The sequence below is a fragment of the Tenrec ecaudatus genome, chromosome 4 (assembly GCF_050624435.1).
Source record: "Tenrec ecaudatus isolate mTenEca1 chromosome 4, mTenEca1.hap1, whole genome shotgun sequence".
NCBI classification, from domain to species: Eukaryota; Metazoa; Chordata; class Mammalia; order Afrosoricida; family Tenrecidae; genus Tenrec; species Tenrec ecaudatus.
The window spans coordinates 5662771-5733478 of record NC_134533.1 but is presented as its reverse complement, the minus strand read 5'-3'; the positions used below and the strand labels follow the sequence as shown (position 1 = coordinate 5733478).

At 53.3% G+C, this 70708-nt stretch overlaps 1 protein-coding gene across 6 annotated transcripts; it reads right to left on the bottom strand.

The window, feature by feature from the left end:
- Window positions 1-18927: 18927 nt before the first annotated feature.
- On the bottom strand, window positions 18928-59385 carry KMT5B (lysine methyltransferase 5B). Of its 6 annotated transcripts, XM_075545260.1 has the most exons (13): window positions 58677-58837; window positions 50734-50902; window positions 49720-49951; window positions 45258-45493; window positions 38515-38662; window positions 36635-36703; window positions 32702-32876; window positions 32249-32358; window positions 31021-31187; window positions 30699-30718; window positions 30476-30612; window positions 25655-25851; window positions 18928-21080 (listed from the first exon to the last, which is right to left on the bottom strand). In XM_075545260.1, exons 4-13 carry the CDS (start codon window positions 45415-45417, stop codon window positions 19612-19614), a joined length of 2652 nt encoding a protein of 883 aa, XP_075401375.1. In that variant the 5' UTR covers window positions 45418-45493; window positions 49720-49951; window positions 50734-50902; window positions 58677-58837; the 3' UTR covers window positions 18928-19611. The 6 variants fall into 6 exon arrangements, with proteins under 6 accessions (XP_075401375.1, XP_075401374.1, XP_075401373.1 ...); XM_075545259.1 differs by lacking the exons at window positions 49720-49951; window positions 58677-58837 and adding an exon at window positions 58988-59385; XM_075545258.1 differs by lacking the exon at window positions 49720-49951.
- Between the last annotated feature and the right edge of the window lie 11323 nt (window positions 59386-70708).

Here is a 70708-nt window from a genome sequence, read left to right as displayed (position 1 = left end):
GCACGGCCACTTGTTGATGGGCCAGTGTGTAAGGGGCCGAAGCACCACCCAGCCCCGTGCCCCCTCACCACCACGGCTCTGCCTGCGAACCTCTGTTGCAGCCACTCTGTCCCTTGATTGCATTGTGGGTCTTCCTCCTTGTCACTGACCTGCTACTTCAGGGCTGGCCCTTCCCCAAGTGCGGGACCCTCCTCGTGTCCTCAGCGACTGGTCTCCTGTCCAGAGCGCAGGAGACAGAGGCTCCGCGTCCTCCTTTGAAGGAGGGGCATGTGTTAGTTCCTCTGGAGTACGTGGTATCGGCAAGGTGTTCACCAATGCCGTAATTCGAGGGCATCAATTCTTCCATAGTTAGTGTGAGAGTCCGGGTGGACTAGAGAAACAAATCCAGAGACACTCATATGTGTGTGAGAAAGAGTTTCATATCAAAGAGCAATTGTACATTAAGAAAACATCCCAGCCCTGTCCAGATCAAGTCCCTAAGTCCGATATTAGCCCATAGGTCTGATACCAGTCTATAAATTCCTCTTCAGACTCAGGCAATACATGCAATGACACCAGAGGCAGGAAGATCACAGGCCAGTGGGTGGATCCAGTGGTGGCAGTGAAGCCATCTCAGCGCTGGCGTGGTCTCCACGTGGCTCCTCCAGCTCCAGGGCTCTGGCTCCATCAACGTAGCTCTGTGTGTCTTGTCAGGAGGAAGACAGAGCAGATTGTGTGTGTGTGTCTGGCTCCAGGGAACTGTTAATCTCCGTCGTGCCTCCAAAGGACGCCATCAAGCTGGGACCCACTTGACAGGCTAGGCTCCACCCCTTCGCAAGTTGACAAGAAGATGTCTCTGCCACACAGAGTTTTGTTTGTCCAGCTTTCTCATACCTGTGAGGCTCCTGAAAGTATCATGCCGTGGGCCAAGCACACCTCAGTTCTTCAGGTGACATGGTTCTCGAACACTTTACAGGGGTCTTTTGCAGTAGACTCAAGCAGCACCACACGGCACTGTATTTCCTGGCTGGTGACTCTATGGGGATGGGTCTCCATGACGATGTCAACCGTTTCTCTGTTTAGCGTGATGCTGCTCCCTGGTCCCGCTGTGCGCATTTTTGTTTATGTTGCCCTGCAATCACCCTGAATGCCTGCAGTCTTTGCTCTCCTTCAGCGGTGCTTCAAGTCCTTCTCGCTGTCAGCGAGCCAGGTCGTGGCAACCCGCGTATCTCAGGCCGCTCATCAGCCTCCCTCCATCCTATCGCGCGTTCTTCTTCATCTAGCCCAGTTTCTGGAGCTGTTGGTCCAGGCTACGGATGGAGGAGGGACGGTGACAGGGTACAGCTCTGAAGCACGCTCTTCCTGATCTGTTGCTATTAGAATCACCCCCAATTAGCAGATTAAAAAACAAACTCCCTGCCATAGACTGGCTTCCCACTGGCAAGTGCAGCGCTGCACACGTGGGTTTCCAAGGCTTTAACTCTTTAGGGGAGTCCAAAGCGTCATCTTCCTCCCTCAGCGTGGCTGGTGGTTTCAAACTGCTGACCTTGCAGCCCAATAAGTAACAGAAAAGTGAGCCTCAAATTGCATGAATTCAAGCCCAGGGTGGGGTGTGTGCAGCTGGCTTCTCCTGGCTGTGCCTCAGGGTTACACCACCAGCTGTGGTCTGGAAGGCCAGGAAGCAGGTCAGTCCAAGTGGGTGACGTGGCAGGAGGGGGAGTCTAGAGGGGCTGGCCAGCCTGACTCCGCACCTCCCTTCTTTGGGGCTGCCAAGTGGAGCAGCTGACCGGCCATCTCAGCGCTGCCCAGGCCTTGTCAGTCCTGTCTCCCCTGCAGGGCAAGGGTCACACTGCCTATCTGTCAGTGACTGACTGGGAAAGACTGTGGCTGGAACGTCGGCTCTAAATCCAAGGCCAGCACAGTGGCGGGGTGTCGCAGGCCAAAGGGTTCATCTGAGGTTCTCTCTCCAAAGCCCACCTCGCCCAACTCCCCCCTCCTCGGAGGAGGACTCTAGCCTCAGGTGGCAAGATGGCTGTTCTCAGCTTCTGGTTCCCTTTCTACCAACAGGTAACATCCTGGAGGTGAGTCTGAGAGTACCAGCCAAAATCCCAAGGTTGCCTCTCATTGGCCTAGCTTGGTCATGTGCACACACCTGGCCCAATCACGGTGTCCCCTTGCCCTGGACCCGTGCTTTCTGACTGGCCAGCCCTGGAGTGGGGTGGGTGGAGGCTGAGGAGGCTCATCTTTCCAGAGCTGTGTGCACTGAGAAAAGGGAGGTGACCCGCGAGGGAACCAAATGATTTAACAACTGGTTCACTTTAGGTATTTTAAAAAAATGTGATATACTGAAAGATAGCAGAGTTTTAAAATACTGATGAAAAACTATACAGATCATGCCTGACCCAACACCCAGTAAACTGTTATTCAAGATATTTCCTTCTTGCTTCTTGATGGGTGTCCTCACTCACAACACTCTTCGCTCGTAGCTGAGCTTTGCTAGTTGTGTGATTGATCCATCACCACCTTTTCCCTGTGGGATTGGGACCCCGCTCCTTTGGAGGGCTACCGATTGGACACAGGTGGCTTTTCTTCTCTGGATATGTGAAGTTCGCTTTGGAAAAACCGTTTCCGCCCCTGCTGCTAAGCTTACAGCAGTTGCTCTGACAAGGTTATTAGCTCTTTGAACTTTCGGGGAAGGACATCATCCACCCATCCTATCTTGTGGGAATGTGGGGCGTGGCCCAGAGCTGGCACGAAGGGCAGCGTGAGCCCCTCTCGTCGTTTGGCACGTCTCATGACGTCACTGGTTTGCCACCGCAGTCACAGACGCAAGGGGATTAACACGTAGCGTTTCATCAAAAGTATGAGTTTAGCGAAATGAATAAACAAACATGACAAGCACAGGTCTTCTTTTTAAACCCAAGGACGCAATGCCCGTTCACCGTGGACGCTTGGAGTACACTGTTGCACAGAGTTTAAAAAATAGAGTACGGAGTGTACGTGTGTGATTTCCCCCTTGGGGGGCTGCCCAGCGCCCACCTTAGGGAGAGAGAACCCTGACTACAAGGGCCATTTTAACAACCGGTTTGCCAAACTCACAGAATGTTAAGTGTCGGTTCTGCGGGACCCGTGGGAGCTGGCTGAATCCTCCCACTGCACGTGATTACTGCCAGAGAAGGGGAATGGATCCAGGCGGGTGGAAGCAGCCAGGATGAGGGGACCAAGGCCCTGAGCCCGTCAGGTGACCAGCCCTTTGGACTGTGGCCACTGCTCCTTTACGTGTTTGGCATCTGGTTGGACTTTGGGGCGGTATGAGGCTGGGTGGCCCTCAGTGAGGGGCCCAGGAAATGAGGTTGTCTTAGAGAAGGGTGCTCATAACCGGGACAGCCCCTCCCCCATGTAAACCCTGAGTGTCCCACTGACTTTCTGGAGCATGGTGGTGGTGCCGGGCTACTCACAGAGAGGTTGGGGTTCACATGGACCCGCAGCACCACAGGAGAAAGGCCTGGCAGTGTGTTTCTGACGTGTACAAGCAGGGGAACTGCAGAGCAGGCCGGGGATTCACGGCTGGAACCTGGGGAGGGGTGGGGCAGCTCTGCAGACCCCAGGACACCTGAACCATGTGGAAGCCAGCCACAGCTACCGATGGTCTTAGGGACAGTCCAGGCCTCAAACAGCCGAGACCTGGCACCGACTGAGCACGCATCAGATACGCCCCACTGTGCTGCTGTCATGGACCCCTCACCCACCTAACAGAGGAGGAAACTGAGGCTCAGAAAGGCAAAGGGGACAGCCAGAAGGCAACTGAGTCCAGGCACAACCCCCCTCTGTCTGACCCCATGAGTGAGTGTGTGAGTGAGAGAGTGAATGAATGAATGAGTGAGTGTGAATGAGTGAGTGAGCAAGTGGATGAGAGTGGGTGAGTAAGTGTGGGTGATGAGAGAGTAAATGAATGAGTGAGTGAGTAGATGAGAGAGTGGGTGAGTGAAAAAGAATGAATAAGTGAGTGAGAGTGAATGAGTGAGTGGATGAGTGAATGAATGAATGAGAATGAATGAGAGTGAATGAATGAGTGAGAGAGTGAATGAGTGAGTGAGTGGATAAGAGAGAGAGAAGTGGATGGCATGAGGATGAGTGACCTGTGGATGTTCCGGAAGCCCTTGGGCTCTCTGTTCTGTAGGTGGCCTGCAGGGGGAGAGATGGCCAGAGTCCAAGGTCAGGTGGGTCAGCTTACACAGGCCTTTGGAAGCCACGTGGCTGTCTATTTACAGTGGCTGCTGGCAGCCTGCTCTTCACAGGGCACCAGACTTGGCTCCCGAGGGTCCATCCCTCGCAGGGTGCTGGAACAGGTCTGGCTCAAAGAGAACCGGCTGGGCCGAGCCCTGCCACCCACCCTCCACCGGCTGCCAGAGCCCATTTGCTCTGAGACCTTCTCTCCCCGTGGCATGCCGGGCCCTTTGGGTACTCACCCTGTCCAGTCAGTCCTTTGCCTCTGGGTCTCTGCTCACTGGGCAGCCACACTGCCCCCCCCACCAGTTGGCTGCAGGGAAGAGTCAGCCCAGGAAGACCCCCCGCATGGAGCACCCCCTGGACCACATTCCCTCTGTACTTTCTGGCTGAACAGAAGCAAGTCTGCAAGGTCCCCATGTCCTGGGTGTGGGAGCGGGGTGGGCTTGCGTGGGCACCCTGATCAGGACAGTCTCTGCCAGGTTGGGGGCCAGGGGAGGACACGGAGTCCTGTCCTCAGGCCACGCTCCTTGGGCAGCCACAGCCTGCTGCCCCTACACAGACCTCAGGTCACAGCCCTGCAGTGATTCACCGATGGGAGGCATATCAGAAGCAAGAGGTCTGGGGCTGGGAGGGCAGAGCCAGGTATAGTTTTTTGTTTTATTTTTCTGTCCAGCATGGTCTCCAGCACCCCCATCCCTAGACAAGAGGGAGCAGCTAACCTGGGTTCCAGCAGCCTGTGGCCCATCCACCTCAGGGGATCTGGGGTCTGAGAGGCAGAACGAGCTTCAATCCTGGGGAGAAGACCCAGGGCCGGATCAGCTGGGTAGAGGAGGAAGTGGGGTTGGGGGCCTGGGGGGCTTGGGAGAAGATGGCTAGGCCAGGAAGGACAAGAAGGCACTGCTGGGCTGGGGGACAGAGATGGGGTCTGGGCAGCAGACAGCAAGTGTGAGACCCTCACAACTTGGGGGAGCCCGGGCCCCTGATTGGCATCCACACCACCCATCTGTGGACCACCTCACGGCCCTCCTCCCCCGACGCCCACCAGGGGTCCCAAACCTCCCTTCCCGCCAGGTGCCCTCAAAGGCCAGCCTGGGTTCTGGAAGCAGAGGACAAGCAGGCTGGCATTGGACACGAAGTCCTTTGAAGATTGACTCCAGTCAAGCAAACACACCTTATCAAATGTCAACAGGAGCTGCTGGACCAGATGGCCAGGCTGTTGGGCTGACTCAGGGGCCTGCCTGGCCCAGCCAGCGTGGGGGCCACCATGGGCAGGCAGGCAGGCAGTGTCCTGGGTTCGAGTCCTGCCCACCTTGGCCTCGGCTCCATGGGGACTCAGCTGAGGCCCTGGCCCTGACCTCACTGGCTGCATTGGATGAAGGGTGCGTTGGCCTAAGTTGAGGCTGGGTCCCCCTGGGAGAAACCCAAGGAAAACCAGGCTTTGGAGTTCAACGCCAGTTAATGAGTGCAGTGGACATTACTGGACACTGCCCAGGTGCTGCCGATCTTGCTGCTCTGTTTTTTAATCCACAATGAGGTGGGAGCACCATCACCTCAGAGGCAACCTGCCGCTGGGGCAATTGGACCTGCCCGAGGACTTCCCACCAGAGCCCTCTTCCCGCCCCTGCAATCTGTTCTCTCAGCGCACAGGCTGGGCCTCACCCGGCCCCCTTAAAAACCTCAGACCAATCCACCCTTCCTCTCAGGGGACACCCTCCCTGTCCTCAAAACTCCAAACCCTGCCATCGAGTTGGTGCCGACTCCCAGCGACCCTAGGGGACAGGTTAGAACTGCATCTTGTGAGTGTCCAAGACGTTCTCCCTTGAAGCAGGAGGGGTTTAGAACTGCGGACCTTGTGGATGGCTGCCTGGACTTCTCAGAAGCCATGGAGTAATAAGAGCACCTCCCTGCCATGCCCTCAGCAGGCCCCACACAGGTATACACAGCAGCCCCTCCTGTCCTTTAAGGATCTGCCCTGTTCACAGGCCCCTGTGCCCGCCAAGGGCCGGGCACGTGAGACACTCAGGTAAGGGAGGTATTTCGACAGACCTCGGTGGCAGTCAGAGATGACTGGCATGAGGCTCCACTTTGGGACGATGATTTTGTCCTGGGCTGACTTGAAGCAGCTCTGGCAGCCAGGGGCCTGACATCGGGGTGGGGAGGGGGAGGCTGTGAGAGGCAGGCGGGACAAGTGCCGGTGGGAGAGGCAAGATCAGAGGCAGGTTGCTGAAGGTACATCCTGACCCTTGCCCGCTCACTCACCCACTGCTGAGACCCTGGAGGACATAGTGGACCTGCCCCTGGGGGGGTTCCCAAGGCTGTGATTCTTGCACAATGCACTCTGGTGGCATAGTGGCTAAAGTGCTTGTCTGTTAACCGAAAGGGTGATGGTTCGAAACCACCCCAAGCAGCTCCCTGAGAAGAGGATGTGCTGGTTGCTTCTGCAGAGATCACAGCCCGGAAACCCAACAGAGGGGAGGGGGCTGTTCTCTGTCCTCCAGGGCTGCTGGCCCTTGGAGTGGACTGGACGGGAACTCCTAATCACGACTCATGCTGACTGTCACCAGCTGTGGGGAGCCGATGACCTGGCCCCCAGGCAGTGTGCGAAGGTTGTTTATTAGCCCTCATACCCAAACGCCAACTCAGAGTGACCCCACAGGACAGAGGGGAACTGTCCCCTCGGGGTGTCCAAGGGTGGGGATCTTTCCGGAAGCAGGTTAACACTTCACACTCCCTCCGGGGAGTGCTGGACGAATTTACCCGATCACCTTTAGGATAGCAGTCTACCTCTGCAGGGCCCCAGCAGCTCTTAAGGTGAGCAGTGCTATGCTCCCCACTTCAGCGAGACGCACCCTCCCACGGCAGGTAGCTGAGGTTCCCCGCAACCCCTCTGTGGGCACGACGATCCCAGGCCTTCGGGTGTGGGGGGAGGGGGCATCAGGTGAGCTGCTGTTGCACTCCTGCTCTCCTCCGCTTGGCTTTGACCTCAAGAGCAGGAGGACTCAGCCCTCCAGCTCACCCTCTTGTGCCCACAAGAAAAATGTGGCATGACTGGCTGGAGGAGGAAATGAATGTGGCCCTGTTCCCTTCAAGTTGGGCCGCCTTGGAGAAGGGCTACAGGGCCCAAGACCACCTCCCCACCCTCCAGTCCAGCCTGCCGGGGTGGGACCATCAGAGGCAATCCCACCTTTGAGTGGGGAGGCCCGATTTGACCAACAGATGGGCTTCCCTGAGGCCAGCTCCCTCCTGAACACACTCAGCACATCCCAACGAGCTGGACGCTCACTCATGCAGAGATCCACAGTCTGCCCCAGGGCTCCACCCCTGTGACATTGAGGGGTGACACAATCTGAGATCTGCGTAAACAAAACACAAAAGGGGTAGAGCTGCCCCCTCAAAGCGGGGGGAGGGGGGGGCGGGCGGCCTTAGTGGTGTGGATAGGGCAGAGCTTCTGGGACCATTGTTGGCTAGGGTGGCACTTCTCGCCTGAGAAGGTACAGTCGCAAGCCTCCATTCTCCACCGGGACGTGGGCGCATGGAGCCCACGTGGAGCTAGGGAAACTGGAAGATGTGGACAAGTGCGTGCCATGGGGCGGGGATCACACGCTCGACACGTAACCACACATACACACCCTCCAGGGGCCAAACAGAAACCGTGGGGGAAGGAAGGCAGCAGCCGGTGTGAGATATGAAAATAACAATAATTTAGAGTTTATCGAGGGGTCATGGGGGGGACGGGAAAAAAGAGGAGCTGATACCAAGGGCTCAGTAGAAAGGAAATGTCTAGAAAAGAATGAGGGCAACATCTGTGCAGTCCAAATATGGTTGATGCAACTGATGTGTGGATTGTTATCAGAGTTGTAAGAGCCTCCAATAAAATATTTTAATTTTTAAAAAGTACATGCAAGCATAGGGATTGGTATGGTGAGCATCACTGGGATGCCGTGGACTGTATTAGCCGTTTGGGAAGGAGTCCAGGTGACTCCTTCGGGTCCACCCTGGGCTGCTAACCACAGGCCATAGGAGAAAGCGGAGGCCATCTGCTCCCATAAACATTCACAGCTCGGAAACCAGAGAGGCAGCCCGCTCTGTCTGATGGGGTCACTGAAACCGAACGGGCTAGAGGGCAGTGGGCTTGGGGCCTCTTTGAATCCGATGTGGCTTCCTCCGCCAGGAATGGCCATTGAAGAGGAACGTCGCCGTGTCCACTGTCAAAAGGAACCTTTCAAGACCTGTCTTGAAGTTCAACACTGGCAGCAATAGAATAATATCCACGTGCCCACAAGGAGACCAGCCCCGAGGCCTCCCTGTCCACCCACGCCCCCACCCCCACACAGCCAACCATGAAGACACTGAAGATTTTCACCAATTTCTGCAGCCTGGAGTGGATCAAACAGGCAAGCGAGATGCATTCATTGCTGGTGGTTAAAGTATGGAACTTGGAAATGAAGGATTGGTAGTTGGAAAAACCGGTCGTGGTGACAGAAACTATTAGAGGAGAGCATTTTGACACACCAATACATTCTTCACAGTAAATACCTTTTCCAACCACACATGGATCTCAGTGGACAGACCACAGACATCAAATCAACCACATCTGGGGAAAGAATCATTTCATCAGTCAGAACAAGGTTAGGGTCTGACTGTGGACTAGACCATGCTAGTAACTCACCAGAATTACCTCAATGTAACCGTGATGTAGCTAGTAGTCAATGTACATGGGGCCGGGATAACAATGTAACCATACTGTGTGTTAATCAGCCTGAGTACTGTAGCCATTTGTGACCACATTGCAACTAGTGTAATTCTTCTCGAAAGCCTGTTTTCTGTAACTGCCCAGCCATTGCCATTTCTTCTTGAAATTGCTGATGTGTCTAGACCCCCTCCTCTCTTTCAGTAAGGTCCCATATTTCCTAATACCACAGCACCACCTGCCTTTGTATCCAAGTTCCCCTTTCCCTACAGTGCTGGCGATGCCTCCTGCCCCCTGGGTCTTATTTCTTTGCCATTGTATAAAACCCTCCCACTTTAAGCATTAACGGTCTTGAGAAAATTAGGCTCTAGCCGTCCCATGACCGCTGGCTAATCAAGGCTCACTAACTTTAATTAAAGTTACATGTAGATAAACTGCTCGTGTCCTGGAACAACAATATGCAAGTTCAAGTTGAATTGGAAAAAAAATCAAATCAAGTTTGTGAGAATCCAAGGACGATGTAGACTACACCTGACCCAAATTTAGAGGTGATTCAAGAACAGACGTAACACATTCAACACAAATGACCACAGAGCTGACGAGTTGCAGGATGACATCATAGTCGTCAGTTATTGGGCCAGCCCCACTATGAGACATGACGCCCCTCACTGACCCATGGCCTTGCGGAGACATAGTGTGGGAATTGTGCCCGACCTGATCCCGCCACACCGAGGCAAAGCACTGGGGGAGTGCAGCAGAACAGCAAGGGAATGGAGCGGCAAGGTCCCCAGGGAATGCTGAAGGTTGGGTGGACTCTGGGGCTAGAGCGTGGTGTCCCAACAGACTGAAATGGAAAACACTCCTAAAGGCCAACAAATGATCCTTGAACTGACTACAAGCTTTTCTTTCTTGTTGTTTTGTTCTTTGTCAGTGGTTTGTTGTTGTTGTTGTTTTGCTGTATATTGTTGCTTGGTTTTGCTGTCTTGTTTTTGTGCATGTTATTATCTCTGCAAGTCTGTCTAAATAAGATAGGCTGGATGAACAATCTGGAGGAGAAAACAATGGGACCGACAGTTCCAGGGGCCATGGGATAGGAGGAGGTGGGGGGAAAGGAAGTGGTGTTGACAAACCAAGGACAAGGGAACAACAAGTGATCCAAATTGGTGATGAGGTGAGTGTGGGAGGCCTGGAAGGGCATGACCAAGGATAATGTAACAAAGAGGTATTGCTGAAACCCAGGTGGGGACGGAGCATGAGAGTGGGATAGGGGGAAAATCAAGCGAAATAGAGGAAAGAGCTGGGAGGCAAAGGGCATTTATAGAGGTCTAGATAAAGACATGTACATATGCAAATATATTTATATATGAGGGTGGGGAAATAGATCTATGTGCCTATATTTATAGCTTTAGTATTAAGGTGGTGGAAGGACATTGGACCTCCACTCAAGCACTCCCTCAATGCAAGAATACTTTGTTCTATTAAATTGCCATTCTATGATGCTCACCTTCCCTACACAACCGCCGAAGACAAAGCGAGTGAATAAACAAATGTGGTGAAGAAAGCTGATGGTGCCCGGCTATCAAAAGATATAGCATCTGGGGTCTTAAAGGCTTGAGGGTAAGCAATCAGCCATCTAGCTCAGAAGCAACAAAGTCCACATGGAAGAACACACCAGCCTGTGTGATCACGAGGTGCCAAAGGGGTCAGTTATGAGGCATCAAAGAACAAAAAATCATATCATTGGGTGCACACCTCCATGATACGATCACTGAGGACAAATGGGTGCGTAAGCAAATGTGGCGAAGAAAGCTGATGGTGCCTGGCTATCAAAAGGTATAGCGTCTGGGGTCTTAAAGGCTTGAAGGTAAACAAGCGGCCAACTAGCTCGGAAGCAGCAAAGTCCACATGGAAGAAGATCACTGGCCTGTGCGATCATGAGATGTCGAAGGGATCAGGTAAAAGTTTTCATCAGAACAAAAAAATCTTACCATAGTGAATGAGGGGAGGAGTGCAGAGTGGAGACCCAAAGCCCATTTGCCGGCTACTGGAGATCCCCTTTCAGAGGGGATCTAGGAAAGGAGACGAGCCAGTCAAGGTGCGATGTAGCACCGATGAAAATTACAACTTTCCTCTAGTTCCTAAATGCTTCCCCACCCCACACACATTACCATTATACGAATTCTACCTTGCAAGACTGGCTAGACCAGAGGATGTACACTGGTACAGATAGGAACTGGAAACAGGGAATCCAGGGCGGATGATACCTTCAGGACCAGCAGTGTGAGTGTGGCGATACTGGGAGGGTACAGGGAGAGTGGGTTGAAAAGAGGGAACTGATTACAAGGATCTACATGTGACCACCTCCCTGGGGGGTGGACCACAGAAAAGTGGGTGAAGGGAGATGTTGGACAGGGCAGGATATGACAAAATAATAATTTATAAATGATCAAGGGCTCATGAGGGCGGGGTGGGAGCGGGGAGGGAAGGGGAAAATGAGGACCTGATGCCAAGGGCTTAAGTGGAGAGCAAATATTTTGAGAATGATGAGGGCAATGAAGGTACAGATGTGCTTTACACAACTGATGTATGTATGGATTGTGATAAGAGTTGTATGAGCCCCTAATAAAATGATTAAAAATATAATAATAATATATAATTTATCAAGGGGCCATGAGGGTGGGGGTGGGAAGGAGGGGGTGGAAAACAGAGGCGCTGAGGCCAAGGGCTCAACAGAAAATAAATGTCTAGAAAACAATGATGGCAACATATGTACAAATGTGATTGATACAATTGATATATGGATTGTTAAAAGACCTGTAAGAGCCCTCAATAAAATGTTATAAATAAATGAATAAAATGCCAGTTACCAAAAAAAAGAAGAAGGAGAAGGAGAGGCTGGAGAAAACAACTGACCCATGATTCCGGGGCCGGGTATGGGAGAGGGAGAAGTAGCGGGGAAAGTGGTGTTAACGAACCCAGGGACAAGGGAACAAGTGATCCAAATCAGTGGTGAGGAGGGTGGAGGAAACCTGGTAGGGCTTGATCAAGGGTAATGTAACCGAGAGGAATTACTGAAACCCAAATGAAGGCTGAGCATGATAGTGGGACAAGAGGAAAGTAAAAGTAAATAGAGGAAAAACTAAGAGGCAAAAAGGTGACCAGATGTCCCACTTTTGGCGGGACAGTCCCGATTTTCAAAAATTTTTCCTGAATCCTGCGGCGTTTTTAAAAAGTCCCGATTTTTTGAAAGAATGCACAAGCTAGGGTATATGGTTTTCAGCTGCCACGTGGCTATTTTGCCAGGATATGAGTTTTATCAATGGTGTCCCACTGGTGTCCCGCTTTACCAATGTTAAAATCTGGTCGGTCACCTTAATATTAGGGCATTTATAGAGGTCTAAATATAGGCATGTTACATATTTAAATATATTTATACCTGATGATGGGGAAGTAGATCTATGTGTATATATATATATATATATATATATATATATATATATATATATATATATATATATATGTTTAGTATTCAGGTAGCAGATGGACATTGGGCCTCCACTCAAGTACTCCCTCAATGCAAGAACACTTTGTTCTATTAAACTGGCATTCCATGAGGCTCACCTTCTTGACACAACCGCTGAAGACAAAACTGGTGCATAATCAAATATGGTGAAGAAAGCTAATGGTGCCTGGCTATCAAGAGATACAGCGTCTAGGTTAAGGTGACCAGATTTTAAAGGCTTGATGGTAAACAAACTGCCATCTAGCTCAGAAGCAACAAAGCCCACATGGAAGAGGTATACCAGCCTGTGCGATCACAAGGTGTCGAAGGGATGAGGTATCAGGAGTCAAAGAACAAAAAAATCAAATCATTGTGAATGAGGGGGGGGAGTATGGAGTGTGGACCGAAAGTCCATCTGTAGGCAACTGGACATCCCCCTACAGAAGGGTCACGGGGAGGAGATGAGCCAGTCAGAGTGCAGTGTAGCAACCATGAAACACACAACTTTCCTCTAATTCTTTAATGCTTCCTCCCCTCCACCCTGACCCCCGCTATCATGATCCCAATTCTACCTTACAAGTCTGGCTAGACCAGAGGATGTACACTGGTACAGATAGGAACTGGAAACACAGGGAATCCAGGATGGATAATCCCTTCAGGACCAGTGCTGAGAGTGGCGATACCGGGTGGGTGGAGGGAAGGTGGGGTGCAAAGGGGGAACCGATTACAAGGATCTACATACAACCTACTCCCTCGGGGATAGAAAACAGAAAAGTAGGTGAAAGGAGATGTCGGACAGTTTAAGATATGACAAAATAATAATTTATAAATTACCAAAGGTTCATGAGGGAGAGGGGAGCGGGGAGGGAGGGGGAAAATGAGGATCTGATACTAAGGGCTGAAGTAGAAAGGAAATGTTTTGAGAATGATGATGGCAACAAATGTACACATGTGCTTCACACAATGGATGGATGTATGGATTGTGATAAGAATTGTATGAGCCCCCAATAAAATTATTTTAAAAAAATAAAGAACAGAGACTCTAACTTTCAAAAAAAAACAAACCCACAAAATGGAATGTCAGAAGAGACTCTGGAACTTGCTCATGACTGTAAAGTGAATAAAGCATATGACAGAAACAATGAAGTAGAAGAGTTGAACAGAAAATTCCAGAGTGGCTCCAGAAGACAGAGCATGGTCATTACATGTGCAAAGACACAGAGTTATTAAACCGAAAGTGCAGGACACACTCAGCAGATCCCAAGTTGAAAGAACAGAAGAACAACTCAAGCCCTGAGTTGCAATATTGAAGGATTCTATGGGGAAGATAGCGACTAACACAGGGAGGAGTAACGCAATCACACCGAACCAAAATAATGCGTGGGCATTCAACCATTTCAAGAGGCAGCAAGACCCAATGATACTAAAGGAAGAAGTCTGAACTGCACTGAAGGCATTGATGGGGTGGGGGTGCCGTGAGGGGTGGGGTGGGGGAAGGCTCCAGCAATGGATGGAATTCCCACAGAAATGTTTCCACAAATGTCTGCAACAAGGGAAGTGCTCGCTCATCTACACCAAGAAATCCGTTAGATGGCTACCTGGCGAAACCACCTGAGCGCTGACTGAATAAGTATGGTGCAAGGAGACCTTTCCTGAGTTCCGACCACGAGGCATTGCCTCAGTCTGCTGTAACCACCGCCTCTTGGTTTAAGAACAGGTTCGGCATAACCGCAATGAGGTGTTCTGGGCTTTACATAGCCATGATATAGGACTGCCCCCAAGGAACCCTGGTGCTGTAGAGGTTACGCATTGGGCTGTGATCCGCACGGTCGGCAGTTCGAAACCACCACCACCACCACCAGCAGCAGCTCTGTGGGAGACAGACTGGGCAGTCTCGGAAATCCAGAGGGGCTTGCTATGAGTCAACATTGACTCCATGCCAGTGGGGTTGGCTTGGTTTGGAGGACTGCCCACCATGGAACCCAACCAAGGCTTTATGGGAGAAGATCCCCGGGACCTTCGAGGTAGCGGCGAAGTGCTTAACTAAAACCGAGCTCACTGCCATCTGGTGGAAGTGACCCTTAGGCAGGTGGGACTGCCCCTGGAGTTTCAGACTCACTCGGCAGGAACAGCAAGCGCTCTTTCTCCCGGGAGCAGCTGTCATGGACTGCTGCATAAGGGCCCTAGCAAAGGGGCAGAGCTGGAGAAACCTTGGACCATCTTTCTCCCTGCACCTCAGCAACCTTGAATTTGAGGCACGTCTTCAGCTAAAGAGAATCTCGCACCCGTGGGGATCCTGGGGGCGGGTACACGCACCACCTGCTCCGCTCGGTCAGTCTGGGCGCTGGGGTGGATGACCTGGTTTATCTGCACAATAACCCGTGGACACCAGGACACGGGGCAAAGGCAGGGATTCTTCTCCCAGAAGTCCCCAGGTCAAGGTGCAGCCACGTGATGGGGGCGGGGTCAGTAGATCACGGGCAGGGGCCCGAAGGGCTCTGGGGCTCGGCGCCAAGCCAAACTGCACTCTGTGCACTGACTCCTTCATCCATCCAGAAAACAGTTGCCAACCGTAACCACAAACCGGCTGTGGGACTCCCAGGCTCCAGCGTCGTCTGTCTCAAAACTTGAGGTTCTCCACCTTCCTCATGCCGTGGCCCTTTCGTACAGTTCCTCATGTGGTGGTGACCCCCAACCATAAAATGATTTTTGTTGCTACTTCATCCTGTCATCTTGCTACTGCTATGAATGGTAATATGCATGTCTGATAGGCAGGATGCATTTTCATTTTAACAAATGGAACATCATTAAAGCACAGCAATTCATCGCCAAAACAATGTCATTCTAGATTGTGAACTGTTTATTTCTAATGACAAATAAATGAAATTTTGTCTTGAACGTGGCGTGGCATGGGTCAGTCTCCATGCTGGGTACTCGTAAGTGGGAGTATCTGCATGTGCGCGGACCCGCCTGGAGCCGGACAGAAGAGTAGTCCCCAAGACCCTGGGAAATACAGGTTTCCCGAAGGTCTTAGGCGACCCCTGTGGAAGGGTCACTGGGCCCCCAAAGGGGTTGTGACCCACAGGCTGAGAACTGCTGCCTTTAAACTTAGGGAAAGACGTTCTCCTGTGTTACATTTGAGATTGGGTCCCTCCATCTCCGTGTTCACCACCAGACTCCCATTTCTCTGTGCAGCTTGGCTGGGATTTGTCCTTCAGTTAAAACCAAACAGCAGCAGCCACATGAACCAGCTGTTAGCGCCCCCACCCCCACCCCCCACCTACCACCCATTTCTCCCTTCAGGGCCCCACTGCTGTCCGCTACTTTGACCCAAGCTCTCCACGGTCCCCTCTGCCCCACCCACTACAAGTGGTGCTGCCCAAACACGCCCTAGAGAAATGAACTTGTTTCATGGGGCCTCCTGGCCCCTATGTTCCAGACTGGGGCCCTGGGTTTCTGATGCTCTGGCCTGAGCAGAACCGACTTCTTGGGGGACGTTTCCCAAGCCGGCACTCGCTGTGCATATATCTGATTAGAAACCCGCCTGTCAGACCCAGAGGCAGCAAGCCCCCAACCGGGCTAACTGCAGCAGGTCCTGCCCTCCAGACAAGCCTTCCTGGGGCGTTGTGGTAGAGGCTCAAGTGAAGGAGAGTCCCTGGCACGCACGTCCTGCCACATCACACACGGCTTTCCGTCCAGGTGCCTCCTCCCGTCCAGGTCTGATGGGTATGGCCTTGGTAATAGCGGACACGGCATGTCCTGGGCTCATCGTACATGCCTGCTCTGGGCTACAGAAGGTCCCTGCAGTTGGAAGCCTGTGGTTGTCCTGCTGAGGACAGGCATCAGAGGGCAAGGGTAGGGTGTGTTGGACAGAATGTTGGTCTGGGGAGGCAGAAATCCCAGAGGGCTCTGGGAACAAGCTCCCCTCCCTTGAGCTGCCTGTGGCTACTGGGGGCAGGAGTGACTCATCAAAGAGAAAAATGGAGACTCTGGCAGGAGGCTGGGGACTCAGCCGCCACCTCACCCTCTGTTGGGGACCTGAGTGGGCAGGTCCTTTATGTCGAGAGAACCGCCTGTGCTCGCCTCTTCAGGCCCCAGCACATCCTGCAGCGCACCTGGACACAGGGCCAGGTGTCGCTAACTGGCCACAGCCATTCTGACCAGGGCCTGTGCTCCGTGCCAGCCATGAGGTTGGGAGACAGCCCAGCTGGCTCAGGGTCAAACCAACCTCACTGTCGCTGACTCCCACTCAGAGCGAGGGTTTCTGTGACGAGCAGCGACCTCTCCGAGCCCAATCTGCCAGTTTTCCGATGGTGCCAAGCTGGACACAGACACGGACAAGGACACACACCGACTGCCCACCCCTCCACCCCAAGCTGGTTCCCGATCCTAGTCGATTATGCAGCTGTGAAAACCCCCATGCAACCGAAAACCAAGTCACTGGGTGTCCAGACCCCTGCAAAGGCTACCCTGCTCCATTTCCTGGGCAAACGGGCTCTGGCATTCTAAGGGCAGGGCAGGGCAGACCAGGGCCCAGGAAACAACAGGGACGGCTCTCGCCCAGGCATGTTCCCATCTTCCTTCCTTCCCTCCCTCAGACACAGTGGACACTGGCCAGGTGATTTTAATTTCCGAATTTATTAAAATGATTAACCTCAATACTGCAAGTGCATGTACAAAATATTTGTAAAAAATGTTTGTCTTTTTAATGAAACATTAAAGAACTTACCTCAAATGCTGAAAAAGTCCTTTTTCATTCTTTCAGTACAAGGAATACACTGTATCTCAAAAAGTATTACAACTCAGCCAAACAGTTTAAAACAGTCATTGGGAAAATGATTTAAGAGTTGAATGCTTCACATATATTTCTAGGAGCAGTTCCTAATTCTTACAATGTCAACATCTGTAACTGATCATTGCATAAACTCAAGCTAGACGGGTCTTTTTTTTAAATCTAATTGCAACCTCCCCACACTGGTCGCCAGTGTGGGGCCAAGGCTGACGGCAGCGAGGCCCCTGGAAGCATTACCAGGGTTCCCGCACTCTGACTCCTGAGGGGCGGTGACTTGTCACCAACGTCACTGCTCTGAGACCCATGGGAAGGGCGGCCTCCCGGGAGGAGGCCACAACAGTTACCAACACACACCATAAATAAATTACTAAAATTATGCTGGAGCGTGGAGGGGGAAAGCAAAGGGAGGGGTGGTGATGGGATGTTCTGTTCCTGAGGATGGAATCTCCTGAAATGGCTATTGTTGACACACCGAGTCCCCCGAAAGCTCTGGTCCCTGGTGGGAATGAGGGGCACATGGCAGCCCTCAGCCTGAGGGTCTCATCTTCACCCCTCCTCGGTGGCCAGGTGACGGCTGCGGTGAGGACTGGGGCAGCAGGCTGTCCTGCTGTGTGCAGGGAACAGTTCTACCTGCAGTAAAGGGTGGGGTGGGTATGGGGAACCAATGAATTCTACCACCTGCTTCCAACTCAATACCTGAGGGGTTCAACTGCACCGACACACACAGGGGTACGTGTGTGTGGGGGGGATGTGCAGGCCGAGGGGACGCCTCGAGGAGACAGAGATGTGAACCGCTTTGGGGGACGGCAGGGACTTCAATTTGTAACTGCCTGGCAGTCAAGCTATGGGGGAGGTCAATGGGCACGCTGCCCCAGAACCTGGGAACGCAGGGGAGGTGCCTGCAGTGACAGTGTTCCTCCAGCCTCCCAGGCCAGCGGCTGCAGAGAGAGAGAGAGAGAGAGAGAGAGAGAGAGAGAGAGAGAGAGAGAGAGAGAGAGAGAGAGAGAGAGAGAGAGAGAGAGAGAGAGAAAGACACCCCTCGGATGCCCAGGACGGCCTTTCCTTAGGGACACCACTATGTGTCCACGGTCCTTGCTCCCCTCCCTCAGATGGGAAGAGATGTCGGGGAGGAGACTGGGGTCAAACATAAAGTAGTAATCCAAACTCTGCTCATAAGTTACTTAAAATCCATTTCTCTTCTCAAAGTGCTTCAAAAACAAACAAAAACAAAACCCCAGCAAGTCCGACTCCTCTTGCTAACTGATCACACAAAGTTCCTTCACTCACTTCACGCAGACCCAGAGGCCAGGGATGCCCCCGCTGCAGTACTTTCAAACTATAGGTGGGTCATTTCCTATTTTATTGGCAGGGCCATTTCTAAACTTAAAAAAAAAACAAAAAAAAAAACCTTCCCGGTAAGTTCTTTTAAAAAAAATCCCCTCACAACACACAAATATTTACAACATCTACAACTGCTTTCAGTCCTTACACTGAATTCCCAAGACAGACACTTTATAGGTTACCACAGAACAAAAGCTGTGACTCATGGTTTATTTCATAAACTATTATAAGTTAAAGTGGATAGATTTCTTCTTTTTTTAATATTCCTTGTAGCATTTTACAAGTGCAACAGAAAACTGGGAGGACCGGCGAGGGCAGCTGTGGTTCACTCGACCGACGCGGCGCCTCACCTCACGGCTCACAGCAAATTCTTGAAAAAATAAGCACCAATCATTCTTGCAAAAAACAATTTTATCTAAAAGGATCGAAAAGTGTTAAATACAATGTCTTTAATTTACACCACAAGCAATAAATACGGCGCGTGGGACTCACCGGCCCCCACCGGCCTTGCAGGTCCTTGTACATTGGTTGCTGTCCTTTGTTTCTGCTGAAGGAGCCCCTCCGACGCCTGCTCCTTGAACAAGACGGCAGACAGGGCACCCGGGGCGGGAGGGGCACGTAGCAAAGAAATAAAAAAGCCATAGGTCCTTGCTGGTGATATTAGCATATACTAGAAAACCTTAATATGCTGCCGCTATGATTTAAGTTATTGTTTAGCCAGGTTTTAAAGAGCCAGTGGACGCTCTCAGAAAGTTTAAAAAGAATAAGAAGGAAAAAAAAGTTTCAACTCGAACAAACGGCATGGCCACGTTCTCATGTGCTCGGTGTCCCTGTGTGGCCAGGTGGGCCCTGTGGTTTGGTCGAGCCCTGACCCACCTACCCACGGACCACAGAGCCCAGGCCTCGGCCCCACCGGCAGGGCAGCCAGGGAAGAACAATGGAAACACACCGGCAGGCTGCCCCCCGGAGAGCGGAGAAGGGCTACGCCCAGACAAGGCGGAGGGAGGAAGTGAGCGGAGTTTGTGCTCCCTTTGCTCGTGTGGGTTTCTTTCGGTGAGGCGCGGCACAGGCCCGGGCTCAGGCGTTAAGCCTCAGGGACTGGTCCTCTCGGCGCCGGGAGGAGATGTCGATGTCGATGGAGTCCTTGCCGACGATCAGCCTCAGGCGCTTGGCGGGGGGCAGTGGGATGAAGTCGTCGTCGAAGTCGTCCTCCTCGTCGTCCTCGTCCTCATCCCCACTGCCCTCCGAGGAGGACTCCGAGCCGGAGCTCTCTTCCTCGTACTCGCCGTACTCGCCCACCTCCACGCGCGACTCCAGCAGCGAGAGCGCCTCGCCGCAGCACAGGCCGCCCCCGCTTGCCTCGGCCCGGCCCTCCTCGTCCCGCTTCAGCTGGATCTTGAGTTTCGTGGCGCTGCCGCCTGACCCTGAGTTGAACCCGTTGTTTAGCTTGGCGACATAGAGGTTGCTGTCGCTCTCGTGGTCCTTGCTCAGCTTGATGCTGATCTTGGAGGCGTTGACCCCGTCCTCCTCCTGCTCGGTGGCCCGGCTGCTGCTGTCGCGCCGCCGGCGCAGGGTCAGCTTGGGGATGCCCGAGCTGTTCTCCAGGATGAGCTGGGCGTCGTAACGCGTGATGCGCCGCTGCTTCTTGCTCTTGGCAGTCCGGAAGCCGTCTTTTGCTTTGAAACTGTCTGATGTGACCACCGAACATCCCACGGGAGATGGGGTGCGGGCTGCATAGGCCGCTGGCATGGTCCCCGTGCCACTGTGCTCGCCCAAGTCACAGTGGGCGCCTGCCATGGCCGGCCCTGCACCCTCTTTCCCAGGGGCACTGAGCCCTGGCGTGGACTCCTCAGGCCTGCGGAAGGGCTTTCCCGTCTTCCCTGGCCGCCACTTCTTTTTGGCAGTGCTGCCATCACTCTTGGGGGCCTCTGAGTCCCCCTGCTGTGTGGCCTCAGGTGCTGGGTCCTCCTCCTGCAGCCGGGGGGCTGGTGGCCGGGCCTCGTGTGTGCACGACTCTGTCAGACCCTCTGTGTAGCTGTCCCCCGCGCTGGGGTCAAGCTGGGCGTCCGAGGTCTCCTTCAAGCTGGTCCTTGTGCGCGCTGAGCGCCGGGGGGGATGGGAGCAGGGGGAGCCCTCGCCCCGTGCTGGGGCACCCCTCCCAGAGTTCTGTCTGTGCTCTCTGGCTGCATGCCGAGTCAAGCACCCACCAGCCGCACCAGCTTGCGCCAGGCCTTCAGGCTCCTTGTCCTTCTTCAGGGGCAGGTTCTTGTACAGCACAACTTTCGGCTCCTTGAGTACTAGGCTGCCCACTTCAAGTTTTCTGGAAGCGGCCTTCTGCTCCAGCCGCCTGCAGTGGTTCCGTAACTTGATCTTGGAGAGGAAAGGCTTGGCCGGTGGCTTCAGTCTCTTTGGTACCCTGGAGTGGTTCACATGAGCGAGTCGGGATGAGGTAGAGTCGGAGGGAGCTGGCAGCCGCGCCACCGGCTGCCGGGTGAGTGGCCTGCTCTTGCTCTTCTTTACACCAACTGAAGATTTCCGGTGAGAAGCTACAGGGTCAGGAAAGAAGAAAACAGCATGGGTTCACCGCTGTTCCAACACCCTCGCCCAGTTCTCCCTCCAACCCAATCCCTCTGCCGGTGGCCGGCTGCCTCAGCTTGCTTCTGTGGAGCATCTGGGTCTGAGCCTCCAGCCTGTCAGGAAGCAGCCCAGCACCAACCCACAGCAGCACCAGGCCACCCTCTCCTCTCTCCTGCTGCCCCGCCACACACATCATACGTGTCCCAGGGCTCAAACCTCTGTGTGTCCTGATGGACAAGGATCCTTGATTCACTTTCATTTGCAGACACTGTGCCTGCCACCTAAGCATGTCCCCACTGCCACTGCTTCCAGCACACCCACCGCAGGGGGTGCACGGAGTCAGAGCACACCATGGTGGCCCGAGAGGTTTCTCTTCAGGACACATCCCCCCTGCCCCTTTTAAGAGGCTTCCAAGATACTCACTGCCTTGAATCTCATCACCCACCCTGGCCAGAAGGCTAGGACATACAAGCTACTATGCATGGCCTCCCAAGGGAAATCCTATGACGCGGTTCCCACAAGAAAAAGCCAACCCTAAAAAGTGAGCACTGTAAGAAACCAAACGCCCTCCGACTCCCCGGTACACCAGCCAACAGAGCACTGCTGTCGTCCGCCCACCCCCATCCCCCGGGGAGGGGCCAAGAGGAGGAAGCCCAAGTCATGATGGAGGAGCCCCTGGTGTCCAGCAGGGGGTTCTGTTCTGGGCAGGGTTTGCTTTTCAGCTCTGTCAAGTCCGGCAGATCCGTGGCCCGCTGTCTCATGCCCCTGATGGCAAGCTCCCCAACAGACCATCTCTCAGCCCACTTCCTGTCCTCCTTCCTGCGTCTGAGTTCTGCTCACAAGGACCTTCACTTCTCCGGCACACCCCCGCCCCCCAGGACCACCTGGGGCTCAGGACTTTTCCTCTCTCTTGTCCCTCCAGTCAGCCTGAACCTGTGAGCGGTGTGACACGAGTCAGAATCTCAAAAAGTGAGTGTCCCCCCCCGCCCCCCAGCCCAGGGGAAAGACCCTTCCTCAGTAGACTACAGCGGGCGGTCAGCCTCAGCTCATCAATGCCCCGATGGTCAGGAAGCGCAGCAGGGGAAGGGCCCAGCACACGACTTCCGGGGTGAACGCCGGGCAGCCGAGGATGCCAGGCAAACGCCTGTCCGCCTACTTCTCTGTCTGGACAGCAGGTTTGCAACCGTCAATTAGCCTTTACTGGAGAGGAAGCCCTGGTGAATAACCAGCCTTGCAAAAACGCCGCAGCCACAGCGGGGCAGCCCTGTCCTCCAGGGTCTGCCTGCCAACAGCTCCGACACCCAGTGCAGCACAACTCACTGGCGTGGTGCCAACGGCAGAGGAGCATGCACACGCCCTTCCACTGGGCCTCGACTAGACTCAGGGACTTTGGACACGCAGTTGTGGGAAGTGTGGGCAGCACTTTTCAACTGAATGGGCAGGCTATTGCTAAGGGTCTGAAGGAAATGGAATGTCAGATGGAATTGCTGGAAAGGGATCAGAGAATCTCTTAGTTGCAGGACTCAAAGTGAGGTGTGCCGACAGAGTGGACGAGGATGGCGCAGATCACTAAGCACTTGAGTGAGGCAGAAAGGTGACCACTGGCCAGCTCCTACCCATCTAGCTGAGTCTGCGCTCATTCAGGCCTCTTAGACAAAGGTCATTCTCTGGACCATCGTGGCGGCGGCCAGACTTTTCTTCTCCTTTCCCCTCCCATTCCCATTACACAGTCGCCCCAGGGCACAGGGGCACATGCACCACCTTCTCACCTGCAGTGGCCCTGCACCAGTCTCCTTGACGACTTCATTACCAAACCCGCCAACACGTCACTTCTCTGCAGTGACATGGGACTCTTCTCAACAAGCCCTCTCCTGGCTCTTCATCGCCCATGTGTCCCTTCTCCTTTGCCCCCTTAAAGGGGTCACCACCCAGCTTCTGCACTCTGCACATACCCTCTGGGTGATGGGCCAACACCGTGGACATGCTCCCAGCCCAGTACTTACCCATGATGCCAACGGACACCTCTCTCCCTCACACTTGCGTCCCTGCTACCAAGGGCAGATACCCAGAGGTCATCTGCGACGCCTGTGGAGTCCACCAGACAACAGCACCTTTTCCTGACCTGCACTCCCAACCCCTGCCCAAGCAGTGCAACAGCCTCCCGCCTGCCCCTCAGGCAGATTTCCCAGCAGTGCGCTGGTCAGGAAGCCCTTCCTGGCACCTCCCAACATGCTATGCTGTGAACGATGACGTGATCTCCTCGGTCCACTGGGCCACTGGCTCAAGCCCAGCTCTCCATCCATCAGGTGTCCTGCTGAGGAGGGATCACTGGGCAGAGGCTAGTGAGATGCAGAGTCAGATGGGCACCTGCAACTTCTTCCCATGACGGAGCCTGGGCCTCCCCTTTGTGCCCCTCTTCTCAGGGAGTCCCTTTGGATTCTCCATGAGCCTTTTCACAGGAAGCACCCCTGTGCAGGTGTGCTGTCCACCAACTTGGCCTTGTTGTCTTCAAGGCAGCGTTAAAACAAAAGCCCACCCAGAAGGTGTGTTCACAGTCAGAGACGAAACGAGGTCCAGGCACACAGGTTGGCAGACAAGAGAACGTGACCAGAGATACCAGCAGGGTACCAAGGAGGCAGAGGGGGAGAGAGTGGTCACAAGGTCAAGTTAAAGCCCCCAGTTCCTAAAAGTCCCCTATAGGGGACTTGGGTTCTGCTGCCCTTATTTCAACGCCACTTGGGCCAGGAAGGACATGTCCCAAACAGAAGAATCTGGCCAGTGGCTGAGGGAAAGGCACACTCCTAGCACGGCCTCACCCTCAGGGGTCAGCACCAGCACAGGGCTGGGCTGGCCCAGAGCTACCTAGGAGGGGCATAGGTCTGCTCAAGCTGCCCAGCTGGCCACTCCTCCAGGGCTCTGCTTCTCAGGTGCCCAATGGTCCCAGCTCATGGGTCAGGGACACTTCTGGGGGTCCTCAAGCAGCGACACCAGTAAGGCATGAGGGCAGTACCATGATCCATGACCTGATGAGGGCCACCAGGATGCAGTCTCTCTGGAACAAGAAATGGACGCCCCAAGTCTCAGGAGTTTTCTATCAGGGACACAGTTGCCCTCTGCGAGATGTGGGTACAGTGGCGGGCATGACTCAGGCTATGAGAACAGCCTTTATCGATTGATCCTCTCCAGATGCTGAAGAAACAGTCACCTTTCAAAACACTTCCTGCCACACAGGGATGACTCGTCCTTCAACTAGACAGAGGCAGTTCTTTGGGTCAGCAGCTCAATCGCAAGTGTAGGCTGGGGCAGAGAACACAGCCCACGTCACTACCCACACTAGCTCCTCGGGCGAGAAGGCCTGGCATGCCTGCTGCTGAAGAACCAGGCTCACAGACAAGCAGAAGAGTGGGCTGGGGACACAAAAGGGCAGCAGCATCATTAGGTACAGCCCAGCTCAGATGCCACATCCTCTCCAGGACCAGAGCCAATGCTCCTTTCTGTTTCCATCAGATGTCGGATTGTCCTCGGCTGCTGTACAGAGGCGGTGTCCCTGTACAGAGGAGGGGAACTGCCCGGTGGCCTTGCTGGGCCACCATCTTCAGGGAAGCACACTGCTGACTGCTGGACGGGACCAGTTCCTTTGGAAAGAGCTAGCCAGCACTCTGTGGGGATGAGAACAGTCGGTTGCTGCAGAAGCTTCCTAGCCACCTGTGGTATTAAAGACGTGACCAGCTGGTCCATCACACACTCCTGGCTAGGGGTGGAGTTGACGATCCCTCCTCGGGGTCGTATATGTTCCTGCTTAAGAATGAGAGGCCCTGACTGGGAACTGATTGCCTCCAGGGGCAGGCCCACACGGGCTCCCCAACCCCAAGAGCTGTGGGCACCCTGCCACACTCCACTGACCTTGGATCATGCAACTTTGCACCCATCGGACTATCACCTTCTTGCTTTGAGGTTCTGCATCATCGGCACGCGGTTAGGAGGGTGTCTGGAGGGCTCAGCTAGCACCGTACTTATGGACTTGAGCTGGGCGGGGATGCCTTCACATATTGCATGGTTTTTTGAGATCAATCGTTTTCTTGTACACATGAGAGGGCCACTGGATTAGCTTCTCGAGGTACCTCTGCCTAGCACGCACAAGGCACTGCCTAGACCCTGAACCTGGGTCGGCAGGACCCGGCGCAGCCCCATCGCCGTGGAGGGCCTAACAGACCCATGCCCACCACGAACACCTGAAAAACCTTTCTCTCGAGTGCAGGATGGCCCTGGAACACGTGGGGAAGAGTTCAACATCCAGGTACCGGAGGTCTAGACACAGGCACCTGGGTGTGTGGTGGGCAGTGCTGAGTTTGCAGGTGGGGTTTGCACAGGCACCCAAACCATCTCGAGAGTCCCTCAGCCCTATAGAAGCTCTTGAGTCCCAGAGCTGCCCCTCAGTACGTAACAGTTCAGACCCGAGACATGCAGCAGGAATCAAGTCATACAAAAACGTACCGACAGCAGCCCGAGGGGGCAAGCCCCTCACCCCCAGCCCCTCACTTACTTGCGCTGTTTTTTTCCTGAGTGGTGTCTGCATCAGTGTTGGAGCTGACAGACTGGCTGTCTGAGTGTTTGCTGCTGTCCCCTAATTTCTTCAGCCGATTTAAGCGTTTGTCTGTTTCTCTGAGTCCGTACTTGCTATTGATCACAGGAGCAGGCGCCGGCAGTCCCACTCTGGATTTGAAAGCACCAGTGCCCCGCCTGAGAGAGAGAAGAGCACAGGGTGAACCTCGGCGCTCGTGCCCGTCCTTGCCGAGAGCCAGGCTGAGGGCAGTGGCCGCCCCGCCAGCAGCTGTGGCTGAGCAACGGGCGAGGCCCGAGTCATCGCTGGACACAAGCCAGTCCCAGGATGCTCCACAGAAATTTAAGATGCCAACAGCTCGAGGTTCACAATAGAATTTGGCATAATTGCGGCTATGAAGTCACTAGTCGCCCATGGAAAACTATTAGACCTTGTAAATATTCAGATGTAGTGAGAAATATAAAATTCTTCAAGTTCAGAACTAAGTGGCAGACACAAAAATGCTGGGTCTCAACTGTGAGCTCGGAAAAAGCAAGCTGCCAGCTCCCGCCTATGCTCTAACATCGACCCTTACTTAAAAGAACAACAGTCACAGAATGTCCTTGGATTAAGTTTGGTTGGTAAGGAGCCGTGTGGTCGGTTCCAATCAACCGAGCACCAGGCCGCCAGGGCCTGCGCTGCTGTGCCGTCCTCACTTGCGATGCTGTTGCAGCTGTGGTGTCTGTCCCTCTGTCCCTCTTGGTGAAGGACGTCCTTCTCCAGATCCAAGGCATCTCACACACCTCCAAAGAGAGACCAAGTCTCTCCATCCTTGGAGCCTTCTGGCGGTCCTTCTCCCAAGGCTGGCTTGTCTGTTCCGGCAGTCCAAGGTCTAGCTGATGTTCTTTACCAACGCACTATTTCAAATGCATCCGTCTTCAGTGCTTTTCCACGTACACGAGGACTGGAACACAATGGCTCGGGTCAGACGCACTTCGGTCCTCAAAGCGGGATCTTTGGTTCTGAACCCTTTAGGGGGGGTCTTTTGTAGCAGGCTCACCCCAAAGCAACCCATCACTTAGACAGATGCTAGAAGAAAACAAGCCCGCAGTGAAGCGGCTGGGAGACAGGCTCTCCTCGCCGCCCAGACCTGCTGCCGCGGAGTCAACAGCCAGCCGCTCACAGCGCGATGCGTCCGTCGTCACAGGAGCAGACGGCCTTTCTCCGTCTCCAGCTCTTCTTGCTTTCCCTCATGTTGTTGGGAGATCTTCCAGAGTTCAATCACATCAAGCAGTACTGTACCTGCCACAATCAGTTTCTGAAGGTCTTTCTTCTTGAACTCCTTGCTATCAGCCCCTCTTCAACCCCTCCTTCCCCCAGCCTACCTCCCAGAGCCCTTATTTACTTAGGCCACGCACTACAGCCCCTCACAGACAGTCACCAGAGCCGTCAGCTTCCCCTTCCCTCCCTTCCCCCACCCTCAGGGCTGGAACTTTTTTTTAATTATCATTTTATTGGGGACTCTTACATCTGTTATAATCCATACCTTGATTGCACCAAGCATGTTTGTACATATGCTGCCTTCATTCATTTGCAGACATTTACTTTGTATCGAGCCCTTGGTACCAGCTCATTTTTGTCCCCCCACCCCAGGGCTGGAATTCTGACATTTGGGGATGGAAGGGACCTGAGGGTGGGCACTTTGAGCACCTTGCTGCCACTGGCAGAGGATGTCCTCGGAAACTGACAGAAGACGAGAGCTGCTCCTGGTCTCTAGCTAGCAGCTACTGTCTCTGGATTTTCTGATCACAGAGGGGGTGATTCTACATGGGCGCCATCTTCCCATAAGTCTCCTCTTCACCAAGACTGTCTTGATGGCTGCTGTCAATACCACCAGACAAACCCTGGAAAAGCTGTCACTGGCAACCGCCCAGCCTCTCCAGCGGGGCTCTACTCCTGCTCAATGCCATACAGTGCCGGCTCCCGTTCCATGTGTGGCTCAATGGCGGCAATGCTTTCTTAGAGCCAAGTCCAATGGCTAGCAAGACCTGGGCCCTGGCCTGCTCCAGCTCTTATGCAGAGCAGATGGCTGATGAGGACTCCGGAAGAAAGGACAGGAGGGAACCAGGGAGCCAAGTGTTAGTAAGTCAAAGGCTCAGGAGACTACTGCCACCCTGGCTGAGAATGGTCTGTGACCTCTTCTGCTCTGTCCAGTCCCAGGGCTCTTCTGTGGCACATGGGGCACTTACCAGGAAAACCTGCCCCCCTCCCACTCCCCCCACCAGCTAACTCTACAAAGCTCAGGGAAACTGCTACCAGAGTGAGTGATGTGTGAAGAAAGGAGGCAAAAACTCCACTTCATGGACCTGGCATCGAAGGCCGGCTCAGCTGGTCAGAGGAAAGTAATTTAACAACAAGATCATCAACAGTCTGGTTCTAACAGCAACAACACTGGGGGGTGGTGCGTTCTCCCAAGAGTAGGTGTGCCTCTTTTTTATTAGTACTTAAAAAACAAAGGGGTGCCGCAAATGGGTTTGTGAGCTAGCCTGTGGAACCGCTCTCCAGAGACCGGGGCGGCCTACCCGAGGCAGCTTGCCAAGGACATGCTGCGCCCCGCCCTGTACAGTGAACACCTCACAGGGAAAACTGCGCTAACTCACAACGACCCTAGCAAGCTTCAGAGGCTGTCGATCTTTATGGGAGCAGAACAGCCTCCTCTGCCTCCTGTAGAGAGGCTGGTGGGTTTGAACCCACAGTCCAGGTTAGTAGTCAAATGCTACTCAACATGCCACCACGGTATCTCAGAGATAAAGAAATAAGATCAATTCTTTCCAGATTCCAGAACTTTCTATCCGCACTTCTAACATTTTTCAGTTCAATTCTAGAAATATGGGATATAATTAAGTATATTTAACACAAAATACACCAACATGAACATAAAATTATTTTACTTAGAAAGTAGCATTGTGCCTGACATTCTCACCACACCGGCATATTGTGACACCTGTGGGCTCGCTTTGCACTTGCCGAGGGGCGTGGGGGTGCGGGTGGGGGTGGTCTTGGGCAGTCAGGCCCTGGCTGAGTTCGGAAGACATTGAGCTTCTCGATTTGTCTCTTCCCACAGACACCATCTGGGCCACCTGCTTCCTGTGCGTCCCACCTGGCGTGGTCCATGTGCACTGCTGCAATGACGAAGGCACTGGTCTTGCAAAATGCGACCTGTGTCATTATCACCACAGTTATTTTCCAGCCACAAAGCCTTCTGTTCCCAACTTCTACATTCTAACCACTAGCAATGACCAACATATCTTCATTGTCATGGTTGATTTCAGACCACTAAAGTTGATACAAGTCTTCATCTGTGCCATCAGTGGTTGGTGTGTATACTTACGTGATAGTCAACATTAACTGGTCCTTCTTGTGGGCAAATGTATTATCACTTTGTCACCGACAGACCTTGGAACGTTCTTTTTGGGGATGAATGTGACACCATTCCCTTCAATTGCTCACGCTTGGCCTAACAGTCTATTCAAATCGAGAGAAACTAGCCCGTTCAAACTAACAGGAGGTTAATTTTCGTGTGTTCTACTTCATTCTTGATGACTCCCAACTTTTCTGGATTCGGACTTTGTACACTTCATGGTGATTATTCTTCTCATTTGCTCGGTGTCCCTCAGCTAACGAACATCTTGGACGGTCGGTCAGGCCTACTTGGATGAGACAGTCGTCCCATTCAGATGTTGAGAGCCTTCGAGCCTGAGGGGCTCATCACAAGTCCACTCCGAAGGTTTTCACTGCTGCCTTTGCAGAAGCAGACCACCAGACCTTCCTTCTGACTCTAGGTCTCGGAAGTGCTGCTGACACCTGTCCACCATGGGTGACCCTGTTGGCTCAGCGCCCACTCATCGGTCCCTGGGTGGCGGCTCCCATGACTAGAGAGCCTCAGAGCTAGCCATCATTGGAAGCCTCCCCCTTTTTCATACAGAAAAGGCCAACTTGACAGGGGGTGAGAGCACACACTCAGCAGCCTCCTTCCACCCTGGGAATCGGCCACACCCCCGGAAGATTGGTCCTGGCTGCCGGGGCGCGGCACCTGGCCTGCAACCTTCAGTACAACTCACATGCAGGAACCCAAGCTTCTGCCCGGCCAGTGCCACAGCGCCTTCTTAGCTCCTGTCTCCTGGGGGGCTGGGGGCTGGGTGAGCCAGGCTGGTAAGGGGTCCAGCAGCATGCAGGCTTGGCGGCCCAGGCCCATCAGAGCTGCACCACTCCTAGATGGGACTGTCCCCAGGCAATGCTCCAGGAGGCCCCTCCATGCAGCCAGTGGCCAGTCAGTCCCATGAGGACCCCAGGGAACAGTCCCACTGGCAGGTTTGGGGGGTGGGGGTGTTTCTCAAGGACTCCAGGATCTTGGTAGGCCACATGAGAGGTTCCTCTCTGAGGTCCAGCAAGGGACAGACAGAGTTTAGGGACTATGAAGACTATGGACATGGAAATACCAAATTCCCACAAGACAAAGTTTCAGAGAGAGTATGCAAGGCAGCAGGGGGGCCCTGGTGAACCCTTGCTGCGGTGTGGTGGGCGGGGAAGTGGCCTTGCCCACTATCTTTAGGATCTGTTCTCTGATGGGCGCCTGAGACTCAGAGGAGGCAGTGCCACCGTGCCCATCCCATGAGTTCATGCATGTGTGTATGTGTGCGCTCAGAGGGCTGCCTGCAGAACCCAGGAGGCCCTCTTGCATTGGGTGCGTAGGGAAGTGGGGGTGGGGTGGGGCTGGCCCCGAAGCCCCCAGGTGAGAGCCCAGCATCTCGCCGCGGACTTTACCTTTCACAAGTGTAGCACTCGCAGAACTCATTGTTCTCGCCAAAAAACCCATCTCCATAGTAACAAGAAATTTCCTCGCCGGGTTCAATGTCCCTCAGAGCCTTCACACACGCCGTGTCTCGCCCGGTGGACACAAACTGCAACGAGAGCCACTGGCTAAGCAACGCAAGGCGAAAGCCGACACACTGCACATAAGCTACCCCAAAGAAGAGTTTATGCTTACCTTACAGTTAGGTCTGCAATCTGAAAAATGTCCAAAAGATAAAGTCAATTACTGCTGATAAGCTCCTGAAACACGAATAGTTGCAGAAGTCTGAAACAAACCCCTGAGGACTGGGGACAGAAGGGGAGGCGCCCGCTCAAGCTAAAGGAGTCTTTCTCCTGAGGCTCTCCTGAGAACTAAAATGAGACACCCCACTCCCCCAAATCTCATTTCCAGCCCTCCCGAGGCAAGGACCTCTAATTCCTCCCATCACTCACTGCACACGGCTCCTATGGAGCTAACGTCTGACCGCCCCTGAGCGCGGAGCCGAGGCGCAGCTCACCGTGGTTGATGAAGGCAGCGGGGCCGAGCCAGAGCTGGGCACAGTTTTTCCGGGTGGAGTACATGACACTGAAGTCGTTCTCGCCGTGTCGAAGCAGCACGTTCTCCTCAATCTCTGAAAGTTCGGCAATACAACCCACCAGTAATTCTATTTTGTCATTTCGTTTCCTATTTGAAATATGTGATGTGTTAAACATGACTGGCAGTTACAGGCACTATGGCTTCTCTTAAAAACACCAGCCCCATCCACACCAGGGAGTGAGGAGCCCTAGCCTCGGGCCCCACCTTGGACAATTCCTCTGAGAAGGCCCTGGGCCTGTGCAGTCTGGGCACCGGCTGCTGTCCCACCAGGGCCATCCTTCCAGGGCAGATCTTGGGAAGGGCTTTAAGGTCCACTGCACTGACCCAGACCCACTGAGTGCTGGGCAGGCGGTGGTGGTCACCACCGGCAATGGACCAGGGTCCTGAGCACCCAGACTGCATGGCCACTTCCCGGGGAGGCATGCTGTGAGCCTCATGGGGTGGGGAGTAGGAGGGGTGGAGGGCTGGGCTTACATTTTCTGCAGTCCTGCTAAGCTAGGGCAACCAGAAAAAAACAGACTTTTCATATTTAACCCAGTGAACCCCACAAAGGACCCCGTCCTGTCCTATCTTCACACCTGCTATCTCCCGCAGCAGCAGCTGGTCCACCCCCTTGACACGGCAGCCACCAGAGCCAATCAGCAGGCTCCCTCATACCACGGGCCCCCACGTTCAGGGGCCTGACAACTTGAGCTGTGATGTGAGGGGCCCGGAGGAGGTGGGCATTGTGTGGGGCAGTGAGACAGGGCGCAGTCGGAGGCCCAGCAGCTTCTGTTCCCATGGGCACACACTTTTCAACGTCTAGACCCCAAGGGCTTCTCCTAACCGGCGCTCTCCTGACACTAGAAATCTCTCTGGGAGCTGAGCGTCCAGGCCTCGGCGGCCTTCACTTCCCACTGTTCTCCTCGCTGAGCTGATTCTGGCTCAAGGGATGAGTGTTGGCCTAGAGGTAGTGGATCTGCATGTAAGTAACGGGCCCCCACCCCCACCCCATCCCCAAGTCCTCTCCATGCTGCTGGGGCTCAGCTGGGCACTGCAGTGGCTCCCACCCTCTGAGTGAGCTGGGCTCTGTCACCACGCTGTGACCTCGACCTCGAGAGCGCGTGAGCCTGCACTGCTCTACGGGGCTGGGCTAGTGCAATAGTTACCACTCTTTTGTTGCGACTATTTTGGCTCCATTCTGTTCTGATGAGTATCTGTTACATGGCAGTATCTCAAAGCCACTGTCGGCTGCAAACATCCGCAAGTAAATGAACACCTGAAACGGAAAACAGAACTTGACATCCACTCGGTCCTCAGGACTGCTCATTCAGTGAGACCCTCAGTCAGAAAGACATAGCCCCATCAGCTGTGGACAGAACGGAAGCTGGTTAAGCAACAGATTTCCGGCTACTACAAACGGACTCCACGGCAGGGCACCTAATAGCGTGGCTCAGTGACCCCAACCACCTGCAGGCGTGTCACTTCTGGGCGAGCGACAAGGTCCCCTCTGGAAATGCCCGTCCCTGGGACCCCTGACATGTTCTGACGGGATCTGCCTCACAAAGTTGGGCGTGCACCTCCTTGGCTCTTCAACACATTCCCGGCAGCCACCTGCTTACCCCACTTACGTGCTCTCTGAACAGCCTCTCCTGCGTCTTGTTCTTGTTCAGGAAGTAGTGCCGCGCCCACTCGCCGGACGTCAGGCACTTGAAGGCCTTCTCCAGGTGCTCGTCCCTCTTGAATCGCTCAATCACTTCCTTCAGCTCCTCCTGACGCCCTTTGATGGGCCGGAACCTACAAGAAGCCCACAGCCACTTGAGTTCCCACCCATCCCAGGCCTAAGAGACCCCAAGCCAACATGTGACACCAGTCCCGACTCTCAAAACTGCCAACAAAGGAATTTTTGACTGCCACTCACTACATTCCAAAGCCAGTATCGGGAGCGGCTCAGGACACTGAATGGACGCCCTGTGGTGGCGTCGTTTGGGAAAGGCTGTCAACAATGGCAGCACAGCACAAAGAGTCTAATTAATGGCACGGAGAAGCTGTGGAATTGGAAAAAATTTTGCCTTATACTGTCACCCCAAAATAGTAATTCTACTAATAACATGAGTCCAAGGAGGAAGAAGAAGTTCTGAAACTGTCACTATGGGTCAGAATGGACTCCATGGCAGCGAGAGGAGGGTACAACGATATTCAAACTCTGCCCTGACTTTAAAAAAAGTATTTTTCATGATTTTTAAAAACACCGCGAATTAGGTAGACGGATGCTCCTTCATTCTACTATTTACAATTAGCCCTGAAAAGCTACACGAGAGGACCTAGCGGTGTAGCCAGCAACCAGCTTCCACAGCATCTCGCAGGAGAGACTCAGGCTGCGACCTCACCAAGGACTGTGGACTAGGTGCAGTTCAGGGGGCTGTGGTGGAAAATATGAGCCAGGAAACACGGGCCCAGCTCTTGGAAATGCAACTGGGCATAAGAGAGGCAGACATACACACCAAAGAGCCAGAGCACTGAGGCAGCCCCCACAGGCCCACGTCCCTGCATGAAAGCCTATCCCCCACAATCCTGAGGAAGGGTGCAGGCTCAAGGCTGGGCTGGGGGGCTTGCTCGGGGAGGGCTTGGGGCTCGATGTTGACACTGGCAATGAGGAAAGTAGGGACCTGGGCTTTGTGCCTCAGCAACAGACCATCAATCATTATCAGCAGCAGGCAGGAGTCAGAACACAGGCCGAGTGGGAGGAGTGGAGCCTGGATCGCAGGAAGGCAGAGTGAGCAGGTGGGCGCATAGGAGCCAAGGGCAGCTGAGAGCAAAGAGGACGTAGCGCTGCCTACTGGGTGCAAGGCAGGCGGCTTCCCATCCACGGTCGACCTAAGTCCCACCGCGCCTGAGCACAGTGATCTGACACATTTCATACACTGCTCTAAGAAGACGTGGATGGGCCGCATTCAGTTTTCCAGGATGGCATCCCAGTCCTCATGGACGAGTGAAGTCCTTTCGATGGCGAGAGCATCTCCAGGTGGTCAGATCCATCACTCAAGCCCTCGAGCTTGTAAACCACCACAATCAACTTCAACAAGAAAGTTACCGTCAACCCTGCTGACGCCGAGTCCCTCTGAGCTCCAACCTTTACAGGAGCTGGCCCCGCTCCTGCCATGGAGTCAGCAGCTGGCGGCCTTGCAGTCAGCGGCCCAGTGCCTCACCCACTATGCCACCAGGGCTCCTCTTCTTGCCACAGGCCTGCACTGCCGGGTCATTTGCAGGTGGTCGTGAAGGCATCATGATTCAGGCGGTGTGAAAGGTGAAAGGATGCGGGTCGCGGAGGCCAGGTTAGCACCTGATAAGCAGCTGACCTGCAACATGCCTGCCCATGCCCGACAGCACCTGGCCGGTGTGGCATGCTGCTGTGTCATGGCTCGATGGCACAGTAGACAGACAGCAACACCATGTCATGAGGCAGACCCCAAGGACCCACTGACAGTGAGCTCCGGGTCTGGGTGGCCTGAGCAGGTCCCAAAGCTGCAGGTGCCTAGTGGAGGCTCGCAGGCCACACCCAACTCAAAACAATTCCCACCCGAAGGGAGATCGCCCTTGGTATTTGGTAGTGCTCTGGAGCTCTGAGCTGGTAACACAAAAGTTGGTGGCTCAAACCTATTAGCCACTCTTGTGGGAGCAAAAGGAGCCTGGTTTGTGTCTTAAAGACTTACAGCCTCAGAGACCCTGTATCAGGCTGACGCCCACGGGTGTGGGTCTGGCTGTCAGTTCTATCTTTCCTGGACTGACTTCTGCTTTCCTGACCCCACTGCCTCAAACATGAACAAACTCTAGCAGGGTCTCTGACTGCCATTCACTGTTACTTCCATTTTACTGAAAATGTCACACACTGTCCCCACGCTGTGAACATCTACTGTCACAACTGTCAGATACATGAGGGGACAGGGAGGGACGAGAGGAAGAATGGGGCTGCCGGTGCAATCCCAGGGTAACATGTGCAATCCCAGGGTAACAAAGGTGGCGGAAAATACACCCCCTTTAGTGTATTCTACCTGCACCAAAGCCCCCGTGGAGAAGGGCTTTCTGTTAGGAAACACCCGCCAGCAAGCCTGCCTCCCCTAATGGTGCTTGGAACCTTCCCCCAACCGCCCCCCCTCCCAGCCCTCTTTATGGAGGAAAACGAATGAGACCCAACAAGGCTGTGTACGGACGGCATCATGAGCCCGAGGACCAGGGACAGAAGCCAGCTCTTTCTGCCCTTTCTGGACGAGCACCTGGACCAGACTGGTCTAGACCAGCATGAAACACCCACACTATGATTAGACCCCCATTTGCAGCAGCTAGCAGCCCGGGAGGGAGTCGCTCCACAGACTCCTGACCCCTTTGTAGTCAGACTGAGCTTCCTGTTCTAGTCCCTCCTTGCCTTGTTTTCCCACCCACCCCCATCAGGTGACACGAATGACAGCAACCTTGCAAAGGAGCCCTGGTGGCGAAGGGGTTCCGTGTTGGGCTGCTAGTCACAAGCTCAGCCGCTCCTTGGAGAAAGACGGGGCCTTCTACTCCCTCCGGGAAACTCTGGAAACCAACAGGGGCCGTTCTCCCGTCCTAGGAGCTGGCATGGACTGGGTGGCAGTGAGCTTATTGATCTTGCCAAAAGAAACTGAGCAGGACAAGAGAGTGCTCTTCACGTACACAGACAGGGGTTTGTAGCTGGCGACGAAATGGAACAGAACACAGACTGCTGTTAGGGGCCAGTGGCCAGAATGTGCCACACGTGTGTCTCGAGACCACAATGGGTGTGCACACTGCACTGAGGGCAAGGGACATGAGCAGGGGTTCAGGTCTCGTCTTGGATATGGGCGGAAAGGGTGGCAAGAGAAAAAGGTATTGACATTTCTGAACCACGGTGCCTTTGTCCCCACTCTTCTTGATGAACCTGCTCATCAAGTGTGTTCCTCTGCTCCCACTCCAATGACACTGGCCCTCACTGAGAGGGGCAGGAGGACAAGGGTGCTATAGCACCCGCTACCTGGAAACTGACTGCCGAGAGGGCGTAGCCATGACGAGCTGTGCCGCCATCATGTCGAGTCAGGGCTGGATGTGGGAAGGACGGGGAGGGGCACTGAAGAGAAAGGGGAGGACTCAGGCAGAGAAGCCCTCAGCGGGTCCCTGCGTGCCCCCACCAGAGGCTAGGTGTGTCGGCTCACGGCTGTGAGAGGGCAGCGGCAGGCACCAGCCCCGCTGAGCTTCTTTCCTGCTCAGCCTGAAAAGAAACAAGAACCGAACACATACCTGGCTGAGTCCTGCAACCAGTGCTCAGCTAATCCTAGGGAGTGACTCCTGATCTTTGGATGAGTGTGGGTTCTCTTAAAAGTACCCTGTTATGGAGTACAAGTGGGGTTCTTGAAGCAGAACAAGTACAGAATCCAAACTAGTTAAAAAGGTCTGCAAAATGCTCTACAATCGTGCTTACGCCAGCCGACAGCGCACATTACCGAGCACCAAAGACCTGGACAGCTGACACCACACGGAGGTCTGAAGCTCAGGCAACCTACCTCACGGGGTTGTTGTGTGGACAACTGTCGGGTTTGGAGAAATGCCTTGAGCTCCTCGAGGGAAAGGCGCTATAGGAATGCAAACACAAACAACAGTGAAAAACACGGCACAACCTGGACCTGCGATTTCTAACTAGACTTACAACATCAGCTATTGCAACGATTCTCACAACACAATTTGGGAGCTTTCTAGAGCCAAGCAGGTCCCGAAGACCACCAGGGGCCACTGCTGCCAAGTTCTCTTCTGTCCATGTTATTTTCCACCCGTGATTACAGTTAAAAGGTCTAGAAAGATTTCTGGGTCCATCATCAAGCCCCGATTATAAAGTGATGTGTAAAGTCTTACTCCACAGTAGTGACAAGGAATTCAGTCCAGACCTAAGTCCAGTGAAAGCCAACAGCCACGGGGGAGGACGGCCAGGGAGCTCGCAGGCTGACCTTGGATGAGGAGAAGCCCGATGAGTTCCAGTTCCAGCTCACTGCTCTCCTCCAAGGGTCTCCCGGCCTCCTCGAGACACCTGGGCCAGGTGAAAGCACCGACCCTACTCTACGTCCTGGAGGCAAGGGAGCCAGCAGTTACAGACCCCTTCCTCCTTCCCTCAGGCCTCACAGACTCAGAAACCCACGTGGGAGTTCTAGCCCCTCCGGTCGGGTCACTCTGTGTCGCCGTCAACTTGATGGCAGTTAAGTTTGGTTTGTTTCGGAAACGTGCAGAGACCAGTGAGGTAAAACCACGCCCCAGACGTCTGCAGATGCAAAACTCAGCCTCCAAGGACACCTGTCCGCTGCTCTCTGACCCACAGTGGATTGTTGAAGACAGGTTGTTGGTTCCCTACAGTCCTAACGGGACACAGTCCATTTCCCAATTTTCTACAGAATAGCATCTTTCAAAATGTTAAGACAGCATTCTGATCAATTCTTGCTCAAAGATGAAGCCTAAAGGACACTCATTTTCACAGAAACCCACAAGGATGATGTGAGACTGAGCGCCTTCCACTAACATCTACACACTCCATTCATCCCGGCTCCGTTTGCTCCAAATGCAACTTAGACGCCGCGGCCTTTAGAGTCTCTGCAATCAGGGTCTCTGGAGAAATTCTGGGAGTCTGGTAAGATGACCACAAGGGCACTGCCACGCTGGCCAGAGGCGGCACGGTTGCTCTTAGCAGGCAACAGGGTTGGTGCACCATCCGGGCTAGCTGCGGGCCTGGAAAACGTCACTGAGGTGCTGAAAGCACAGACATGCTTTCCCGCCCTGCGTCTTCAACGTGCTTAGCCAGCTATAATCTCAGATGCTTCTACTTGCAGGGAAAAGGAGTCCCTAGCATTGGATGAGTTTTAACTTTTGGGCCCTCGCAACTTTTGGGCCCTCGCGATACAGCTAAGAACTTGTTTCAGGTACATTCGAGAGTCGATCTGAATTTGACACATCTTTAAAAATAGAATACAAAATAACATTTGTATTCACAGAATCACATGATACGTGAAGCTAAATTTCAAAGGGTAAACCTCATAGTAAGTTTTCCTATAAAGAGTAGCAATTACTTGAAAGAAGGTCTGTGATCATATGATGGGGGTGGTGAGGTAGGGGGAAACGCTCTTACAACCTGGGGCTCTGCAGGATGCTGCGAGAGTCCAGCTGAACTCACCATCTAGAACAGAAGTGGAGGCTGCTCCCCGGCCTCATATTTTAGTACAAATATCCCTGGATAATAAGAATGCAGACCAGAACTGGCAAGCCTCTCAGCAGCGCAGGTGGCTCCTCCTGGCTCACGTACAGAACGCCCCCCTTGAACCTCACTTTAAATGCTGAGTATGAGTAACCGCCTGCGAAGTTCAACAAAAGCACCTGCTCCTCCCAGACAAAAGCGTGAAATTACCTAGTGTTCATTTTGTGTGTTTGAAAACCTAAATAGGGATCGAGAACCAAACTGGTTGCCAGGTCATCGTTTTCACAAAGCTCCTTGGCAGACATTCCAGAAGACGGTACATAGCGACTCTGTCCTTCAAATCCGGAACTCCCATGACCTGTGAATGAAGCCAGAGAAGTAACTGTAACTCAAAGGGGGTACTCAAAAACCTTACCTCAACACTCGGCTTACCCAGAGTGTCATTCTGACGCATTTCCATCTCCTCAGTGAAATTACAGAAACCCGTTAGTTACCCCCTACTATTGAAGCTGACTTGTATCCATTTCTCAAGACAAATATACCTCCCAATTCATTTTCTTCTAAGTCTCCTAATCTCGAAATTCTCTGTGTGGTATACCTCTCTCCATGGATACATGTCAATTTGACCTGAACGTCGATGGCGTATGAACCCCAGGAAGTGAGTTTCATTCATGAGAGCATTACTCCAGGCACCAAGGCAAACGTAGTCGAAGCGTTCTTAGAAAGTCAGCATGGGATGTAGAGACAGGCAGTGCAGCGGAGATGGTCACAACGACCCACCCAAGTGACCTTCGGATCCGTCTGCCCAGGATCTCCAGTGCTGTATCAGGTTAAGTAGTGTACGTTAACAGAATTTCATTTATAAATAGCATATAATTATATTGTTTTAAAGTGTTGTTTAAAGAAAAATGTGCAGTTTCACACACGTGTCAATTTTGACACCTGCCCATAGAGATGTCCACGAACCTAGCGTTACAAACCCTATACTTCACTAACCCACCAGTCTGATCAGGACCACATAGTAGCTGTGGTGGCCCACAAGCCAGGTACCCCAGGCATGTTGGCTAGCCAGTAAGGGGAGGGGTCAGGCTGGCTGTGGCTCTCTGGTTCCCAGCTTTACTCGCCCCTCTGAGAGGACACTGGACGGGGCAGATGGAGGGCGCCCGCAGAGTAGGGCAGTGTCAAAAGCCTTCCCGGATGGGAAGGTGGGGGTGGAGGGAGACATACTACACTGTCTGGAACCAGTCCCAGAGCAGCAGCTGGTTCCGAGGCTTCTGGGGGGGCGCAATTATTGTTCCTCGACTGTGCAGCTACTATGGCCTTAGGGCTAAAACGTGGGTCTAGGTTCGAGGGTGAGGCAGCAGAATTTAGAGGAAGCAGCAGATGGAGACCAACAAACTCAAACTCCCTGCCATCAAGTCACCTGACTCACAGAGCCTCTACAGGACAGAGCAGAACCGCCCCTGTGGGTCAGAGCCTCATCTTTCTCCCGTGGAACAGCTGATCTCACACTCAACAGGCTGTCCTGTTTTGAAGGGTCGATTCTGAAGGGATAATGGAAGCAGGGAAGTGGCTGATGTCATGGGAACAGCATGACCAGGTGACCAGGCGTGGCTTCTACGGGGCATCAGCTCCTGGGATTCATCTTGAGAGGTCACCAACTCTTCCGGCTCTTAGAACACAGGTGTGGAAGGCAGACAGAGGCAGGGAGGGAGAGGCCGAGATTCACTCCTACAAGCAGCAAACACACACCTAACTCTCTGCCACAGGCTGAGGCCGAGGTTTTCAAATCAAGTTCTTCACATGTAGGGGTGTGGAAATCTAAGGTCATCGCATTTTCCACCCAAACAGCTTTAGTAAGACTTACCCACTGAATAGTGTCTGAGTCAGGGGTTTGTCAGCAATGTGCAGCCAACACAACAATCAACCTTTATAGCACTCTCACCTCACCCTCCAAATGACCCCCCCCCCCCCATCAGCAGTCACGACCCATCCATTCACCCAGGAGCTTCTGGGGGTGGAGCGGATGAAGTGTAAGGATGCTGGTATGCACCCAGCACAAGGCAGCCATTCCAGGTGAGAGAGAGGCAGCCATCTGCTCCTATCAAGACTGCAGCCTCCAAGACCTTGTGGGGCCGCTCTATAGTCCTACAAGCCCGGACTCGCCTCAGGGCAGGCAGTGGGTTTATCCCCTTCCACCAACCACTCCCTTTCTCTCTGTGGGAACCCCCCCTCCTGGAGAAGTACTCAGACTCAGGAGGAGGTGTTTCCCAGGCGCACCTCTGCAGCACCAGACACCACCCAGCGTCTTGAAGCCCTTACCGTCTCCCTGCCTAGCAGACCACACATTCTCTGTAATCACCGGTCCCTGGGCACACTGGCGGTTTCCATGTTTTCCAGAACCTCTGCCATCGAGTCAATCTCCAGACAGCAGTCAGCCTTGGAGCAGCCGGTGGGTTTGAACTGCTGACCTTGTGAGAAGCAGCCCAGTGTGCAATCCACACCACCACCAGAGCGCCTATTGATTTATTTAAAAATAAGGATTGCTGAGTTGGAACCTACTCGGTGGAAGTGAGTTTTGAAATTTTTCAACTAGGTTATCTTTACTGCTGAGTATAAGAGTCCTGTATATATCCTGAATGCTAGGCCTCTATCAGATGAAATTCTTTTCTTCCAACCGTGGGCTGCGTGTTCTCTTTCTTGATGGTGTATCTCTTGAAGCAGGAGTCCTACAATTTGTTGAGTGAAATTTATTGTTTTTGCTGCTTGTACTTTTATATCTAATAAACTACCACTAAATCTGAAATCATGAAAATTTGCCCCAGTGTGGTTTTCTGAGTCTTATAATTTTAGCTTTCCACATGAGTTCCCTTTTATATATGGTATGAGGCAGGGGGAGCTGACCCCACTTGTCCCAGCACCACTGGTTGAAGAGACTTTCTACACGGTCAACAGACTGCAAGTCTGAGGGTTTGTGTCTAGACTCGATTCTGTCCCACTGCACCTGTCAGCACCTTGTTCTCTGGGTGACTGCAGCTTTCTAGTGACGTTTTGAAAATGGGAAGTGTAAGTCCTTTAACTTTGCTCTTGTTCTTTTTCAAGATTTGTTTTGGCTAATCTAGAATTTCCATGAGAAATGTAGGATCAGCTTTGAACTTCTGCAAAGAGGCTAGGTGGGGTGCCCACCCACTCCACCAAAGCTGGGGCTCTGAAATTGTGTTGAATCCATATCTCAATTTTTTTGGGGAAGTATTTTTTAACATTACCTTTTCCAATGAATAAACATGGGAGACTTTAACTTCTTTCAACATTGTTTGCAGTTTTCAAAGTTGTACATTTGTTAAATTTATCCCTAAATAGTCTATTTTTGATACTAGTGTAGATAAAGCTGTTTAATTTCATTTTCAGGTGGTTCACTGCAAGGGTAGAATGGTTGACTTTGAATACCCTGCAAACTCACTCAACTTGTTTTTAGCTCTAATAGTTTTTTAGTGGATTTTTTGTGTCTTTCATGCACTAGATCACGTGACTAGAGAACTAGCCTGTTTTACCATTAAGTCATGGTTTCACCTCTGGGTTTTTTAGACAGGTCCTGTATCAACTTGAGGACATTTTCAGTTTGTTGAATGTCCTGAGAGTTGGGTTTTATCAAATGCCATTTCTGAGTCTGCTGAGATGGCTGTCTTTAATTCTATGATACTGGAACATTATCTTACTTGTTTTTCCAGATAATGGTGCAGTGAATTATTTTAACATGGCCCTTCTAAATCCAGGCCCCACACCCCATCGTGTGATATAGTATAAATCCCACTACTCTCTGTGCCTTTGGTTAGGGTCCCATTTTGGAGCTGTTCATTATGCTAACAGGCATGATTAGAGTGGATTTCTCTCATGGAAACCATCCACAAGGTGTGAATGAACCACCACCCTTAGCTTTCTCAAAGGTGAGGTCTGTGTCCAATATACTGAAATGCTCTAGCAGAGTTCTCTGCCTCACTCGGGATCCTGCATCTGGTTCATCTTCATTTGTCCTGAGCTCCAATAGCTCCTGTAGCCTTGTGAGCCAGCAGCCTGTCAGTTTGGCTTCGTCAGCCCTGTAACCATGAGTGCGGAGAATTGTCCAGACTAACACTGGATCCACAGATTTGGGACTTGCTAGTCTCAGCTAAGTGAGCCACTTCCTTGGCAGTTGGGAGTTCTATGATATTGCAGCCAATTACAGAACTTTAACACGGAAGCACCAAGAGTCCTGGGGGAGAAGTGAATATTCAGGAAGAAAGAGTGATGGGAAAGCAGCAGTTTGGGAAGTGGAACATTTGGAACACCTTTAACCCACACCTCATGGCACAGAGACCAGCCTTGTGCGGCTCCTTCTGCATGAAATTATCCATGCAGAGATGGTAAACCAGCCCTGTATTTATTCTCAGAGAAAACCTTACTTAGCTGTGATGTAGCATCCCCTTCCTGTGGGGCTGGATTTGTTTGCTCGTGTGCCTCTCTATTCCTAAGAGGTACTGGTCTTGCTCCTGACTTTCAAGTTTGAGCATTTAGTCTTTCATCATGAAGTCATGGTCGCACCTCTGGGTTTTCCATACATGTCCTTTATCAAGGACATGCCTTGGGCTGCTAACCACAGGGTCAGCAGTTCACCAACTGCTGCTCTGAGGGAGAAAGATGGGACGTGCTACTCCCCTACAGAGTGACAGTCCTGCAAACTCCCTGCCCCATAGGGTTGCTATGAGTCAGAATGAATTTGGTGGCAGCAAGGTTTTTGTTTGTTTACTGATCTGTAGTTTTCTTGCAATTTTTCTGGTATCGGGGTAACTGCCCCCATACAATGAGGTTGACCAGAATACATTGCTTTATTATTTTTAGGAAGAGATTCCAGAGGACTGGTCTTAATAATTTTGTAAACATTTAGTAGAAGTCGCCAATGAAGAAATGTGGGACTAGAATAATCTGTGAATAACTATTAAAAAACAAGACGAAAAAAACCCCCACCCAAATCTGTTCTTACTGATTCAACCTCTTACTGAGATTTTTTATTTCTTTCTGGATCAATTCTGATGGTTTCCTCCGAAGAATTTGCCCACTTAATCTACATAATTGACTTTGTCATTATACAGTTCAGAATGCTCCCGAATAATCCTCTATTTCTCTAAGCTTTGCAATAATGTCCTCTTCTGTTTTGACTTCAGTAATCTGAGTTGAGTTCGCTCTCTTTTCTTGGTTAATGTGGATGAAGTGCCCCAGTTTTATGGATCTTTACAAAGAATCAACTTTTGGTTTTATTGATCTTATTTTTCTATTTCATGACTATCAATCTTTTTCTTCTTTCTTCTTACTCTGGTTCTAGTCTGTTCACTTTCCTAGTGTCGTAAAGCAGAGATGCATTATTTTACTACCTAGAACCAATACCACTGAAAGTGGTCATTTCTCAACTCCTTCAAACTAGAAGGACCCATCAGAAGCCACACAGTAGGGCAGGGCCAGGGCACAACGACTAACAGCACCCTCAGGGAAGGGGGAGAGTCCGGGAAGAGGAGAATCCATGTAGACCTGCTCCCCATCCCTTTCTGTCCTCAGATGGGCCTTCTGCCTAGACTCCTATATGGCAACAACCTGATGGGTCAGGGATAGTTAGGGCCCAATGACCAGCATGTACCCCTAAGTGTAAAGGAAAGGCGATGAATCAGAACTGGTGAAATCAACGTAACACTGTAGAAAATCCCACAGTTAACTCCAACCCAATAAATGGAAACAAAGACGATCCCAAGACCATCTACGGATATTCAACAGTGACTAGATCAACCTCAGGAAAAACAAAAGATTCCACAAGGTATCTTCTCAAAAATGGCCACACACTTTAATATGACTGACCTACTGTACGTACGACATGTGAATGGTATGCCAATAACTGTTAACAAACAAACAAAGCACAGACTTTTGGACAATCTACACAGAGCTGCCAATTTACAAAGTGGACACTCCTCCTCAGGCATCCGCTGCTTTTAGAAGTGTGGAAGATGTAACTTCACAAATTCTCTCCCAAAGCAGGTCCGTTCTTGCCACGGGGTGCAAAGAGAATGAAGCAACTTGTGGGCACCGCTTCACCGTCCAGAGAAACGATGTGTTTACACGCATAAGTGAAATGACACGGCTCTACTGTCAAGCTCTGGGGTCCTGCTGGCAGAGCGAGCTACAATACAAATTGGGCAAGGTCAGCGCTCCGGGGGGGAAAAGGTGACGTTTAACAGCATCAGCACCCCACAGGGGCAGTTCTATGCTATCCTACCGGCTGCTGGGATCGGAATCAAGTCAATGCAGTAAGGTTTGTCACGTGAAGGAGCCCCGGTGGCCAATAGCTAAACACTCAGCTACTAACCAAAAAAAAAAAAAAAAGCCAACCGCTCCGCAGAACCACATGGTAGTCAGCATGTCAAGGGACAGTGTCTTGGAAACCACCCTGTCCTAGAGGGTCACCATCTTTGCAAGTGACTTGACAGCAAGGAGACGGACCAAGGTAGTCCATTCAATGACCGTCCATTCCACTGCCATGCAAGTTATTTAGAGTTAACCTATTATTCTTGGTACACCATGAATGCTTATGAAAATTAACTAGAGCATGCCATGCTTATTCCTTTATCAAATGCACATAATAGTTTAAACTGAAGAGAAATTCAGTAGCAGTACTTTTAAAACCCTACAAACTCTAACAGAAAGTTATGACTAGAGAAGACTAATGAAGGTTATTATGTGAAGCGTCAAGCTTTTATGCTGAAGCTTCGTGTCAGTTCAACAAGCAGGAAGGCTGGTGGGAGGTCAAAGTGCACGGAGCACGTGTTGGTGATGAGACTATGAAAGGCTGTGCCAGGGGGGCCCCAAGGGAGGAGATGCATGACAAAGGCAGGGACTAGCCAGCTGCGTCCACCACCTGCACCCGCTATACGTACATCTGCTTGACCTCCGCTCCACTGTATTCCGGCCCGTCTTCAGCGCGTCCTTCCCCGGGTGCTGTAGTTTGGATGGGTGCTGCTGATGGTCGTTAGACAACTTGCCTCCATTTCTCCTGCCATTCACCACCATGTTCTTGGAGTCTCCTAGCCACTTCATGCCCACAGACAGCCTGAGCCAGGTGCATCGAGTCACTCTCTCCTAGGCGCTCCGAGGGGAAGGTCAATGTTCTCTCCTAACAGGAAGACACAGAAAACAAAACCACCACCAGGAGTCAATACCACAATGGACAGACAGAGCCCTACAAAGAGACAGGGCATTCAGAGGGTCCCACCCATGTCCTGCCGACCACCCCGTGGATGAGAGGAGGTGGTCGGAGGCAGTACGAATCCTGTCCCGCTCTTGTTGTTGCCTGCATTCAGATGGGGACCAGCTAATAACAGCAGAGGCTCAGACTGCCCGCCTCGGGACGCTTCCAGGAGTAAACCACAGATGATCCCCTTCTTGCTCCAAACAAAACTAAGACATCACTGCTACATTCTGCTCACGACAGTAAGGTCACCTGGCTGTGATCCTACCCATTCGAATGGTCTCACAGTGTGGACAGGCCAAGGGTGAGGAAGGAGAACCAGGGACCACATCTTCTCATGTCACTGCTGTCAGGTGGAAAGCACTGCTCAAGGCAATTAAAGGGACACTACTCAAAGAGCCATAGTGCGGCCACCCATCTGACATGTCTGCCAAAGCGTCCCTTTCCAGGGACAGCATACTTGAGAGATGATGCTTTTTAGTGACACAGAGGCCTCTCCCTCCACACAGTGGACGAGAATGCCCTGGAGCGGGAAGGATGCTGCTCAGGGACAAGGCCCTCTGGGCGTGAAGTGTCAGGGATCATCAGTGATGTCGGACGCCCCCTCATGAGGGACTTCTGCTTTAGTGTAGACCCCAAAAGGTCTTCTGATCTAGTGAACGCTTGGGTCGCCACTATACCTTCTTGTCCGTAGCTGATCAAAGGCTGGCGATGGTAGTCACCTGCCCTGTCCACCCACTCATACACACCCAGGGTCCCATCGCCTGGCTTCTCATGAGGCCACAGGAGAGCATGGTGGGCAAGCGCATCCCCCTCCACCGGCATGCTGGTTGCCCATGCACCAGACCCCCGCTGTTCCCTTCTCCCTGATGCCGAGTGAAGTGTGCATCTCAGCGACACCCAGGTAATGAGGCAATGCACCACTGCTACTGCTCCTGGTGACACTCAGGTGGCACCCAGCTGTCACCATGCACTGAAGACTGTGATCACCAGCAGCAAACCAGACCAAACCATCAACTTTCATCCACAATTAATTCAGGACCCTATTTATGTGAGGAGCCCTAGTGATGCAGTTAGTTGAGCACTGGGCTGCTAACTGAAAGGTTCGAGCTGCCCCATGGCAGAGAGCTGTGGAGGTCTGCTTCCACCAAGACCGACAGCCTCAGAGCCCCTGGGGCCGGCCCACTCTGCCCCACAGGGCGCCTCCGCATCCGCACCGGCTGGACGGCAGTGAGTTGGTCGGTTCGTTTATTTGGACTACCAGGAATATGTGACGGTGAATCGCGCTTGGATGTTAAGCCAAGGTCTGGCATAATGCCATCATTTTCATCCAGCTGATTCTGCTGGGCCCTTTCTTCCAGTGCCCCGTCCTCCAGGAAGCCTTCCCTGAGCTCACTGCCATGGCCAGGGAGAGGCCCTCTAGGAAGCCAGTTAGACAGCCTTCTGGGCCCGGGAATAACTGTAGACACCCCAAATCCAAGGACCCAGTCTCATCTCTGTGGCAACACCTGTCCTGAGCACAGCGTGTAGCATGGCGGGGCTGCTCCAACGATGGAGAACATGGAGGAGCTCTGGCACCTGAAACCAGACCCTTCCATGCGACTGAGAGGTACCTGCAGGCGACACAGCAGGCAACACACCTGAGGGTGAGCAGGCCTGAGGAGATGACAAAGGACCAGCGTGGCAGTTATCCGAGCTGCTGCCGCCACCCCACCTGTGGCTCCTGAGAATACAGGTGAGACAACCCCGGGACTGCCGAGACCTCACACAAGGTTGGAGAATGACTGAAGAGTTTGTGAAGCCTAACTCCTCAACAGGCCTCCAACAGCAATGGGCTCCTTAAGTCCCACCCAGAGTGCCCCTGGAGAGACGTGGGAAGAAAACACACGACAAGACAGGTTGTCTGGCCTGGCCACGCCACTTACCTGGCCTGCCTGCTGTCTGCAGAAAAACCATCCCCCAGCACTCTGTTGGCAATGAGAACCTTTGGGACTACAGTCCTAACTCCAGGACTAGCCACTGAACTCCAGGGCCAGTATCCACACGAGAACAAACCTCGGCCTTGTCTGAACTGTAGCCACTAACCTTAGCGAGTGGACCCAGGGCTCAGTCATGGCCACCCTCAAAAGGGCTTCAGTGGGAACTGACCCAACAGAAGGGGCTTAGTTTGTGAAAGGCAATTGGACAACCAAAAGAGAGTGTCCTCCCGGAGACCAGCGGCCTGGTGCAGAGGGTCCAGGTGCACCCAGGGGAAGACCTCTTTAAGTCTAAACCCACAGGTGGGCATCCATGTGAGACACAAGGTGAAGCCCCGAAGACTGCAGGGCAAATGGAGCAGAGCACCTGAGTAGTAAGACCTGGCAATCTGCTTCCTGAAGGTCACAGCCTTGGAAAGCCAATGGAGTTCTCTACACAGAGTTGCAACCAGACTGGGCAGCAGCTTCCAACTACCACCACCAGACCCAGGATAGGCCGGGCTGCCCAGCTTCTCACAGAGATGCAAGCGTGTGTAGGTAGGACAGCCAGACTGCCTGGAAATATGGCTCATGGGACAGATGGGGGTGGGGGGGTGATACACTGCTTAGGGGCAGATGGTGACAACAAACGCAACCATCAGGACTAAGGTTCTCCCACCAGTGGCAGCAGTCTCACATGACAGCGACTGTCTGTAAGGGGCATCAGAGAGGTCAGTTACAGGGAAGTCAAGAGCAGCATGCCTGCATCTTTGCGAAATTTCTTCTTAAAAGAATCCAGTAGGAAGTGGAGAGCAAATGCCTTGAGAATGATTGGGGCAGGGAATGTATGGATGTGCTTTATACAATTGATGTATGTATATGTATGGATTGTGGTAAGAGTTGTTGGAGTCCCTAATAAAATGTAAAAGAAGAAAAGAGAAAAAAATGATTAGGGCAAAGACTGTACAGATGTGCTTTATACAGTTGATGTATGTATATGTATGAACTGTGAAAAGAATTGTATCAGCCCTAATAAATTGTTAAAAAAAAAAGAATCCAGTAGGCAATTCTCAGGTGGGGAGTAACGTAGACTGAATATACTGACGGGCTGTCTGGGAAGGGGTGTGCCCTCTCATTTTGTGGGGAGACCAGCTGTGTGGGGGCATGTTGGGAGGTGGGCAGCCGCATTCCCCTAGGCCTGCTTGGCTCCAGGCTGGCCTGATCCAGGCCATCAGGGAGGGCAGCAGAGCCTGACGATGCCCCTCATGCCCAGTGCTGTTTGAATAATGAGTTGTCAGTGGAGTGTTTAAAGAGAAAACATGTCATCACACCCTGAAACCACTCGTCAGTCAAAAGCGTGACTCACAGGGACCTTATAAGGCAGGGCAAAAATGTCCTGTGGTTTCTGAGACTCTAATTCTTTACAGGACTAGAAAGCCTCTCTTTCTTCTGAGGAGCTGCTGGTGGATTTGAACTGCTAAACTATGGTTAGCAGCCCAATGTGTAACCACTGTGCCACCAGGGCTTCTCGCAGTACTCTGAACACTTCCCTGAGGAAGTACTGAGTGGGTTCACAGACTTGATGGGCAGTATGCTCATCTCCCCCTGCATCCAGTCACCGTCAGCACCTTCCCATCCTCCACATCCCGGGGATTACAGACAGTAAGTTCCTTCTGAGCCAATGGTGCTAACCCAATCCAACAACTCAGGTTCCAAGCCCTTTCCACATGACGTCTTTAGGTTACTGTTCTTTCTATGTCTGAAGCTGTCAGAAATAGTAAACCCTGGTTCTGAAGGCGCACTCAGTATTTCAGCATCAAGATAATAACTGGACATTGCCAAGGACCAGCTCACAGGCTGGTTGGTCTGCAGATGGTTGGAGTGTGGCCGTGGCCAGGACACTAGACTCGGTAGGGAGAAAGGGGAAAGCTCGCACACATTAAAAACAAAGCATGCTCTGCCTCTGGCCTTCTAGAACTTTTCATTCAGAAAAGCCCAGCAGAGGTGCTCCAAGTGCTTAGGCTACAACTGGGCAAGAAACGATTCAACAGAACCAACAGCGAGCGCTTGGCCCACTGGGACGCAGCTTCCTCTGGCCCACCATTTCAAGGCCAGCAGGCCTCTCAGAGCTAAGAAAGGAGAACAAGGCACTGACAGACTGCACAAATCATTGCTGCGTGACTCAAACACACTTACGTTACAGAGCAGGGCTGTCCCGCAGTGTTCCCGAGGCTGTCATCTTTACAGAAGCCACGGTCATAGCGTTCTCCCACAGAGCAATTGGTGAGTTTGCACTGCTAAGCATTTCACTGCTGCGCCACTCCACGGCCCCGAGATCTCCAAGTCTTCACCAATCAGAGGCGCAGACGCCCAGTGTGATGGGACTCTAACAAGTTATAGGTGTCAGAGCTAAACTCAAAACAAACAGCTGGAAAAGCACAGAAATGAGACAAGCAAACTGAAACGCAGCCACTGGTCAGGGACCAGCACACTCAGAGCGGTGTTGGCCCCAACGAGGCTTGCTTGGCAACGGATGCTGCCCAGCCTCTTCAGGGCAGCCTGTGCATGCCTGTTCCATGTGCAGAAGCCACAGGCAATAACAAACCCAATAGCCCACTAAATTTCTGGGTGTGCAGAATTCACCTTCCTGATGCCCACAGGATCCTAACTGGCCTGACCCCATGACCTCCAAGGTCACCTACTTTTGGAACCCTTTGTACTGTCCCCAGCAATGAACTCCAGGTGAGCAGCTGGGGGCTCTGCTGGGCAGGCAGAAAAGCCATGGGGATGTGTCTCTCTCTGAATTCACAGCCTTCCTTCACCTACACAGAGCTCCTACTGTCCAGCCACCCAGACCTGAACACCCTCATCTTGAGGAGCAAGGCCAGGACGAGCAAGCCAGAGCAGATGTGTGAGGTCTATCCGATGTCACAGGCACAGTGACCGCCAGGAAAAGGAACGGACACCACCTTTAAAAAGGTGTCTCGACCGCTATGTCAATGGCCAGTAAAGGCTGGTGACCCTGAGATCCGGCCCACAGCACAGCCCACCAAGATCTATCTCCCTGGGGAGGCCACAAGGGGGGTTGGAGGGAACCACTTCTCTAAGATGGAGAAAAGCCCCTTTTCTGGTCAACATGAAAACAGAAACAATACAATGCAACGAAACATTTTCAGGCCAGGCAGGATCCAATCCCTTTGCTATACTTACCTATCTGGCCACTGGGCAAGTAAGAACTCTCTAATCAATCGCCTGAGGACAGGAAGGATGTCACAGCTCCTCAGGTCCATGCAATGGACCCTGGTGTTGCAGTGCTTAAAGCGCTCAGTAGAGGCGATGGCAGTTCCAAGCTATGGACAGCTCCTCAGTTACAGACGTGCTGCTCCCAGGAAGAAGAAAGGCAGGGCGGTCAGCTTGTTGGGCGATTTCTTGGGAACAAATGCTGATGGGCCGTTCCACTCTGTCCTATTGGGCCAACAGGGGTGGGGGTGGTGTGTGTGTGTGTGTGTGTGTGTGTGTGTGTGTGTGTCAGAATCCAGCTGACAATGGCTTGGTAAACTCATCAACGTGCAGTATGTGTGACAATGCAGAGTTTGATAGAAGAGGGCCTACCGCCAACTCTCAGAAGGGATTCCCAAGGTAAAAGTGTTAGCTGAGTTGGCCACTGAAAGATCATGTCCATGCGCTACCTCCTTATGTCTGTAAACAAAATCAAGGGTGCTACAGGTGAGACCCATGATTTTACATGCAAATGCCACCTAGTGCCCAGATCCCGCAAGCACAGCCCCTACTGTCCATCATTCTGCCGCTGTGAAGCAAGCTTCTCCCTTCCAGCTAGCCAAGGGAAGCTCTGCCCCTGCGGGGCAGTCTCGGGCAGGTGTGTGGGCAAAGGGTTGCGCTGACAGGGAAGGCACTGCAACTTGCAGCCCGTGGGTGAAGACAGAGGCAGTGGCGTAAGGATATCAAGGGCAGGACGAGTGCCAGAAATACTTCGGCAACAGAGCAGGTACAGAGTAGGCCGGGGGACTGCTGAGGTCAGGTCAGGTAAGGACATGCTAAGTAACAGGCCAGGGCGGCGTAACCACTAAGAGAGTGAAGAGCAGAAAGTGCCACCTCTTACAGTGACAAGGCAGGAACAGTGGGCCAGCTGTGCCAGACTTTCAGGCCAAAATGTCCCACCCCTTGCTCATCCTACCTAGCCCTACAAGTTGGAGGTGGGGGGGTAGGGGAGTGGTAAATCATCTTACTCAAAAAAAAAAAAAGATTCACAACAGAAAAGTGGGTGCAGGGAGACATCGGACAGGGCAAGATATGACAAAATAATAATTGATAAATTATCAAGGGCTCATGACAGAGGGGTAGTGGGGAGGGAGGGGGAAAATGAGCTGATGTCAGGGGCTTAAGTGGAGAGCAAAAGTTTTGAGAATGATGAGGGCAATGAATATACAGATGTGCTTTACACAATTGATGGATGTATGGATTGTGATGAGTTGTATGAGCCCCTAATAAAACGATTTAAAAAAAAGATTCACCAACTCTAAGAAATTGAATAGGGCAGGTGGGTGGCTACTGAACCCCACAGAGCTGAGCAGGCTGCTGGCCCCGCAGCCGAGGAAGAGGAAGGTGCTTTCTGGGAGCCATGTGAGCTAAGAAGCCCAGGTGCAGCAGTTTGGGGGGTTTAGGTACTGGGCTGCTACTTGTAAGGTCATGGTTCAAACCCATCAGCTGCTTCTCAGGATATATGAGGAGGTTGTCTGTTCCCTAAAAGACCAAGAGTATGAAAACCCTTAAAACAGTTCCACTAGGTCCTACAGGTCACTACAAGTCAGCACCCTCGACAGCTGCAGGTCTTACACCACACACACCAATATTCAGAGGGGCTGGGACTTTGTGGCAGATTTAGACTGTGTTGTATTCAGTAAGACAAGGGTTGCTTCTTGTCACGAACAAGCACTCTTGTACTTCCTACAACCCTCTGTTAGTAAATGTGTGTGTGTGTGTGTGTGTGTGTATGGTGTCCTCAGCTGCACTCTAGCAAGGAGCCTGGTGGTGGGTGAGACTCTGGTTGGGGCAGCACGTGGGATGACAGCGACTTAGCAAGACTAGGTCCAGATCAGAGAAGGTGGTGAAGGGCAGCAGCAGGAAGGTGGCATGACACTCTGGGGGTGGGTGATGGCCAGACTGGCAGGACCACAGTGACGGTACACTGAGGGGACTGCAGGGAATGAGACCAGAAAGTGTGTGCCAACTGTTGAATGTAAAGCCAATGGACTGACTGCTCTATAAACCCTCACCCAGTTCACGATAAAAAACTCACTGCCTTCGAGTCAATGCCAACCCATGGTGACCCTATAGGGCAGGGAGAGCTGCCCCTGTGGGTTTCCGAGGTGTAAACTCTTTATGGGAGCCCTGTTTCTCTCTCCTACAGAGTGGCTGGTAGTTTCGAACTGCTGACCTTGAGGATCACAGCTTAACCACTATGCCACCAGGCCTCCTATCATTTCACAGTGAAAAGGCTAAAAGAAAAAGATGGCCATTATGCCAGCCGAGTTTGGGAGAAAAGGGAAACAGGTCTGCAGGAAAGAAGAGAGGAGGAAGCGTAGCTGCTTCGTCTGAGGTGGGAGGGTGCACAAGAGAAGGAGGGTGCCAGAGAAGGGTGCTGAGCAGTGTCACCAGTCACCACCAAGCAGCCAGTGTTGGAGGCACAGTGGCTTGGGAGCTAGAGCTGGCGATTAATCTTCTTCAGACAAAAGCCACAAAGCCACTCGGACTCTCACCACCAGGCTGTAGGCGACGGGAGCCCTTTCTACCTCCACACACACTTGGGCAACGCCTGGCCCCCAGTCTGCCACCACCCAGCCAGTGCTCGAAGAGCTGGCCTGACCTAGACAGTGTTACCCCTGCCTTCTATTAGGCAGCCACATGCAACGACAAACTCTCTCACAGCAGAGCTAGGCCACGTGGGAGGAGACCTAAGATTGGATGGTGGAGGGACCCACAGGTCAAGGGCAGGCCCCTCCTCCCTCTTCTCCCCGCCACTCCTTAGCACAGACAGTGCTTCTTTAAGAGTGGGTTGCTTTTCTTGCTGTAAATACCAGGCAGTTTCAGAAAGTTCACAGGAAAACGGAATGAAAAGAAAGTTAAATGTTCCCAATTATTTTAAAGCCCCCCTCCTATATATCAAAGGTTTTCTGTGACCTAACTTCCCCTCCAAGAGGGGACCATACACCGGGACAAGCCACTCCAGACTCAGCTGCCAAGCAGAGCCCGTGTCCGCCCAGGGCACACCAGGCACTGTTCGTGGTGCTGGAGTTGGCCGCAACCAGGCAACACTAGAGGGCGCTCGGAAGCACCAATTTTCGGGGAATGCAGGGTCCTGAGTACAGGTGTGGTTTCAGCCTGTAGGCCAAGTAGGATGAGGGTGAGGTTGCTTCCCTTGAGGCAGAGGCAGGGCGGGTTCCACACTATTTTAAAAACACGCTCCGGGGCCACCAAAGCTATATCCATGAACAGACCGCAAGGCTTACCATCAAGTTACTAACATTTCCAAAACAATAGAGGGGAAACTACCTTAGCACTAGTTTTCACTGGACACGCCATTCTGACACACTTCCATCTCCTCAATGAAAACTGTAGAAACAGATTACTTTCATCTCCCACTGTTTATGCTGACTTTTATCTATTTAGCAAGACAAATATATATCCAAATTTATTTTCTTCTAAGCTTTCTCAAAATTCTCTGTATGGTACACCAATCTATATATGCGCATCAATTTGACATGAATGTAAATGGAGTATTAACCCCAGTAAATCCGTTTCATTCATGAAACATTACTTCAGAAATGTAAAAGCAGTCAAAAAGTTCTTAGGGGGAAAAAAGTTCTTAGAGTCCACGTGAAATGTGAAGACCAACCAGCAGTGCAGCGGAGACTGTCATACTGACTGGCCCTAGAGACCCTTGCCATACTGCAATGCAAGCACTTCTCAAATGCCATGCAGCTAAGTTGGCATCATACAATTACATGTCCTGCTTGACCAGTGGAGACAGGTATCTAAGAAATGTCTGTACACCTAGTGTTAAATACAAAGGGGTTTCAGCAAATTCACGTTAAACCTACTATCTTTTCATTCCATCTCCCATGACCTTTTGAAAGCCCCTGGTATAGAAGTGAGCTCTCTAACAGTGAGGGAGTCAGGAAAGAAGGCAGCTGTGGCCACTGCTGCTACTGTCCCCCTCAACAGGAGCAGGGAGACTTGTCCCAGGGGGAGCCTAAGACTGTCACTGTAGGCCTGAGGGAGCAGGGAGGCATGCCTTTATTTTTAAACTTATTGTGAATTGGGTGAAGGTTTACAAAGTGCACCCGTTCTCTGTTCAACTGAGTGTATTTTGTTTCATGTCGTTGACTGCCATCTCTACAATAGGGTGGCACTAAGGGTCAACAAGGAAGTGTGGCAGTGACCTGAGGGAATGGTCATTGCCACACAAACAGCGGAGTAGCTCCAGGTCCTCCAGTCAACCCTCACCCAGCCCCAAACCAAAAACCTCACTGCCATCAAGTCGACTCCAACTCATTCGGTCTCACAATGGATAAGACTTATAATTTACAAGCACTTGACTGCAAACTGCAAGGTTGATGGTTTGAAACCATCCAGCTACTCTTAAGAGAGACACACAAACATACAGACACACACACAAGGAGAGCTGCCCTTGTCAAGGCCAAACCATCACGTCAATTCCAACATGGCAGCCCTGTACAGACTTTCTAAGGCTGTAAAATCTCTAGGAGCAGAAAGCCCTGTCTTTCTCTTGAGAAGCAGCTGGTGGGTTTGAACCACCAACCTTGTAGTTGTCAGCCCTACCCAAGCTTAGAACGCCCCCCCCCCCCAAGGGCAACTCTACGCTGTCCTACAGAGTGGCTGTAAGTGGAAAATCAACTCAATGACACCAAACCACCACATCACCTACTGCCCAGGGTTCACTCCTAGCTGCCCTCCGCAGCAAGTGCTCTGCCCAGCCAGAGGCAGGGAAGACAAACTCCTCCAGGGTCCTCTCCAAGCTGTGGGTCCATGGAGGGTGCCCAAGATGAGGATTATCCCCCACAATGAGGCCCCTTAGCTGGAGAGCCAGACATGGCTGCGGGCGCACATGTAAACTCACCAGGGCCTACCCTCAGCGCAAGCTTACGCTGCAAGCAGGTTTTCTGATTTCAAAGTGGGCAGCAAGTTCCTGGAAGCAATGACGTCCCACATCACTGTACCCAGGTTGGAAATGCCCTGGGGCTCCAAACCGACCAACCAGCAGCTAGCTGGGTCTAAGTGGGCAAGCCTGTGGGCTTCATCTTGACTTTGGACAGCAATGAAACCACTGTCCACAGTAAGACAGGGCAGCAACAGGAAGGTGAATGACACTCTCCTTCCCCAAAATAAACATTAACGAAAACACTTGGAGAGGAAAAAATATCCTTACAGCTTATTCACAAAACAGATTTCTACTACAGAGATCTGAACTGAAAGCAGAGCACCCTGAGGTCCCCTACAATGGTGCTCCTTTGTCATGGGGTCACACGCATCAAGGAGCCACTGAGGAGCCCTGGTGGCATATTGGTTAAGCAAGGTCTATAGTTCTCAACACCAGCCGCTCCGAGTAAAGAATTACAGTCTTGGAAACTCACAGGAGCAGTTCTACCTTGTCCTGTAAGGTCATTATGAGTTGACAGTGAGTTTAGCGTTCTGAAAGGAACCACTGATGCAGCGGAGGGTGCATGGTGGTAAAGTGCTCAGCAGCAAGACACAGGCTGGGGCTGGAATCCATGGACCGCTCTGGGCCGCAGAGGCAGCCTGGGCTTGTTAAGGTGGCTGGAAGCCCGTGTGGCTTGGCTCAGGGGTGAGGGGATGTACAAGTGTGACATAAGGGGCTTCTCTGAAAGGACCCGCTCTCTGAGTTGTGGGAAAGCATTCCTGGGACAGAGAGCTCTGCAGATACCACACTCATTTTGCCGGCCACTGCCACTGATTGATCCCAGAGACCCACAAATGGCACTTGAGGCAAAATGTGAACCACAGCACATACACACACCTTTTCTGGGCTCAAAGGACTAACACACCCACAGCTCAAGATACACACTTCCCTCAGGGCTGTGAACTGGGCTCAGGGGACAGGAGGCAGCGATAACAATAGTTAAGAGGGCCCTGGGCACCATCTGACAATGAGAGCTTGGTTTCACAGGGGACAGAGCAAGAACCAGCCCCCATCCACACGTCTCCAAAAACCAGTCTTCCACAAACTTGCTGTGATACAGCCAGTTCCAGACTAAAGTGGATTATTTTTGTTTATAAACAAGAGCAATGTTTCTCAGTAACACTAAAACCCCAAACCAAACCCATGGCCATTGGGTCCATTCTGACTCACAGTGACCCTATATGTGGAATCCCTGAGCTGGACATCTTTCTGGGAGCAAACAATGAGCAGCTGGTGGGTTTGAACCGCCGACCTTATGGTGAGCAGCCCACTGTTTCCTTGACAGCCAAGTACAAATAAAAAGCTTACTGCCTGAAGAACTATTACAAGTTTATAATGAAAAAAGAGAAGTTTGTCCTGAAGAAGCGGTGGGGCAGAGGGGTGTCTCCTGTTCCACATAGTGGGAAGCAACGAAACAGCAAGGAACGAGCTTGCGTCTTTAGGGTCAACAAACAGGCAGGCACCACTCAGCGGGGGGAGAAAGCCGCCACGAGAATGTAGCGAGCATGGGGGAGGGACCCACCAAGCCTGACACAATGTGTGTCTGTGTGTGTGTGGGGGGGGGGGGTTGGTGCTCCAGAAGCCGGCCAGGGTTTGCACTTTGTACTGGTGTGCCTGGACAGTGCACACACATGCGTGTCTGTGTGAGAGAGACAGTCAGTGGGCCCATGCACATAAAGGATGCCCCCATCCTCGCATGATAAGCTCTCTGACCCTTCCTGAAGGGTGAGCATGTGTTAGAGGAAGGGTGTCCAAAGGCACGAGACCGAAAGGTGCCTGGCCTGGGGGCCTAGAGTTTGGGCAAGTGAGCATGCTTGGGTAAGAAGGTATGCTTACACAGATGCTGGCGAACGCCAGGGGGGACTTTACCCTTGGACAACAGTGAGTCCCAGCAGGGACAGGGTCACTCCACTCCTGCAAAGTAAACTTGTATCTCCAGGGAGTAACTCGGCGCCTGAGTTCCAACACCCTCCAAACCAGGCAGTCAATTCACGAAAAATAACCTGCAGGTCCCCGCCCGGATGACTTTCGCTACATTACAGGGACAAAGTTCCCACGGACACTGCCTGACCGAGCATCCCACGCTGCAGCCTTAGCAGCGGTAGCTACGGCCAGATGACAAGCCACTTCCCTGCGCCAGCAAGCAGTTCGCCTGGCAGGCTTGTTTGTTTTCTGAAAGAACTTCCAAGAACACCTTCCACCTCCCCGCATTCCTTCCCAACTTCCGCCATTCAACGGGATTCACCCCGCGACAGGGTGAAGGGATCCCCAACTCGAGACTGACTTTTCTTCTGAGCTCTTTCCAGGACGCCGGGTCCGGGTGACCCTGGAAAAGTGCGCGCCCCCCTCCCGCCGCCAAGGCGGGCGTTGACAATGGGACACCTGCTCTCTGGACAGAGCCCTGCAAGGGGCGACCCGGATCGTCCAGGACCCTGGATTGCTGGCAGGGCCTCCGGGGCGCAGCCGCCGGGTGGGACGCAGCCCCCTGTCAAAGGCGAGCGCGCTGGGCGCCGGCTCCGGAGCGAATTCGGGCGGCGGTGGCGGGCGCAGATTGGGCGAGCCCGCGCCCGGCCGCCCATTGGAGCAGAGGGAAAACAGAGTCCCCCAATCGCGAGCGCCGCGCGGCGCCCCGCGTGCGGCCGCCGGCCCGGCCCCGCGCGGCCCGCCGGCCGCTACCGCTCCCTTCCGGCCGCGGCCACCACTGCAGGCCCGCGCCCGCCGCCCCCCGGCCGGCCGGCAGGGGGAGGCCCGGCCCGCGCCGCCCGCCCCCCGGCGCGGACGCCGTCTCTCCCCCTGCCGCCGGGCCCGCGCCCCCGCCGGCGCCCGGCTCCGCACGCCGCCCGGCCCGCCGCCCCGGCCCCGCCGCTCGCCCCCGGCCCGCCGCCCGGCCCGCCGCGCCCCTCCCCCGACTCACCGCCCGCGCCGCCCGGCTCTCCGCCAGGCGCGGCCGAGGCCCGAGCGCCCCGCCGCTGCGATGGGGCCCCGCGCCGCCGGGCGCCGCGTCCCCGTCCCCCCGGCGAATTAATCACCAAAAAATAATTCCCCAGAAAAATGGAGAGTAAAATCCAAGATGGCGGCCGCGGACGCAGCACCGCCCGCTCCCTCCGCGATCTGAAAAGAAGTCCCCGCCGCGGCCCCCGCCCCCACCCGCCGCCGCTACCGCGGCGCCCCCCGCCCGCCTTCGCCGGGCATCCCCGCCGGCCCGTCGGCTCGCCCGCCGCTCACCTTCGCCTCGCGCGCCGCCGCGGGGCCGGAGCGCAGCTGCTGGCCTCGGGGCTCTGCGGCCTGGTCGTCGCGCCGCGCGGTACCGCTCCGGTCGGGGCGTCCTCACCTCATAGCCCCGGAGCGTCCGCCGCACCCGCCGCCGCGTCGCCGCCCCCGGTGAGCCACCCGGACGCCGCCCGGGCGCGTGGAGGGATACGAAAAGGAGTCCGCGGCCCCGACGGCGGAGGGACACCACGCCGGCCGCGGCCCGGCCTCGGCCCGGCGCCCCCCGCCCGGCGAAGAGGGAAGGAGTCCCCCGCCGGGCGATCTCGACGGCGGAGGGACAAGAAGCCGCTGGAGCAAACGGCCGTGTCGCCGCCGTCGCCTCACCCGGCGGAGGGATCCGAGGCCAGCGTCTGTGGCGAGCGGGATCCCTCCGCCCCTCGCTGCCCTTTAAATCGCGGCCCGAGGAGGCGACGCGCGCCCGTGGGCGCCACCTAGGTCCGGGTCGGCCTCGCGCGACGCCCGGTCCCTGAGGGCCCACCGGCCCGACCCGGGGCTCGGCGCGCACCGGCACCTCCCAGGGAGGCAGCTCCCGGTGGGGTCTCGGCCCGAGTCGGGGAGCAGGCTGGCGTCCTTAGCGCGGCGCCTCCTGGCTGCGCGTGGGGGGAGGTGACCCCATGAAGACGCGTTTCTTTGTTGTGGGAATGGGTGTCGTTGGGAGCGGCTACACCCTTCCAGACCGTGTGGGCAGCCGAGCGTTGCCACACGGACAGTGGGGGAGGGAGGCGGGCCACTGGAGCCCGAGCGGCAGCCACCCTTCGCTGAGCGCCTACTGTGTGCCCGGCGCCTTGGGACCCTGAGCTGGACAGGACATGATCGCGGAGGATGCAGCCCCTTCCTCCCGAGGCTCAGGCCTTCACCCGCCCGGGGGCACAGTGAGGCCCCCCGCAGGCTGAGTCTTAAAAAGACTGCAAAGTTACTATCCCGTGAAAGCAAAAGCCAAACTAGCCGCCATCAACTCACCCCGTCCCGGCGACCCTATAGGGCGGGGTAGAACTGCCCCAGGTGGGTGGGGGGGATCTGACACGGTCACTCACTCTGCAGAGGATTAGGAAGTCTCATCTTTCTCCCACTGAGTGGGTGCGTAGCTTTGAACTGCTGACCTTGCAGTTAGCAGCCCAACTCGTAACCAATACACCCTACTGGGCACCTCTATGCAGCCAGTACCGTATACCCGAGGGGCCCACTAGAGTAGCACCCTGGGCAAGATACCGGCCCCTCTGCAGGGGAAAGACCTGGTGCCTTTGAGCCCCAATTCTCAGAGCCCCTGTGTGAAACCCTACGCAGTCCTGCACCATCCTCACAATGGTTACATTTGAGCTCACTGTAGCAGCTGCTGAAACAATTTGTCTTCTTAAGCATCGCCCTCTTTCCTGTTGACTTCTGCTTTACCAAGGGTCAGGGCTTTCTCTGGGTCTCAGTCTCTCCTGATCACCTGTCCAAAGTTATGTCAAAGTCGTGCCATCTCCGCCTGCAAGGAACATTGTGGCTGTACCTCTTCCCGGAGGACGGATTCGTTTGTTCCTCCGGCAGCCCACAGACACTATCGTCGATGTTCTTTGCCCACACCGTGATCCAAGTTCATCAGTTCTGCTCCACTCTTCCTTACTCACTGCTCAGCTTTCCCAAATGAGATGATTGGAAGTACCAGGGTTGGGTCAGGGGTGGTTTGCGTTTCATCCCTACACAGGCAGGGATCTTTTGGGTTACCCCCAGCAATCCATCCAGGGGTGACTGAACTGCTTCCGTGGGCCTTGCGCTCGGATCCCAGTAGAATGAAATCCTTTGACAAAGTGCATGTTCTCTCCGTTTCTATCGTGTTGCTTTTTTTTTTTTTAAGTTTTTCTCTGTTGTGAGAATTTTTCTCTCCAAGTGTAATTCATACGGACGGAAGGCGGTATTTTTTTTAAACATCTTCCTCATTAAGTGCTGTGAAGCTGCCTTTGGGTGGTGTCACCTGCCTGTCTCAGGCTGTTAATGAGCCTTCCCCCAATCTTGACGCCGGGTCTCGGTCCTGCAATCCGGCTCCGTGGACTCGGCTCAGCCTGCAGACAGCATAAGCCTGGTGAAAGCGGACAAGCCTGGCGCACAGGTTTCCTGATTTCAACCACAAAGTATCCCCCTGTTCTGTTCAAATGACTGCCTCTCGGTTCTGGGTGCGGGCTCCTCTTGAGTATAATTAAGTGTTTTGGAATGACAGCCTGGGAGGCCTTCTGAGGCAGTTCCACTCTGTCACGTGGGGTCGACATGAATGGAACATCCACTTAAGGCAGGGCGCGTCTGTGCTCAGCTTCTCTGCTTACCCAGAACACCTCCTGCCGTGGAGACAACTCCGACTCACAGAGGTCAGATGGGTTCGCTTAGGGCTGCCCCATGAGGCTTCCCAGATCCTATGTCTTTATGGAAGCAGCCAAACACCACACCAAATATAACCGAAAATTCCAACTCCCCGACATCCGGTCCGTGCCCACTCACAGCAGCCCTCCAGGACAGGGTAGAACTGCCCCTGTGGGCTCGAGACAGTCACTGTTTACGGGAGTGGAAAGCCTCACCTTTCTCTCCAGCGGCAGCTAGAAGTTTTAAATGGCTGGCCTTGCAGCTGGCCCCCACCAGGGCGCCTCCAGACCGGACATGGTGGGCTCTGAAAGAAGTGGCTGGTGGGTTTGAACCACTGACCTTCTGGGTAGCGGCCGAGTGCTTCACCACCAGGCTTCCCTTGGAGGCCTTGACACATGTCTTGTTTGTTTGACATCTGCCGCCTTCTGAGGACCAGCTCGGTGCTCTGGGCCACGCCCTGATGAGCTGTCTTTGAAGTCACCTAACCTTCCTGAGTCTCGGATCCCCCACCCACAAACCCCCCTAGCAGGGGCCTCACCTTCCAGGGCGTTGTAATGAGTAAGTGAGGGGGCACATTAGGGCCCATCTCAGGAGCCCACAGGGGCAGTTCTACCCCATCCTGGAGGGCTGCCGTGAGGGCACAGACCGGATGTCGGGGAGTTGGGATTTTCGGTTATATTTGGTGTGGTGTTTGGCTGCTTCCGTAAAGACATAGGATCTGGGAAGCCTCATGGGGCAGCCCTAAGCGAACCCATCCGACCGCTGTGTGTCGGAGTTGTCTCCACGGCAGGAGGTGTTCTGGGTAAGCAGAGAAGCTGAGCCCAGACGCAGAGCACAGCCGCATCCTGCTTGGTTTAGGGAGACCAGGCACCGTCCCCTAAGAAGCTTGAGGCCTGAGGGGAGAGGTGGGGAGTGGAGTGGTGGAGTAAGGAAAAGGAGTGGGTAAGGAGTGTCCGGAGGTGGGCCCTGGAGTGTCCGAGGGTCAGGGGGTTCAGCTTCCGGGACAGGAGCCAGTACAAACTCACTGCCTTCTCGTGGATTCCACTTCACAGTGATCCCAGAGAACTGAGCAGAACTCCCCCGGGGGTTCCTGAGAGTAAATCGTTATGGCATTAGAAAGCCTCATCTAAAGTTTAAAAAAAAAAAAAAAGCTTCATCTTTCTCCCACAGAGCTGCTGGTGGTTTCAAACCACTGACCTTGCAGTTAGCAGGCCATGCATAAGCCACAAGAGCACCAGGCCTCGGGACTCTGCCAAGCCATTCGACTCTGGATCATAAAACACTATGGGTCATCTTGAGAAGACTGGGGATACCACAACACTTCGTTGTGCACATTCAGAACCTGTCCACAGATCAAGAGGCAGCTGTGCGAACAGAACAAGGGAGACCTGCCTGGTTTGGAATCAGGAATCAGGTTTGCCTCACCTGTATGCTGATGCAGGCATCAGAGAAGCTGGACCCGTGAAGAAGAACGCCGTCTCAAAATGCCCCACCTCACGGACTGGAGGCACTTGCTGGTGAAGACCCGAGATGTCAGCCTTCAGTACGATTCCAACTTAAACTCAAATCCTCATAACTGTACTCTAATAAAACGAATAAAAGATTGAAGTTGTCAAGGATTTCGTCTTTCAAGGACCCACAATCAGTGCTCATGGAAGTGGTCAAGCGATCAAACGACCCATGACATGGGATACGTGTAATGGCCTGCTGCGCAAGACCTCTTCAAAGCATTGGAAAGCAAGGCTCTGACTGTGAGGACGGAGGTGCGCTTGACCCAAGCCAGGGTCTTTCCCATTGCTTCATACGTACGCGAAGGCCGGGCATTGACGAAGACGACCGACGAAGAATCCGTGCGTTTGAGTCACGGAGCTGGCAGAGAATATTGAAAGCACCACGCACTGCCAAAGCCAAACCAACCCACTGCCACCCGTTGATGCCAACTCACAGCGACCCTAAGACAGGGTAGAACTGCCCCGTGAGTTCCCGAGGCTGTAACACGTTAGAGAGCGTTGTTGCTGGCAGGTGTCAGGGAGTTGGTTCTAACCCAGAGCAAACGAAGTCCTGCATGGACTATGGGCGTGAAGCCCCTCCTTTCTCCCGAGGAGTGGCTGCTGGTTTCTGACTGTTGACCTTTCCGTTCACAGCCCAACACGTGACCACGATGCAAGGAGGGCTCGCAGACCATCACAAGAACAATCAAGTCTGTCTCGGAGGAAGTATGGCCACGGTGCTCCTGAGAGGCAAGGATGGCAAGACTTTGTCTCAAGTACTTTGGGCTTGTTGTCAGGAGAGACCCGTCCCTGGAGAAGGACATCCTGCCTTTCAAAGTAGCGGGACAACGAAAACGAGGAAGGCCCTCGACAAGATGGGTTGAGAAAGCAGCCGGAACAGTGGGCTCAAACACAGGAACAATTGTGAGGATGGTGCAGGACTGGGCAGTGTTTCGCTACTGCACATGGGGTCGCTGTGAGTTGAAGCAGACGCGACAGCACTTAACAACCTGGGTCTGACCTGACTGGATCTCACAAGAGATCGCCGATCAACATGTCCCATGCTAATCCCACCTCAGCAACAGAACAAAGGCAAGCCATTCTCAAGTGGGTTTGTAAAGAAGGCACAGAGGTTAAGGTGCACAGACTTACAGTGAGCAGCCACTTACAGCGCTAATAAATTTTGGTTTCTCGCTACCTGGAGCACAGAAAGACACATGGACGCAAATAACCCAGTAGATTAATAGACCACCAAAAAACATCCGTCTCCACAATTCTGAGACAAGAAGAACTAGGTGGTGCCTGGCTCCCACCACTAACAGCTCTGAATAGGAGCACACTGAACAGTCCAGGAGAGATTGGGAGAAACTGTGAAACGGGATTAAAAATCATGAAACCAGGCTTATTGGTCAGATAGAGACTGGTAAGACACCCCTCTCCCCAAAGACTCAGGCCCTTACCCTGCAGGACTGACACTGAACTCACCTCTGCATTAGAACAAACAGCCGTTTGAGGTCTGAAGGGCAGCATGTACCCAACAGCAGAGCTCAGAGGGTTGGAAAGAAGCATGGAAACGGGAGACACAGGGAGGATGTTGGAGATGGCCCGTTGAGGGGACAGCAATGGATGAGTTGAGTCAGAATGTGGATGAACTGCTGAATGAAATACTATGATCTGCCTGCTCTGTAAACCTTCACCAAATCCACAATAAAAAATGTTTTTCAAAAAGAACAGGAAAAGATGTACGGCACGAACATGCAGGTGTGTGTGTGTGTGTGTATTTAATTTCTAACAGAAGAGGTGATCACAAGGACTTCCCTGGATTCCCACATCTGTATGGTGTGTGTGTCTCTTTTTCTCTTCCCACTGATGTTGGAACATGATGCTTCTAACCTTACCATGTCAGAAGGGAAGCAGAGGCAGTGATCTCTGAGGGCCGGTGGCTAGCTGAGGTGGCAGCAGATCTGGATTTTCAAGCCCTAGGCTCCTCCCACTACTTCTGCTCCCCACCCCCACCTGGCACCCAGCCCTTCCCTTCAGAGACCCACTGGGGCAGGGAATACGGTGCCTTGCCTCCCCCAACCCCCACCCCCAAGCAATTCTCTGATTCCTGATATTTCACTTAAGAACCTTGGTGGCCTGGGAATTGGGCAAACTCTGACCCTCTGCATAGACACAGTGACCAATGATTGTTTTGCTCTATCTACTTTCCAATTCAGACTATTTCCTCCACATCCCTGGTGGGACAGTGGTTACAAGTCCGACTGCTAGCTGCAAGGTCAATGATTCAAAAACACCAAGCTCTCCTCGGAAGAAAGACAGGCTTTTGACTCCCATATGGAAACTCACAGGAGCAGATCTGCACTGTCCTGCAGAGTTGTTATGAGGTGGGATCCACCGAATGGCAGGGAGAGAGACTTCAGATTCTCAGATGGCACCGCTGAAACACCACCCTCCCCACCGGGGTGTCCACCAGAGGCGAGCACGCAGGGACACGTCACCTGTCATCCGTGGTTGCTGGGTGCTTGCTCAGCCACGCCTAGGCAGCCCTTCCCAGAACCCAGCTCCGGGGCACTCCCACTCTAAGCTGCCCAACTCTACCTAACACCGTGGGACTTCCCAGGAGCCCCCAGCTGTGCGAAGCCCTCAGACTCCGAGGCTGGACCTAGTGCCAGCTGGGTTATGGAAGCTGAGTTCCAGACCAGGCTGCAACCACAGCCCAGCAGGAGAGGCACAGCCTCCTCATAGGCTCTCCAGGCTGGGTCCACTCCCCCACCCCTGCCCTGCCTTCTCTCCCAGACTCAGCTGAGAGCCCCACTCCAGGAGGATACAAGGCTCCTGGCGGAGTTGAGGGTGAGGGCCTCATTGGAGTAGTGGGCAGGTTTGGGGCCTCTGGCAGTGGCTTCCTGGCCCAGAGAGACAAAGGCTGAGCCGGGCAGAGGGCGCAGTCTGGGACAGAGCCAGCTGGACAGGGGGATGGGTGCAGGAAGCAGGGTGGCCAAGCACCTGCTCAGACCCCGTGTGACAGGAGCTGCTGGCACTGACAACAGGAAACAATGCGTGTCCCAAGGTGGAAGCACTGAGCCGCAGAGGAGGGACTGACCCAGCCCAGACTGAGAATTGAACAATTCTAAAGAGAGCCCCACCAGCCCCGGAAGTGGGTGAGGCCCGGCCTGCAGCGCCAGCCCCAGCTGACCCAGGAAGCCAGGCTGGCCAGAGTCTCCTGGCTCTCCCCAGCAGGCCACCAGGGACCCCTCCAGGATCCAAGTCTGGCCACCCCCACCCCACCCCCAGTGCTACCCAGCTTCCCTCCTAATGGCAGGCTCTCCCAGCATCTGGCAAAGGGCTGGGCTGGGCTTTGAGGACACAGTGGCCACCGGGGGCTGGCTCAGGAGGCCGCTGCAGCCTGCCACGAGCTGTAAAGCGACACATTGGTATTTGCACAGCCATATCCCCAAGCCCCCTCCTCATGCCCAGAAGATGACCGGTCCGGTCCATCCAGAGCAGGTGTCTGAAACCCTTGGGGGACAAGGGCATGCCCAGACAGTCCTGATGAGCCAGATGGGCACTGGCCGGTGTTCTCAGAGGGGTTCCCTGCACCACCCTTGCCTTCTTCTGGGGACAAAGCAGCTCAAAGCGGATCAGAATGATCCACCCACCGACTTGGAGGCCTGGAGGCTAGGAGTGCGAAGTCAAAGGTGGCAGGGCAGTCTTTCCTGTCTCTTCCAAATCCTGGTGCTTCCTGGTGCTCCTTGCCTTGTAGTGCACCGTCACGTGGTGAGGTCACATGGTGAGGTCCTTCTACCTGTCTCTTGCTGTGTCTTCTCATAAGGACACCATCCGGATGGGCCTAGAGTCCACCCCACTCAAGGAATTCATGTCTATTGATTGACATCCTCAAAGACACTATTTCAAACAAGGTGGCCTTCACAGGTACGGAGTGAGTGGGGATAGGGGACTAGGATGACAGCATACCTCTTTTGCGGGACCCAGTTCCCAGTGCCTTCCAATTGCCCCTCCATCGTACACTCCCTGGGGATGTCAGTGTCCTGAGATTCTGAGAGACCGCATAACACACTCAGGGACACACACACCCAGCAGCAAGTCTGTGGAGCAGCCAGCAACCAACAGAGGCAGGGTTTGGATCCTTGCTCCACTGCTTATCAGGCCCGAGATGTTGGGCAAATGATGCAGCCCCTGCCCACGCCCTTCCCTCCACTGTAGAAAGGTACAGGTTTGCAGAGGCTCCCCACCCATTGAGACTCAGATCACGCCCGGAGGACCTTGGTCCCACCTGGACTTCACCTTCGAGCCTGCAACACCATGGCTTCTGTCTTCAGTTTTATCGTGGGTTGTCATCAAGTGGCTTCTGACTCATGACAACCTCCTGCCCCATGGAATGAAACATCTCCTGGTCCCAGGGCATCTTCACGATCATTGGCCTATCAGAGTCCATAATGAGTATCTTCCTTCTGGGGGAACTCCTCTCGCCAGCTTTCCACCAGACAACACTTGTGATTCAGAGGCTTCTCCTTGGCTACCTGGCAGAACAAGATTGCCAGGCCTTTCTTCCTAGTCTTTGTCAACCTGGATCCTCCTCTGAGACCTTTCCACCATGGTGACCCTGGTGGGATTTGAAATACCAGTGACACCAGCCACCACCCCCGTAGGATACACTGACAGACAGGTGGTGAGTGGTAGGTATGAAACAGGCATTTCAATATGTTGTTCTTGTTAAGTATTAGTAAGTCACTTTCAACTTGTGTGCAACAGAATGAAACATTGCCGGGTCCTCTGCCATCCTCACAATTGCTCCGTTCGAGCCCTTTGTTCCATCATGTTGATGCATCTTGTTGAAGCTCCTCCTCTTTTTCACGAGCCCTTCTCCGGGGACAGACCCCCACCACCACCACCCGCCCCCCCTCCCGATCACGTGGCCAAAGGCAATGAAATGAGGTCTTGCCTCTCTGGCTGTACAAGACAGATTTGGTCACTCTTCTGCTTGTCCCCGCTGTATTGAGTATTCTCCACCAATAACTGTCCTTCAACCGCACCCGCTTTTCTCCCGTCTTCCTTAGCCATCGCCCTGCCTGGGCAGGCCTCCGAGGTGATTCAAAGTCTCAAGGCTTCAGTCAGACACACCTCAGTCCTCAGAGCACTCTGAAGAGGTAGGTGTCGTGCAGCAGATCTGCTTGGTTCTTGTTGTGTTTTGATGGCTTGACGGAGGCGTCCACGGGCATCGATGATGAGCCGAGAAGAGTGAAACGCTCGCAACCGCGCTCTTCCCTCCGTCTGTTGCTTGCTGGTCCCCTGGGAGGAGTTGCGTTTTCCTCGCGGTGAGAAGTGGGACACACACGCGCACGAGCGAGACCCACTCCCCCTGAAAGTGAGCACATCCCTTTCACCTCGTGGCGTAGGTCCCTGCATTCTCCACTCACAGTGCTCTTCACATCCCTCTCGGACACATCCTAACACCCTCTCTCAGGATGGGCCAGCATCCTAGACCTCTTCCTTATGCCTCATGGCAATTGGCCTCTCTCCCTCCAGGGTCGGAGCTTTGGTGGTCTTGTCGCTGTCTGGAGCTCAGCATCTGAAACAGCAACTAGGGTCTTGTGGAAATACACTCTCACGGCCATCGGGTCCAATCCAATTTGTCAGCACCCTGTAGGGACAGAGTAGAACTGCCCCGATGGGTTTCTGCGGCTGTCCGTCTATACGAGAGCACAGAGCCCCCCCCCTCCCCCCGCTGCCCTGTCCTTTCTTGGGGTGGCTGGCACATGGTTGACCTCGCACTGTGGAACCCACTACCCCGCCAGCACTCCTGGAGCACTGCCGGAGGGGCTCGCTCAACAGACTTGTACATTGGTTGAATGAACGATGAGTGTATGGATGAAGGATACTCCTAGCCTTCCAGCATTGCTATAGGGATAAGTAGAAGATGAAGGGGTTCTCTGGGAGCCTGGGTGGTACAGTAGTGAAGCACTCGGCTGCTAACACAAAGGCAGTGATTCAAGTCCGCCCAGTGGCTCCGTGGAGAGAGACTTGCTGATCTGCTCACAAGAAGATGACAGCCTAGATAACTCTAGGGCCCGGGGACCGTCATTCAATGTTCCAGTCAAGGTGTCTATCCGGGCACCTTGATCGAAAGGGAGATGATGCAAGACAGAATTCCCAGTTCTCGTGGACTCCAGACGTGCCGCAGCCATGAAGACTTAACAAACCCCTGACACCCGCTGCCCTGAGTTCATCTTTACACCTTAAGCCAAAAGTCTCCCCTGAAGTCTTCTTAAAAACCAAACCCCAGTTTCGTGTAACTAGTAAGAGTCTGCCTTGAGCTTTGTGCCCTTGTAAGAGCTCTCTCTGTGGGGTTTCCCTGACCGCAGTCGTTTGAAAGATTAGCTGGGAACCCTAGTGGGCGGTGAGTTTTTGCCCACGGGGGAGGAGCAAGTGGAAGAAGAAGTGTACGAATGGCTGGCTGGCTGGCTGCACGACTGGAGGAATGCCAACCATGCCACAAACTTGTTCGTGTGCAGGCTGCTGAACCGCCGTATCCTTTGCCCTGTGTGTTCTCAGCAACGACGGGCGAAACGAAAATGAAAACGCCCTATGGGGCAGGTCTATCGGACGTCAGCAGCGATGTCCCACATGCAACATCCTCCAGGACATCATGAGGCTCTGGGCTGAAAGCCGAGACTTCCAGAAAGATATGTACTTGTGCAATTTAGGGACAATACAAAGGCTTTGGACTGCGTGGGGCAAAATAAAGGAATGAAACAGTCACCAGAGATCACAGGGAGCACAATGGCTGCTTCGCAGCTCTTCACGGTGCCCACGCAGAACCTCTACGTGGACCAAGAGGTGTGAACAGAGCAAGCGACCGCTGCATGGTTTATAGTCAGGAAGGGTGTGTGTCAGGGGAGTATCTTCTCACCCTATACTGCAATCTGTGGGCTGAGCAGATGATCTAAGAAGCAGGACGAAATGAAGAAGAACGAGGCACCAGGATTGGAGGAAGGCTTACCAATAGCCTGAAATCTGCAGAGGACACCGCCTGGCTCACTGAAAGGGACAAGGTCTTGAAGCACCTGCTGGTGAAGATCAAGGACTGCAGCCTTCCGTATGTGTGGGGACAAGGCCAGCCCCCCACAACTAATCACGGGTTCAGTAAGCGCAATTGTATGCTTGAGATATGGAAAGATTATAATAAAGTCATAGAGGATAATAGGAGAGAGTAAAATAAAGAAGTCAGACACATTTCATGGCAGCATGCTCACCTCTTGGATGGCCATGATCATACCAGCCATTCCACGCACGGCAGGGGAGAGAGCTTTATTGATAACCAAGGCTTATCTTTACTTGGGAGGGCGTGATTACAGGTCACCACACGTCACAGGAAGGGGCAGTACAATGGGCATACTCATCACAGGGAGGGCATGTACACTAGGCATAAGCATGACAGGAAGGGGATGGGCTAGGGGTGTGCACGCAGTAGGAAGGGGAGGGATTAGAGGTATACATGTGACAAGAAGGGCAGGGGAGGGACTAGGGGTATACATGTGACAAGAAGGGCAGCCCCCAGATTCCTGATGGCGGCCTAACCTTGGTCACCCTTGAGTGGGCTTGACCTCCCTGGGCTCTCCTTCAGGGAAACAATCTACTACTATCCTTATCGGAAGGGGTGGGCCCTACTTATTGTGGGATAAACAGGGTGACTGCCTGCTGGATGGCTGAAAACCCTTAGGAAGACTAACCCCTGACCTACTTCTGTTGACCTCCAAGTGTATAATCATCTACCACGTGTAGCAAGCAGCTAAGTTTGGCATATTTGGGGGAGACAACTTTGGAGCAATCG

Bases quoted from the DNA above. Each gene is read 5' to 3' on its own strand.
- KMT5B (XM_075545259.1), bottom strand. From the start codon at position 45,417: ATGAAGTGGCTAGGAGACTCCAAGAACATGGTGGTGAATGGCAGGAGA. The intron at 38,663-45,257 runs GTACGTATAGCG...CTTCATTCACAG, and splicing joins GGAGCGGAGGTCAAGCAGAT to GTCATGGGAGTTCCGGATTT. The intron at 32,877-36,634 runs GTAGGTTGCCTG...GGCTTCTTGTAG, and splicing joins CCACACAACAACCCCGTGAG to GTTCCGGCCCATCAAAGGGC.